This window comes from Capra hircus, chromosome 23, assembly GCF_001704415.2.
Source record: "Capra hircus breed San Clemente chromosome 23, ASM170441v1, whole genome shotgun sequence".
Classification (NCBI taxonomy): Eukaryota; Metazoa; Chordata; class Mammalia; order Artiodactyla; family Bovidae; genus Capra; species Capra hircus.
The window spans coordinates 31,509,020-31,580,078 of NC_030830.1; the positions used below are offsets into that span (position 1 = coordinate 31,509,020).

A 71,059-nucleotide genomic window follows, 5' to 3' on the forward strand; every position below is an offset into this window, starting at 1 on the left:
GTTTCCTCTTTACCGCATACCCATGCTTTAAACTTCCGCTGAGGGTGCTGAGTGGACCCAACAGACTTGTTCACAGGCTTCCTTTTTGCCTGCAACGGCGCATTATGCAAGGAGGCCCTGCTACCTCCCAAGGGGGCTTCTCTTTCCTCACCCAGTAGGGTCCTGGCCTCTGGGTCTGAAGGCAGGTCTCCTGGCTTCTGGAAGAGGGGCAAACCCTAGGAGTGCCCCTCTCTCCACTCTGCATCCGCGTTATCCCACCAGGCCCAGCGGCAGCTTCTTCCTCCCTTGGTCTCCCCTGGGGCTCTGATCCTGGCCAAAAAAGCTTGAGTAGCCGCTAGTGTCTTTCACAAAGTTCTGCTTGTTCTTGTCTTCGAGGCACCAGGTTCCCAGGCCCATGGCCCTGTCTCATATGTGCCCTTCCCGTTGCTGCTCAAACCCTCTCAAACCAGCAATCTGGCAAAGCCTGCACTGCCCACTGTTTCTCTGGCCACCTTCCCCTCATCCTTGAAACATAAACCAGCCTGTGTGTGATTGCACAGTCTGATGGACACTTTTGGGAGCTTCCAAGTCCCCTTGAGACATCTTTCCCTCCCAGAGATTCTTTTCATGGAATCATGCCTATCGTCACTGAAATATTCCCAGGCTGACTATGGAAAGACTTACTCCAGGCCTTCGGAAGCACTCATCAGGATATTTGCAAGAACATTCCTGTTTCAGTCTGAGTTCCTTGGCCTCTCTCATCCATTCTCTGCACCAGCACTGAGTGATCTTTCTAAGATGCATGAATAGGGACTTTCCTTGTAGTCCAGTGGCTAAGATTCCACGCTCTCAATGCAGAGGGCCTGGGTTCAATCACTGCTCAGGGAACTAGATCCCGCATGCCGCAAGTAAAGACTCCAAGTACTGCAACAAAGATCAAAGATTCCGAGTGCCACAACTAAGACCTGGCGCAGCCAAATTAACAAATATTCAAAATAAGATAAAATGCACAACTAGCCAAGCCCTTCCACCATGGAAAGCCATCCAAGACCCTACAGGATAAAATCCAAGGTTGCCACATGACTTGCAAATCCCACCATGGTCTAGTTTCCATAACACTTCTCCATCTGCACCTCCCACCTCTCTCTTTCTAACTTTATTATTATTATTATTGTATTGGGATACCTAGCCAATTAACAAAAAATGCTGTGATAGTTTCAGGTGAATAGCAAAAGGACTCAGCCGTACATATACATGTATCCATTCTCCCCCAAACTCCCCTCCCATCCAGGCTGCCCCATAACACTGAGCAGAGGTCCCTGCGCTGTACAGTAGGTCCATGCTGGTCATCCGTTTTAAATATAGCAATGTGTACTGTCCATCCCAAACTCGCTACCTATTTCTTCCCTGTATCCTTCCTCCTGGCAACCATTAGCTCGTTCTCGAAGTCTGTGAGTCTGTTTCTGTTTGGTAACTAACTCCATTCTTTAACTAAATCTCTAATTGTGCACACTTTCCTAGACACAGTACATTATTTCCCATCTTCATATTTCCTCTCTAGCTGTTCCTTCAAATTAGGACAAACTTCCAACTGTTCTTGATAAAGGTACTCTGGGCCTCGCTCAGGGGCCACCTTTTCCAGGAAAACGTCCCCCTTCCCTGACCCCTTCTTCCCCTGGTAAGACTAATTCTCCTCTGGTTTCTCTTTGCTTCCTGGGACTGAACTTGGCTCTTTTTACACATGGAAGACCCTGCTCATTCTCCTAGCCGCCATGCCCCCTACCCCTACGCCTACCTCTACTCCAGAGCCCATATCTTTCCAGGTGGTGATGTATCCAGGCCCAGAGGATGAACAAAGCTTCATCTGAACATCTTGTTGCCAGCCCCCTGACCCTCACTTTCCCTACCTCCCTTGCAGCATCCTCTCTTACTCAACCAGTGAAATACAAGAGGTCATTTTCTAAGGGTGCTTCTGGGGAACATGTTTCTTGCCCAATGAAAATACAGTCCCATTACCTAGAGATTGTCATATTGAGTGAAGTAAATAAGAGAAAAACAAATACGTGTTATTGCTTATAGGTGGAATAAAAAAAAATTGTAAAAATGAACTTCACAAAATAGAAATAGAGTCACCAATGTAGAAAACAAACTCATAGTTAACCAGGAGGGGAAGCCAGGGCCAGGGAGAAGCGGGGGTGGAGGAGAGGGATAAATTGGGAAATTGGGACTGACGTACACACACTACTATACATAAAATGGATCATTAATAAGGACCTACTGTATAGCTCAGGGAACTCTGCTCAGTACTCTGCAATGACCTATATGGGGAAAGAATCTAAAAAAGAGTGGATATTCTGCCTGCCAACACAGAGGACATGGGTTCAGTTCCTGGCCTAAGAAGATCCCACAAGCAGCAAGGCAGCAAAATTCATGTGCCACATCTACTGGGCCCATGTGCTCTAGAGTCCGTGCTCCCCAACAAGAGAAGTCACTGCAATGAGAAGCTCGCACACTGCAACTAGAGAGTAGCCCTCAGTCACTGCAACCAGAAAAAGCCCTCAAGTAGCTACAAAGACCCAGGGCAGCCAAAAATTTTTAAAAAAAATTAATAAAAAGTGAAAGAGTGAATACATGTATATGTATCACGGACTAACTTTCCCATACAGGAGAAACTAACACAACATTGTAAATTAACTATATTCCAATAAAAAAAATTTTTTTAAGTACAGTTCCATTTTCTTCTTGGTCTTTTTCTTTTCTTCCTTGAATATAAATGTAGGAGGTACCATAGCTGCCAACTTGCAACCATGAAGCAACAAGCATTTGGAAAAACAGCTGATATATTGAAGATGGCAGAGCAGAAAGAAAAAGCTGGAGTTTTTTATAACCTGGTTGAGTCCTGCCACCAAGCCTGAAGCCACCTGCCTCCAGACTTCCTGTTGTGTGAGACTGATAAATGTCTCCATTGCTCAATATACTGTCCACTATGTATTCTCTTACTTGAGACTAAATCCATTCTAAACTGCCCTAGCATGGTACATGAAAAAATTCTTGTTGGACTCTGTCTCCATGACAAGGTTGTATGCTTTTGAGGGCAGGAATGGTGTCGTATTTCTCTTGGTGTTACCAGAACCTAACACAGGAATGATGGTTCAGACCTGGTGGTCCAGCGGCTAAGACTCCATGCTCCCAATGCAGGGAGCCTGGGTTCAATCCCTGGTCAGGGAACTAGATCCCACATGCTGCAACTAAAGATCCCACATGTTGCAACACCCAGCACAGCCAAAATAAATAAATACACTTTTTAAAAAGAAAGAAAGAAAGAAAAGAAATGATGGTTCGACTGAACTAAACCAATTTCCCTTCCCTGACTATTAAGAATACGAACAAGCTCACCTTGATCCCACATTGCCCACATCAATGCCACTCTGTCCACTGATCCTGCCTCCATCTACCTCCCCAGCCCTCTGAGAGATGGAACGGTCCCCAGTACTCATTAAGAACTAGTCAGGCGCGGCAAGTGCTCTCAGATGAGGTCCCCACCTGTCGTGTCCCACCCTGGGCCAGGTGGGCATTGTGCATCAAGAAAGCACCATACCATCCCTGCCCTTCTGCTACCCTGGTGGCCCCGGGAGCAAGACACAACCTGTCAGCCCAACTGGAAGGTCCCCCCTTACCAGCACCTGGATCCAGATCCCTACAGTTTCAGGGAATCTCACCACCTTCACTCTCTTTAGGAATAGACGTTCCTCAAAGGCAGAAACTTGGCCTTCAGGATGGAGTCCAGCCTCACTAAGTACAGCAGACACCTCAGTAACAAACAGGGCACTCCTCAGCCACTCCCAAAGGCGCTAACTACTACTGCCTTTCCCAGGGCTTGACTCAGGAAAATGAGAAGTTCCAGAGTGAACCGCCATCCCTGCCCACTCATTATTAATAGAGATACAAAGCATACTTTTTAAACCTAATCAAACTGAGCATTTAAACCACTCATAGCATTTCATATTGATTCTCAAAGCTTCCGAATATGTGTACTTAATACTGAACACAGAATTCATCTTCTGGTTAAATATAACAGGGTGTCACCCTGGAGACAGTTCTCCCACTTGCGCACATTCTCACCTGGTGGCCCGCCTTGCCTGAGACCTCATCTGATAACTCTGCACTGCCACTGAGAAGCCTGAAGACCGATGCCCTCTGCAGGGAGGGCTTGGGCCAGCTCCCCCTCCCTAACACTGGGGAAGCTCTCCAACATGCCTGTCCATCTCCACTCCCACCAGTCAAGCCACTTGTGTCCCAAGAGCCATTGTGTTTGTCCCCAAATCTGTCTGCCAGTTGCACTCATTATTATAATTACGTAATTTAATTAAATATGACACAAAGCAATGCAATATGACTGTGACAAGAAAATTTTTCTTTTTTAAATAAAAAATACAAGTTGAATGCTTTGGAAGGTTTGGTAATAGCAAACCACTGAAAAAAATTGCCATTGAGTCATGTGGAAAACAGATAGATGGTAAAGAGGGGAGCTGGCAGGTTGTTGTGGGGGAGAGGGCTATTGGGAGAGCAGGAGGGTCTAAACATCTAGAGGAATCTTGCCTTCAATTGGTTCTTAAGAGGTATGATATTCTACCTCTACTTTAAATAAACCAGAACTGGAACCCAGAGAAGACAGAATGTCACGGGGAGGTTTCTGCAAGAAAGATCATTCAAGGCTCAGGAGCGCGTGGGCCCAGGGGAGGGACCCAGTCACACATCTAAACTCAGGCCAATGTTAGTGCATCCATGAGTCTCCAATCAGAATGAAATATTTGCCCTGCATTCGTCTAATTATTTTATGATCCCCATTCTAACCAGCCAAGTGTAAGCCTTGATGTTATTAGATAGGAGGGCTTCACAGCGCCAAGTCTAAACCCTACAGTAGAGGGCTTATCACTCTACGCCTCCGTTTCCTCATGGATTATCATCTGACCCGCCTCAGAGGGCTGTGAAGATTAATTGGGAGAGTGAAATAGCAAATCGCTCAGCACATGGGAAACACTCGTTTCACCAGCCAACCAGTTAAGCAACTCGGACATTTTGGAGTCTCTCCCAGCACCTCCCTCTCCCTCAGCTCCCAAACTCCTTCAACTCAGCCTATCCTGGTAACCCAGCCAAGCCCACTGCTGAGAAGGCTCCTGACTCTGTCCTAGGAGCTCCATCCTCATAGCCACCACCCCAGGCTGAGCCACCTCCTCTCTGGAGGAAGGTACCAGGTCCCTACCCAGCCCTGCTGTTTGCCCTCTCAACCCAACACCAGAGTCCAACCCCCTCCAGCAATGGGGAATATTTTTGAAACACAAATCCAATTATTGTCACTCCTTTGCTTGAAACTCTTCAATGACTTTGTGAATTTCCAATGACTGCAAAAGCCCTACATACATACACACACACACACACACACACACACGCACAGAGAAATCCAGCTGCACCAGCCACCTGACAGCTCCCAGAATGCATTCTGCCCCACCTGCCTCAGGACCTTTGTACATACTGTGCCTCCCATCTAAACAGTCCTTACCCCTTGTTGGCCCAGTAAATGCCCCCTCACCCTTCAGCCCTTTTAAATGCACTTTCTCAGAAATGCTTTCCCTTTCACTTAAAACCTATTTCTTCAGCACCTTCTACATGCCAGGCACAGTTCTAGGAACTGGGATACAACAGTATGCAAAGAAGACCAAATAAATGCCTGCCCTCCTCAACATTATATTCTGGTGGGAAAGAAAGATAACAAACAACTAGACTGAAGGCAAAAAGAGAAGGGAGTGGCAAAGGATGAGATGGTTAGATAGCGTCACTGACTCAAGGACTTGAATTTGAACAGACTCCGGGAGATGGTGAAGGACAGGGAAGCCTGGAGGGCTGCAGTCCATGGGTCACAGAGAGTTGGACACAACTTAGTGACTGAACAACAACAATCCAAACACGAATCATTTTCTTATCAGAAGATGTAAATTATTAGAAGAAATGGTTTACATTTTTAATTGTTTAATAAAATTGTTTAATATATATCAAAGGCATTTATTTTGATATATAGCAAATATATATAGTATAAAGACACATGTGTATATATGTGTGTGTGTGTATATATATATATATATATATATATATATAATGGGGACTGTTAGCATTTAGTTCTAGAATGCTGTTTCTGTTTGTGTAATTTGGAAAATGTGACTCCAGCATGCTCCCTCAATCAAAACATAAAATAAAATACAGTGTCACAGCTCATGGATATATACATGGGCACACACACACCTCAAAAGTGACACACAGAGCCCATCACAGGCCACAGGCTCACACATGTTTATACACACAAAGATAAACCATACTTGAAATGACACATACACACACTGACAGTCATAAACACACAGAAACCATCCCCCAAAAGCCAGCTGCAGGTGTGATGACCGAGGGTAACCAGTCTCTCCCCTCCTATGTCATCATCATTCAGATGATAGTCAACAGCTGGGGGAGGCTGGGGGTGGCAATAGGAGGCCCTAAATTCTACCCCCATTCCCAACAGTTACCCAGCAACCTGACCCCAGCAGAAGCTGAGGTTAAATTAAAATAGAGATTGAGGCACCTTGTAATTTGTGGTCACTCTCTACAGTGACCTCTGCTTAGCCCCCCACGTCCAGAACCAGTACCAACCCCATTCCCAATACAGACCACCCCACTCACAGTACAAGCACCAGGAGCACACACTCTGCCCACCCTCCACATCACCCCACTCCTCACATCCCTGCACTTACACTTAGACCACACACTCGTGCACAAGCCCGCCCCACTCTCATGAAGATGCAGGTCAGCTACCGGGCTTCTCAATCGATGGGAACATCTGGGGTGTGAACCCGGGTTCCACACCCCTTCCACACCCCACATACCCAGTGCCCATGACCTGCCCTCTCTCCTCCTTGCTGCCTGAAAGTTGTGACTCATGGCTCTTACACACAGAGCCACCCATGCAGGGCCCATGCCAGCCTCCAAGCCTCCCCATCACCCACTGGCACCTGACCCACCAGCCACTCTGCCTACGAGCATCAGAGGAAAGACCAAAGTCTTCAGGAGCAAGGTTCCTCCCGAATGGGGAGGGGCGAGTCACAGGATCCGAGTGACGTCAGGGGACTCGGGACCTCAGGAGCCCAGGGAGTGCTGACCCCTGGGCAGAGGGCACAGCTGACTGCCCAGGTCCACGTGGGCCTGGCACCCTGGGGCTCAGCTGACTGTGGCAGCGGGGCCCAGTGAATGGAGGGCAGTGGGGCAGCCCGCAGAGAAGTCTGTCCCGCTGTCACCACACCTGGGGAAGCATCAAGGCTGTCCCTCCACCCTCACTCTAGGGCTTGGCTCCCAGCTGCCTCCGGAAGTAACAACAGTGCCAAGGGGATGATCCAAAGAATCATCCTGGGCTTCTCTGGTGGCTCAGTGGTGAAGAATCTGCCTGCCAGTGCAGGGGACAGGGGCTGGATCCCAGATCTGGGAAGATCCTGGATCTTGCCGCGGAGCAGCTAAGTCCATGCACCACAACTACTGAGGCCGTGCTCTAGAGCCAGGGAGCTGCAACTACCGAGCCCACACACCCAGAGCCCAAGCTCCGCAGTAAGAGAGGAGCCCCTGCTCAGCGCAGCTACCGAGCCCACACACCCAGAGCCCAAGCTCCACAGTAAGAGAGGAGCCCCTGCTCGCCGAAACTATGGAGCCCACACACCCAGAGCCCAGGCTCCGCAATGAGAGAGGAGCCCCTGCTCAGCACAACTACGGAGCCTGCACACCCAGAGCCCAAGCTCCACAGTAAGAGAGGAGCCCCTGCTCAGCACAGCTACCGAGCCCGCACACCCCGAGCCCAAACTCCGCAGTAAGAGAGGAGCCCCTGCTCAGCGCAGCTACCGAGCCCACACACCCAGAGCCCAAGCTCCGCAATGAGAGGAGCCCCTGCTCGCCGAAACTATGGAGCCCACATACCCAGGGCCCAAGCTCCGCAGTAAGAGAAGAGCCCCTGCTCGCGGCAACTAGAGAAAAGCTGGCACAGCAACAAAGACCCAGTGCAGCCAAAAATAAACAAGTCCATAATATATTTAAAGAGTCACATCCTAGAACCTCTAGGAGGAGACAAGACATCTTTCAGAACATCTCTTCTCTCTGATTCCCTAGTTCCAAGAGAGAAACAAGGCAGCTGGCAAGCCACACAGAGAACAGGCATGGAGTGGTTCAGGCCTCTCCATGGGGATAGAACAGCCCTGAGATTCTGTGACTCTAGGACCTGGGGCAGGGATACAGAGGACAAATGGAGAGAGGCGGCCCTCTGCCAGCCTCCACTCTCGTGACTGATCACCCAGCCCACCCGGCCCCAGGCTCCCTCCATGAAGGACTGAGAACCAGTTTTCCTTCCTAGAGGTCCTTTCCAGGGTGAAACAAGACCAAAACTAAGCTGAGCAGCAGGACCATGAATAACAGGACTAAGAGTGTCAGGAAGACAGCAGGAGAAACTAAGGTCGCAGTAAAGGAGGACTGCCTGGTGGACAAAAGACAGTTTAATTCAGTTAGTAAATACACCACGAGCACCAGCTTTGCGTCCGGCGCTGTTCAAGGTGCTGGGGCCACAGCGAGGTGGGCAGTGTGTTCTCTGCCCTCAAACTGCTGAGACTGTGGTGGAGTAATAATAACATCCAGCGCCTGTATAATGTTTATGATATGCTGAGCGCTGTTCTCTGGGTTTTACAAGCCATTTGATTCTCGTAACCAATCTTCTAAACTAGATACTATTTTTACTCCCATTTCAAAGACGGCCAAGAGATTGAGGCCTAGAAGGGTTAAGTTACTCACTCAAGGCTGTGCAACCAATAAGAGAGGATTCGAACTGGGCACTCAACTCCAAAGTCCGTGCTCCTCACCGTCTTGCTCTCCTCCTGTTGGCAGCAGCAGGCTGTCTCGTGCCTATTTCTTTTTTTTTTTTTTTAATTTCTATTTATTTATTTATTTTTATTTTTGGCTGCGCTGGGTCTTCATGGCTTTGGGCCGACCTCCCCGCTCTGGGGCGAGCTGGGGCCACTCTTCCTTGTGGTATGCAGTTTCTCATCGCAGCGGCCGCTCCTGTTGTGAGGCACAGGCTCTAGGGACACGAGCCTCAGTCGTTGGAGGACACGGGCTCTGTAACTGTGTCTCACGGACTCTAGAGCGAGGACTTAGTAGTTGTGGAGCACGGGCTCAGCGGCTCCACAGCATGTGGAATCTTCCCAGACCAGGGATTGAACCCGTGTCCCCTGCCCTGGCAGGCAGATGCTCACCCACTGCGCCACCAGGGAAGTCCTCTTGTACCCATTTCTCCATAATGCTGGGGCCCCTCATCTCTCCTGCCCCCCCCCCCCCCGCGCCAACCCCAGCCTGAGTGATCTGTCATCACAGGTAGGTCATTTTCACCCATTCACCAAACATACACTGGGCATCTGTTCCGTGCCAGGCCCTGTGCTGATGCTTCAAATGCAGACCTCAATCAGGCTGGAGCTCGGCCCCAGGGAGCTCCCTGTCCATGAGAGGTCAGCAGGTAAACAGGCCATCAACTCAGGGAGACAGGTCTAGGGGAAGCTTGGATATGGGCTACTCTGGAATGCCATATGAAGGAGCCCACCAACAGCACCAAGAACTACTGGAATTCATGGAGTTTTAAAATACTTTGTGTATCAAAAGATACTATCAACAGAGTAAAAAGGTAACCCATAGAATGAGAGAGCATATCTGCAAGTTATATATCTGAGAAGTGATTAATATACAGAATATATAGAGAGAAAAAACAGAGTATATATATATATATATATACAGAACTCCCCAAACTCAACAGCAACAACAAAATCAAACAACCCATTTCAAAAATGGGCAAGGAGGATCTTCCCTGGTGATCCAGTGGCTAAGACTCTTTGCTTCCTACTCCAGGGGGGTGCAGGTTTGATCCCTGGTTGGGGAACTAAGATCCTATATGCCATGTGGTGTGGCCAAAAAAGAAAAGGAGTTTTAATGGGCAAAGGACTTGAAGAGATATATCTCCAAAGAAGATGTACAAAGGGCCAATAAGCACACGAGAAAGAGCTCAACGTCAGTTTGTTAGGGAAACACAAGTTAAAACTACAATAAGATACCACCTCACACCTGTGAGAATGGCTACTATCCAAAACACCCCAAATGACATATTTTGGGAGGATGTAGCGAAATTGGAAATTTTGTGCTCCACTGGGAAGAATGTAAAATGGTGTAGCCACTATGGAAGATACTACATAGAGAATTGCCATATGATCTGGCAATCACATTTCTGGGTATATACCCAAAAGCATTGAAAGCAGGGTCTGCAAGAGATATTTGTACACCCATGCAACCCACAGCAACATTGTTCAGAACAGCTAAAATATGGAAGCAACCCAGGTGCACACGGATGGATGAACAGATAAACAAAGTATGGTCTATGCATACAAAGGAATGTTATTCGGCCTTAAAAGGAAAGGGATTTCTAACATAGGCAACAACAGGGGAACACCTGGAGGATATTTTATTAAGTACTGTTCCATTCATGCAAGGTATTTAGAGTAGTAAAGATCAGAGAGACACAACGTGGAATGGTATTTTCAGGGGCCAAGCAAGAGAGAACAGAAAGTTGTGTAGTGGGTCCTGAGTTTTAGTCAGAAAAGATAAAAGTTCCAGAGACTGTGTTGACCATCGCACAACGAGATGAACGTTCTTAATACCACTGAACTGGACTGTATCTTACATGGTAAAGACAGTAAAAGTTATGTTATGTGTGCCTTAGCACAGTAAAATAAGTCGAAGAACTGGAGGCAAAACAGAACTGCTCAGCCAGCCAGAATGTGATGGGAAATTTCCCCGAGGCAGGGACACAACTGAGGCCACGATGGAAGCAGCAGGAGGGTCAGCTGAGCGGAGGTGAGGGCAGAGCTGACCTCTGCCACCAAACCGTGTGTGTCCAGTTACTTCCTCATGCAAAGGTTCAGTTTCCTCTCTGTCTTGTGGGATTGAAAAAAACCCTGCTCTGCCAAACCCATAGGAAATTGCCTGTGCAAAGGGCTTGGGAAAGGATAAGCCGGCAGCTTGTATTTGAGTCAGGTGTTCAGCTCAGTTCAGTTCAGTCGCTCAGTCGTGTCCGACTCTTTGTGACCCCATGGACTACAGCATGCCAGGCCTCCCTGTCCATCACCAGCTCCTGGAGTTTACTCAAACACAGGTGAGAACCATTGAAGGCCACAGCCGGGTGTGGAAGGTGTTAGGTTTACACACCTGGAGAAAGCTTTCCTGAAGAGCTCCGTGAACCAGAGGTAGGACAGGAGTGCGAGTTTGAGGCCGCGCCTTCCCAGAGGTAGGGACAGGCCTTTCCCCAGGGGGCTTTCCTGAGAGGGTCATCTTGTCCATCCCTCTGCCTCCTCCAGGCCTGTCCTACTTGATAAGCCCCTCAGAGCCTCTGTCCCTGGCGAGCCCCCAGGGCAGCAGGGAGGCCACAATCACTTGCAGCCACGGATCTCAAGGCAGTGATGAGCGGATCCAGCCCAGCTGAGCACAGAGCACCTAGGTTCTCACCCGGGGAGGACAAGGAGGAGAGACAGAGGCTGGATGGATAAATCTCGAAAGCTCTCCAGAGGCCTGGTTGAGCCAGACCAGCAAGGAAACAGCAGGCCGCAGCCCATCACCCACAGTGGCGAAAAGCTCTGAACTTTGACACAACCCAGGCCAGGGGTCAAGTCCTGCGCTGCTCCTTGCTCTCTGTGTGATCCTGAACCGTTACATAAGCTCTCCGGGCTTCATTCTTCACATGGGTAAAAATGAGGGTGATGTTTGTACCCTTCTTACAAACGGAGAGTTGTTTTAAGGAGTACAGGTGGCGCTATATAGTGTCCCCAGGGTCCCACAAAGTTATTATTATTACTTGCGCTCTGCTTCCCAAGGCTGGGGTGGTAGTGTCTGCGGCACCTTCCAGTGTCTGAGGGTGAGGGGCCTTCCCGGCCAAGTTCTGACCCCCTGAAGTCCCAGACGTGCCCCTTCTTTTGCTGTGGCTAGGAGCCCCTCCCACCTATGGGAATCCCAAGCCTGAAATGTTTTTTCCTCTCCCCGAAAATTGCTCTCCTGTCAGTGTGGGGTGGGGGGGCAGCACCCTGGACTTTACCCTCCCTTTGGGGCTCACAAGTTCCATGGGCTGTTTGCCCTTAAAGACCCAGGTCCCTCCTTACGGCCCATGCATGGAGAGGAGCCAGGCCCAAGAGGAGGCATTCAAATGAGCCATCATCCTCCTTTTTGGGCTGCCCTGCCCTGTCCTGGGCCACCCCTCCATTCCCACCTTCCAGCTATTCTTACACACATTGACATCTGGGGCTGTTGGTGACCCAATAGGTAATCATTAGCCCCAGGGAAGCGCTGGCTCTTTAAGGCTGCCCTGGGAAGAGATGACAAAATCACCCCACTGGACTTTGTGCCCTGAGGCAGCTATGGAAAACAAGGTCTGGGAGCTACGTGCAGCCTGCCCAGGCAGGCCCACAGCCGGAGTCCAGCCTGGAGTACGGCTTCTCCTGGCCCCTTTCCGTTTCCCTCTCTCTCCCTCTGATAAACTTGCTCTGCCCATGAAAAACGGAGCCAGGCTGAGCACTCAGGTCTCCAGGAGTTGTATTCTCGAAGATGGGCATCCTACCCGAATTGTGAGGCTCGGCTCATACCCGCCTCCTTCTGACAGGTGTCTCAGCCTGGACCACACTTTTGGTGTCCATCTTTCTCTGTGCAAGAAGGGGAGCCCTGGAGGGCCCGCCCATCTGTGCCTAGCACCCAGCCCAGAGCTCAAGGGGCTGACTGAGCGAAAGCACTGGCCTAGTGAAGACAAGGGCAGGTGGGCATCTAGCGGGTGGGAGTCGGGACACTTGGGTTCTGAACCCAGCTCGACCTGGAGTCATCCGGGGCCTCAGGAGTGTCTCTGCCCATCTCTGAGCCCAGTGTGTCTGACTGTTGGCAATGGGTCTTCTCTTTGCCAGCCAGTGTCTGAGGCTGTCATCCCTCAGCCTACAATGATTGGGTAGGGGGTGCTGATGCGGGGCATGGCCTCCACCTTCCTCCTCCTCCTCCCTGTGAACCAGGATCACAGATGGGTTACAAGCATCTCTTGGGCTGACCAAGATGGGCAAAAGCTTTCTTAAACTGCTTACACCAGATGAATGGCTGAGTAAGAATCTTTGAGACTTCCTCAGGGAAGACTTCTCTGACAGCCCCAGCATTTGGCCACAAAGCTGAGGCACTGTGCTGGTAAATATCTCTCACCTCTCTGAATGCTTTGTACTCCTGGGGACTGGGAACTGAATCACCTCCGACTCAGTCAGAGCAAGCCCAGTGCCTGGCACATGCAAGGCCCCAGGCAAATATTTTTTGAGTGAATAAATGAATAAATGACAATGGTTTTAAAACAGCACTGTACATAGAAGGGAATCCCAGATCTGAGTGATGATGTGCAGGTTGGGCCAGGACAAGACCAGGTTCTTTCATCAAAAAGATAGATGAGAACTTCCATAGTAGACCAGTGGTTAAGAACCCGCCTGCCAATGCAGGGGACACGAATTCGATCCCTAGTCCAGGAAAATTCCACATGCCACAGAACAACCGAGCCCGCCTGCCACAACTACCCATGTGCTCTAGAGCCTGCGCTATGCAACAAGGGAAGCCACACAGTGAGAAACCCAAGTGCCACAGCTAGAGAGTAGCCCCCACTCACTGCGGCTACAGAAAGCCCACACAGCAGCAGCAGAGACCAAGCACAGTCCAAAAAAAGAATAGGTGAACTTGATTAATCTGACTTTTCTGGTCCCACTTTGGCCCATACCCCACAGGCCAGTTAGTTGGAGAGCATTCATAAGGGGCAAGATGGGAGAATCAGAAGACATAGTCTCTGCCTTTGCAGAGCTCACTGGTGGTCAAACGCCCTCTGAAATACTATGAGAGCAACTGCAAGGAGAAATCAGGATGGGGTAGACAGACCAAAGTTAGGAATGGGAGGGTAATAGACTAGGATGGAAGTAATCCCAGGAGGCTGCCCAGAGGAGGTGAGGTTTACACTACAGTGTAGACCCATAACATTAGTCTCATTCATCCAACTGTTGAGAAAGATATTGTTAAAAGCCAGGCTCTGGGGGTACAGTGGCAAATGAGCATGGTCCTTACCTCAAGGATCTTACAGCCTTACTGAGAAGCCAGCATCTAAACCCAGATAACCACATGGTCTGAGATGTGACCTGAGATATATACACTATATACCAGAAACTGGAGAAATGGGGAGCCTCTTGAGAAGATTAGTTATGAAGAAATCCCCACCAAAATCTGCCCAGTGGATCTGAACTTCTAAAGGAGCAGGAGACACGGGTAATGAGAAGGGGCAGGAAGAACCTTGTAAGGCCACAGGTATCTGGCAGGTAAACAAGGTTAATGAGGACCTGCTGTTTCTCTAGGTCCTTGGTGACCTCACCTTTGACCAACAATTTCCTGGCACTGGCTCAGGCTGCCAAGGGGGACAGAGGGGGAGGAAGAGGATGGTAAACAGCAGGTAAGGCCAAAGGTGGCTCTGGAAGGCAAGGGGCACATTCCTAAAAGTCTCCCCAGCCTGAGGCCTGTAGCAGAGCCCGAAGTCCGAGAGCAAACCCATACCTGCATTCCGACCAGCCGAAGAGGTCATAAATACCTGAGAACCCACCAAAAGGGGGTGCTTTTGGCTGCCTCGGCATTCCTCCCCTTCCACAGCTCAGTTCCTCCTCCAGGAGGCCTTCTGGGTTCACTTCAGGTCCAAAGGTTCCCACCAGGCCTGACCACCTCCACCTCTTCTCCCTTCTCTTCACTCTCCTCACTCGGACTGACCAGTGGGAACCCCAGAGGTCTTAATGTGTGCAACCCTTGTGAAATGTGAGACCATCTGTACAAACCTCTTTATCTTTCCAGGTGAGGAATGGAGGCAACAAAACGTATACTGACTCGCTTGAAATCACCCAGATAATCAGTACAGGGGCCAGGCATTAACCAACTCAATCCCACAAGCAGGAGCCAAGGACCTACTGTGGGTTCTGCGTCCTGCTGGCATGGGTGGGGCCGCCAAGAATTGATGAGCTGTAACTTGATTGGCCAAGCCGGCCTAAAATCCTTGGAATGAGAGTGCAAACAGGTTACCAACTTTCTGATTGTGTAAGAGAGCTTGCAAAATCGCTAGAAGTTCAGCAAAGGCAGAATTGGAGCCTTCATCCATTCGACAAATATGTATTGAACCCCAAACACTGGACATGGGCATACAGTGATAACTCACTGGACAAGTTCCCTGCTTTCCTGGACTCCGAGAGAGAGAGAGAGAGAGAGAGAGAGAAAGACAATAAACAAGTAAACATATCAGATTAATTCAACTAGGGATAAATGCTATAAAGAAAGTCAATAGGGTAATCATTGAACAGCTCAGTGATCTAATTTACATTGTGGTGGGGGATGGTCTTCAAGGAAGGCCTCTTGGAGGAGGTGACATTGATCTGAGTCCTGAAAGGTGAGGAGAAGACATCCATGCAAAGGTGTGGAGCCAGAGTGTTCCTTCCAGGAGGAAGGAGAGCAAAGTCCCTAAGGCAGACATGAAACTGATATGTCCAGGAATGGAGAGGTCAGTGTGTGCAGGGGGTGAGGGGCCCCCTCGGGGAAGTAGAAGGGGTTGCCAGGAGGCAGATGAGGAAGGCCGGCTTTACAGTACACAGGGAGGGTTTAAGCAGACGGCAGGATGCTGTGTGTGTGCTGTCAAAGCTCATCCTGGCTGCTGGGAGGGGCAAGAATTGGCGGGGCTGGAGGGGGCAACCAAGAAAGCCACAGAGCCCAGGCCAGAGAGTGGGAAAGGGGGAGCAAGAGATGGAAATATTTTTGAGACAGAACAGGCCCCAGGGTTGCTGATAGAGTTGGATGTGGGAGATAAAGCAAAGCGCTGATCAAATATGAACTCCAGGCTTCAGGCCCGAGCCACGGTGGTGATGGAGACACCATTCACAGGCTGAGGAGAGTAAGCGGTTCCTAGGGAACCAAGGGTTACGAGTTGTAGATCAGGGGAAAAGCTCAACGTTCTTTGCTCACAAAACCTGTCCCGTTTGAATGTGCTATATAATAGTGCATCCATATGACAACAAAAGATAGAGCCTTTTAAAGAATTCAAAGGAGGTTGTGACAGATGGGGGAAGCAGAGGCCAGGCTCTGACAATGGCCAAAAATGTCCAGAAAGGTATCAGTCATGAGTAGAATTTCAAAACCACTTTCCTTCTGGGTTTTCCACACCGTAAGGCAGACAGCCAGGCCTCTCCCCTGGGGCCAAAGGAGAGCGGTCAGGGACAGCGGGCTGGCAGGGAGACCTCGTGCCTACTGTGTGTGGTTCTTTAACTCTTGCTCACTCTCTCATTCCATCTCTGTGTTATGGGAATGGTAATTATTAGATTTTGATTTTTTAAAAATAAGAGTTCCTTCCTACTGGAAAAAAAAAATATATATATATATATATATAAGAAAAGGAAATGGCAACCCACTCCAGTACTCTTGCCTAGAAAATTCTATGGATGGAGGAGTCTGGTGGGCTACAGTCCATGGGGTCACAAAGAGTCAGACATGACTGAGCGACTTCACTTACTCATATCAGCTGGAATCAAATACAAAACCAGCACTCTGGGACTTCCCTGGTGGTCCACTGGTTAATAATCCACCTTACAATGCAGGGGATGTGGGTTTGATCCCTAGTCAGGGAACTAAGATCCCACATGCCTCAGGGCAACTAGGCCCACATGCCCCAACTAAAGAATCCATGCCCCAAAACAAAAGATTCCACATGATGCAACGAACATCCCAGGTGCTGCAACTAAGACCTAACACAGAGAAATAAATAAATATATGTATTTTTAAAAACTTAAAAAATCACACTCTAGGTGCCATGTTCTGCAGGAAATGTGGGCATGGATCCTGCAGCAAGAGCTCCCACTGGAAGCCTTCTGGATTACAGGGTGACACCACCCCTGTGCCTGTCACTGCAAACCCCAGAGTAAGACCCAGCAAATTCCTTCCTCCAGGGATTCTAGTTGAGAAACTCAGCCTCCTCCTCCAAATGTGTATCCTGCAAGGCCCCCTGTGCCTCAAACCCACAATCTTAACCAGCCACGGCCTCAGGCCCAGGCTCAGCCTGGTGTCTCTCCTGGGCTTCTGCTGACTTAAGCCACATCCTTCCTCTTTCTCCCCCATGCCAGCACCCCGCCGACACGTGGTCTTTTCCTTCTGACTGGAAGCGTCAGATGTTTTCCCTCCAGGCTGGTCTATAACCAGGCCACCTCCTCCAGAAAGCCCCAGGGGTTAAGTCTGATACCACCAACATCCAGCTAGATGTAGGGCCCAGCTCCCGTGAAACTGGCATTCTGGGTGGGGAGTCAGATTATTAAAAAGGAGGTGGATAGGAGAGTGGAGAGAAGGTAAGAGTAGAGACGGAGAGAGTCAAGATCTCTCTAACAGGGATGCAGTCCGTTCACTCACTCGACACAGTGAATACCTATGATGTGTTGGGTGCTGTTCCAGGGACTTAAGATACAGCAGCAATCAGACAAAGAGAGGGATCTCACTGGTGGTCCAGTGGTTAAGATTCAATTCTTTTGTTGCAGGGGGACAGGCATTTGATCCCTGGTTGTAGATCCTACATATTGTGTGGTATAGCCACAAAACAAAACAAAGAGAGAATTCCTTGGCAGCCCAGTGGTTAGGATTCCTTACTCTAACTGCCGAGGGCCCAGGTTCAATCCCTGGTCAGAGAACTAAAATCCCACAGGTCACAAGACACAGCCAAACAAAACAAAGATACCTGGCCTTATGGAACTTAAGTCCTAGTTGGGCAGAGAGACAGTACACAACACACGTAACAAATAACTGCATTTTATAATACAAGACTGTTAGCGGTCAGTGCTTAGAAAAAACAGTCAGGTAAGAGAGTCAGGGTGTGGGAAGCACGTTGCCATTTTGAACAGGACACTCAGGGGAGGGGCTTCCCTGGTAGCTCAGATGGTAAAGCGTCTGCCTGCAATGCGGGAGACCTGGGTTCAATTCCTGGGTCGGGAATTTCCCCTGGAGAAGGAAATGGCAATCCACTCCAGCACTCTTGCCTGGAAAATCCCATGGACGGAGAAGCCTGATAGGCTACAGTCTATGGGGTGATGTCAGGAAGGTTTCTCCGAGGAGGCACGTCTTAGCTAGGGACTGAGGGATAGAGTAGGGACACGCCCACCCTTGCATCCCTCCTCTTCCTCAGGCTGTCAACCAGGGAAAAGCCTTCTGCTGTCCAGCTACCCTTCTCTTTCCTTCCCACCCCCTCATCCTCTTTCCCTCCCTCCCTCTCCTCTCCCACCCCTTTGCTGACCCTCCCTCTCTCCCCATCTCCCTCCTCCCCCTCACCTATTTTTCTTTTTAGCTTCACCCCATGGAGATAAGGGCCTCTCCCTTCCCAGGATTCTTAGAAAACAGTTGTAAAAAGCAGAAAGAAACCCCGCAGCAGGCCCTTGGCAGGAGGGAGGGCAGCAGATTACAGTGTCTGGTGCTGGTCGCTCACCCTGTAATCATCAGTGTGTCTTGGGTGGACAGAGACCCTGGGGCACAGGCCTGCTGGGCCAGGACTCCCCTGCCACAGCCAGCCCTTCCCCAAGCCCCCACCTCAAGCACAGGGGAGGTGGGAGGGGGCATCTTTTGAGTCCTGGCCTCAGCCCAGCCTTCAAGCCCTGACAAGGGATAAGCTAAGATGAACCGCCAAGCTTTCAAGCACAGCCCCTCATAGTACAGAGGGTGGGGCAGAAGCCTCAAGAAAAAAACTGTGCAGCTCCAGGTCACGTGATCAGAGTCGACCCCAGGATGCTGTCCACAGCCCAGACTGTCTCATCCTGTGGCCCAGGCTTTGGTCTCAAGGAGCCGGTCGAGGCTTTGGCATTCCTAGTCTCAGACAAAGAAGGCAGGGCTATCGTGGGCAGACAGTGGGCTCTAAGGGAGGGGAAGGGGGGCGCGCTGCAGGACACCAGTTCCACACGGCCAGGAAAACTCTTTCCCTTGGTGAATGGCCCTAACCCCACAGATCTGGGAGGTCAGCAAAGGCCCGTCCCAGCCTGCTCTCACCCCATCAGCCAGCCAGTGTGTTCAAGGCTGGGGAGGATGGGAAACCAACGGCCCTCTTGTCAGCCCCACCCCAAGGGCCCAGGCTCGAGGCCCAAATGAGAGGCCCTTGTTCTCCCAGGAAGGAGACTCCCAAGGTCAGCCTCCTGGGTCATCTGTCTGTCCGAGAACAGGTCCGGCTCTTCTTGGCTGTCACGTGCCACGCGTGGCGGCAGCCTCCAGCACCTGAGTCATCTGTGACTCATTGCCCTCTGCCCTTGATCTTGAGAGGGCTGGGCCAGGTGGACTTGGCATAGGGATGGTGAGACCTGTCTGGTATCCCTGGTCCAGCCTGTCCCTCCCCTTGCCTCCACCCTGTACAGACACAGGAAGAACCAGACCACGCGCAGAGGATATTGTGTGAACACATGTCTGCTCACAGAGGACCCAGAGTGGCTCATTTCTCTCTTTCATACACACACACGCGCACACACACACACTCGCATCCTCCAGAGTCTCCCTCAGACTCAGAGCTGGGGCATAGAAGTTGGGCTCTGCTGTTACTCCCTGTGTGACCACAGGAAGGATTCATCCCCTTGCTGGGCCTCAGTTACCTCCTCTGATTCTGGGACTGTCCGATCTGTAAGACCCCTTCTAGGCCATAATCTAGGAGGCAAATTTCATGAAGTGATTTCAGACCTGTGGTCAGTCAGCAAAGTGGGAGCCAGGAGGGTGATGGGGGCCGCAGCAAAGGTGGGGACTCCTTCCTGGTACCTTCCTGAACCCACCTAAGGCTACAGGCTAGCAGCAGAAGCGGTGATAATGCCCTGGACTACTCTTCCCAAACCAGCTGACTGAGAACCTCCAGGGCTCCTCTGCAGCCACCATCCCTAGGGGAAAGGCCCAGATGGTGGACTTCCATAGGGCTCCCCTCAGACCTGGGCTCCCTGAGGCAGGGCTGTGTCCCCTCAGACTGGAGCTCCCTGAGGCAGGGCTGTGTCCCTCAGACTGGGGCTCCCTGAGGCAGGGCTGTGTCCCCTCAGACTGGGGCTCCCTGAGGCAGGGCTGTGTCCCCTCAGACCTGGGCTCCCTGAGGGTGGGATCGTGTCTCCCCAAGACTGAGGCTCCCTGAGGCAGGGCTGTGTCCCCTCAGACTTGGGCTCTCTGAGGCGGGGCTGTGTCCCCTCAGACTGGAGCTCCTTGAGGCAGGGCTCTGTCCCCTCAGACTGGAGCTCCCTGAGGCAGGGCTGTGTCCCCTCAGACTGGAGCTCCTTGAGGCAGGGCTCTGTCCCCTCAGACTGGAGCTCCCTGAGGCAGGGCTGTGTCCCCTCAGACTGGGGCTCCCTGAGGCAGGGCTGTGTCCCCTCAGACTGGGGCTCCCTGAGGCAGGGCTGTGTCCCCTCAGACTGGGGCTCCCTGAGGCAGGGCTGTGTCCCCTCAGACTTGGGCTCCCTGAGGCAGGGCCGTGTCCCCTCAGATTGGAGCTCCCTGAGGCAGGGCTGTGTCCCCTCAGACTTGGGCTCCCTGAGGGCAGGGCTGTGTCCCCTCAGACTTGGGCTCCGTGAGGGCAGGGCTGTGTCTCCCCTCAGAATGGGGCTTCCTGAAGCAAGCAAAGCTGTGTAACCTTCAGTTTGAAAGCCCCACAGGTCAAGAGTTTTTAATTCCTCCTTTTTATTTCACATTAAATCTCCTCCTTTCTTGCATGCATCTGACCCCTCTCCCCTTTCTGCCTGTTTCATGAGAAGTGACTTGGATGCCAGGGTGCTGACACCCACAGGGACAGAGATGAACAGACCTGAGATGCTATTCGCATCTTCCACCTGTTTTACCTCAAATCATCCCAGGAATGTGGGTCACACCTAGATCGCATTCCCTAGAGGAGAGACAGGGCAGAGTTTCAGAAAGCCAGGTATTTGCCAGGTCACACAGCAGGGGGTCCCTAGCTCCTCACCCTCTATCTCTTGTGTGTATCCCCCCCAAGACCCCACCACTCCTGCTGAGGGCCAACTCCCCCACTCCCATGAAGGGTTAATGAGCACAAGGCCTCCTCGCAGAGTGGAAGGTGGTTGGGAAAGCTAGGGAGGGTCAGCGTTTCTCCACTTGGCGGGCACGTCGGTTTCCCAATCCAGTGTTACTGGGGGGCCAAAACCAGAGCCGGGCAGGCTGGGCACTACCAGTTATAGATCCTGGCACTCTCTCCTGTTTGGCCGTGGGACATGACTAGCCCCTGAAGGCGCTTGGCCTGGAGGGGTCTGCCCTCTGGGGATGTGGGCCCAGGCCCAGGTGAGGCTAGTACTTAGAAGAACCGATTTGTGTCGATGTAAGGCAGAAACGAACACAATAATGTCAAGGAATTATCCTCCAATTAAAAATAAATAAATAAATATAATTAAAAAAAAAAAAAAAAAAAGAGCCCTAGAGAGGAATTTGCCAGCATGGGGGCCTGGCACCCATGAAGTGGAGAAGGAACAAACACCCTCTTCTGGGTCTCCGACTGCCCCTGCCACCCTTCTGTTTCAGCTTCCAAGATATCACCTTCCCAATATTTTTTTAAGAAAAAACTTTTTTACAGACTTCTTGATTTATTTTTGGCTGTGTTGGGTCTTTGTTGCTGTGCACAAAGTTGCAGTGGGCAGGTGTATCATTGCAGTGGCTCCTCTTGTTGCAGAGCTTGGGTTCTAGAGCGCTCAGGCTTCAGTAGTTGCAGTGCAAGGACTCAGTAGTGGCTGCCCACTGGCTTAGTTGTCCTGAGGCATATATGGGATTTTCCCGCACCAGGGATCAAATCGGTGTCCCGCTGCATTGACAAGGGGATTCTTTACCACCGAACCACCGTGATAAGCCCTTCCTGACATTTATGCTTTACCATAACCCATGTGAAAAAACATACACTCTTCACAGGACTCCCTGAACATCCATGCACACACGCATACCCCAAGAGTTTCAAGAAACAATACTTACCCTTACTATGTTTGAGCTTCTCTGAATATTTTCGACCCTGTTCTCCTTCATATGAAAAAGCATCTGGTTGGTGGCAAACCACTCATCTGACCTCATGACCCATTGATAAATGACAATTTGCAGTTTGGAAAACACTTCTGCAAGCTCACCAAGCTAGATCCATCACCATTGCACAGATGAGGATGCTGAGTCCCAGCGGGGGCACCGAAGCCTTCCCAAGGTCACTGGACTGATCAGTGACAGAGTTCCAGCCAGAGCTCAGGTGACTCCCAGGGAAAATTTTCCACTGTAAGTTTCCAGAGCCTGGGGGACTTCTTGAGATAGCTGCCTGCAAAAACAAGGCTGGGGATGAGGATTCCCACTGGCAGATGGTCAGAAGAGATGAGATGGAGGTTGTTAACAAGCAGGCTCTCCTAGGCCTCCCCCAGGTCACAATTCTTAAAGCCATATTGAACCTGTGGTGAGGTCAGCCATATTGAACCTGATGACTGTTGGGGGCGGGGTGGGGGAGTGTTGCTCGGCCTCCAGAAAGCACCCAGTGATGAGAGAGAGGTGAAAGGGAGGCTCCTCTCCCTCAGGGAGCCCCCATCTGAGGAGGGAGACCCTATCTCTGCTGTGGGCAGAAATGGAAAACATATCCAGAATGAGGGCCCAAATTCCGCACCTGCATTCGGAACCTCACTGGCAGAGCAATGAGGAGGGTGGAGGGGAGAGAAGCTTGAAGCACCTGAAGGAATCACCTGAGTGCAAGGACCAGCCATTCCCTTCAGGCAGAACTGCCTAACTAGAGGATATTCAGTCACTGTGAATTTCAGACTCACTATGAAAATGAAATTTTAACTGAGCGTCCTGGATTTCCATCTACTGTATCTGGCCAAATACCTCCAGGACAGGCCCTTCTCAGAGACAACAGGTCAGGCTGACAGGGACCATGGGGCCCACCTGAGACTAACAGCAGGAGAAAGGCAGGGATCCAGATATCCAGTCCTGAGTAGGGGGACCCTGTCAGCCCTCAGGAGGCAGTCCTCAGACCCACAGCCACTCCCAGCTTGGGCGGCTGCCTCCACCCCACCCAACCCCACGAATGTAGCTGGGATGGGGAAGGCCAGGGACGGCCTCTGGAGTGGGCATGTGGTGGTAGGCAGGGGGGCCATCAGCTTCCTCTGACCCTTCTCGGCAGCCCCACCAGGCCAGTCGAGATAAGATGGTCTTCAGGGAAACTTCCTGTTAGGCAAACGCCAACGGCTGGGCCTGGCACACCACCGGCATCTGGAGGCCGTTTCTCTGAAACCATGGGGCCAGGGGTGGGGGGAGGGGTTTACCAGCATTGAGTCAAGCTTTCCCCAACCCTCACGTCTCTTCTGCCCTCCTTCCTCCCTGCAGCCCCCAACACACACACCCACAGTTTTGGCTTTTAGTGTGGCTGCTGCAATTGGGCAGTGCCAAGGGTGTGGCTACGGTGGCCACAGCCAGAAGGAAAGGGGGTGATCCCACTGGCCTGAGCTTTCATAGCCTTTGTGGCCAAAGACGTCCCCTTCCCCAGACCCAGGAGGGGAGCTCAGTGCTGGGTCCCAGGCCCTGCCTGGCTCTCATGACTGAGAGGAAAAGAAAGTAGTTTCTATTTCCCTGTGGGTTTCTACACTGGCTGTTTCCACATTCCACACCAACCAAGGGAATAAACCACCTAAACTGCTCAGCCTTCTTTGAATACTATAGATCAGCCTCGAAGAGGAAGCTCAAAGTTTACACCCTCATTCTCAGGGCGTACCCAGGCTGATGAGAGAGAATCCGTATTGGTCCTTGGGGATCCTGGCAAAGTGATGTGACTAATGCCCACTCATTCGTTCATTCAACAAATGCTCTCTTCGTTGAGCCCTCTTAAGTGGAAATCACTTTATATTCATCACCTAATTTAGTCCATATTAACACCTGGGTGATAAGTGTCCTCAAGCCTATATGAAAGATCATGACGATGAGGCCCAGACAGGTCAAGCGACTTGCCCAGGATCACAAAGCCAGAAAATACTAATGATGTCAGAAGTACAGCCCCTAACTCTGTGTAATTCCAAATCGTCTTTTCCAGACTTCCCTAGTGGTCCAGTGGGTGGGGCTCTGCCTGTCAGTGAAGGTGACGTAAGTTCCATTCCTGGTCTGGGAAGATCCCACATGCCACAGAGCAACGAAACTCATGCCCCACAACTACCGAGCTCATGAGCTGCAAGTACTGAGCCCATGTGCCTACAGCCTGTGCTCCACACCAAGAGAAGCCGGGGCACCGCTGCAAAGAGTAGCCCCCGCTTGCCCCAACTAGAGAAAGCCCGTGCAGCAGTGAAGACCCAGCACAGCCAAAAATAATTTTTTTAAAAAATCCTCTTTTCCTACTACTCCATGCCCAGTCACAACAGCAACAATAGCTAACCCTTTGGGGCCCTTACTACATGCCAGTCACCACCCTCGGTCCATCCAGGTTTCCCCAGGTCTCATGTCTCATGGTACCTGTTAAAGAGACAGCTGAGTTTCAAAAAGGTAGTTTTGTCCGAAGACACGTTTAGAAGCTGTCAGGGTTGGGCCTATGTTTAGGGCTTGGGTTTTGGACATAATGGGCCCAGAATTCTCCATCGGGATTTGAACCCAGGCTATCAGGCCAGGCTGGGCCAGAAGGGACCCAGTGCTAACATTTCTGCAACTGCCAGACAGCAGGTTATTAATAGCTGCGAGGTGTTTATTATTGCTGAACAGTCAGCAGCTCCCAGAGGGGAGAGTAGGGTCATGGGACTCCAGCCAGGTCAGCCCCCCACCCCCAAGCCCCACGGGAGATCATCCTGAGGAGCCAGATCCCTCAGCTGGGCCCCACAGCCCCCGCCCTGGGAACCCTTACCCAACCAGGCCATCGCCCTGTGACTGGGAGTGGTGACCCCTGTCACACTTGTGAGTGTGCGAGCTGTGCGGAAGGAGACCTGTGACCCGACGTCTTGCTCCGGGTGAGAGGATGCAGCAAATGCCAGGGGTCATCTGCCCCACGTTTCCCAGCAGCAGGGCCCAGCAGGCCCCAAATCCAGGCCCAGCCATCCTGTCTCTTTCTCCAGCCGGACAGAGAAGAGCAAGGATGGAGCAGCTGGGAAGAAAACCCTGGGGAATGAAGCAGAGAGACCTGGGGTGGGGTGGGGAGGTGGAGATTCTTCTATAAGGCAAAGGCAAACAGGTATGCCAACGCCCTCTCTGAATTGTTTCCCCAGAAGTCATCTTCCTGCTGCTGCCCCAGGAGATGCCAGCTCCCAGCTCACCACCTCTCCAGGAAAGCATACTTCTCCCCACCATACCGAGCCCCACCCCCACCAGTATCACACACCTTTCCCCCAAAGATCCTGGAGTCTTCCTGGGAGGGCTTCTGAGATGTACACTCCTGTGGGCCTGGCTTGCCTCACTCCTCAGCAGGGGAGAAGGGATGAACACTTGCAAAAATGGGTATAAAACCCAGCCATGGTATTTTGGTTTAAAAATTAAAAAACAAGGCGGGAAAAAACAACCAAAGTATACTAAAGTAGGAGAAGAAAAAGGCATTGACGTGAGTGCCAGAAACAACAGCATAATTATAAAGACCGTTGTGAGCACACCCTACATACTGGGCACTCTACGGGTATTTTTGCACGTCAACATCACTTCTTCCTCTCAAGTTAAGTGCAGGCATGATTGTTCCCGTTTTGGAGATGAGAAAGTTGAGGCCCAGGGAGGTAATTCAGCCAGTGGCCAACCAGGATTCCAATCTAGATCCGTCAGAAGTCCTGGTGGGGCTTCGGGCAGCCTGCATCGGGCTCTGCCGAGGCAGCAGGCAGGGCATGTGAGGAAAAGCCGCTTCGGGCTGGCCTCAAAGGCCATCACTGCACCTCCGGAGGACTTCCAGCCTCAGGATGACTGCATCAGCTGCAAATGGGGTGGAAAGTGGGGCCATGGTCTCCCTGCACGGAGTCCTAGGAGGTAACAAAATGGGGTTTTCAGAGGGGTCAGGCAGGGCCCTAGGAGGGAGGTATATGTTGGCATCTGCCCGACTTGGAGCCAGACCTAGGGAGCATCAGGAGATGTGTGGGGAAACATCAGGGCCCAGCCATTGTTGGCTCAAAAATGGTACAGAGAGAAGTCCTGTGGGGACTGTACACACATCCTGGGAGGCGGGGAAGGTTGCAGGCCCTGAAAGGACACCAGTATCCCATGATTCCAAATATCGATAGCAGCCAAATGAAGGTCGGGGGGTGCCTTCCTAAGAATGCTTTCCGTCTTTATCAATAAAGAAATGTCTGGACTTCCCTGGTGGTCCAGCGGTTGAGAATCAGCCTGCCAGTGTGGGGGACACGGATTCAATCCCGTTTGGGGAGACTCCACATGCATGGGGGCGACAATGCCTGTGTGCCCCAACTGCTTAAGCTCGCTCATTCTAGAGCCTGTGCTCCGCAACAAGAGGAGCCGCTGCAGTGAGAAGTCCACGCATCGCAACTAGAGAGTAGCCCCAGCTTGCTGCAAGCAGAGAAAGCCTGCCCCCATCGACGGAGACCCAGCACAGTCAAAAATAAAGAAATAAATAATTTTGTAAATGAAACAAATAAATGTCTGACAGCAGGGGTTTTGTCTTCTTCCCGAGACTAGAAACTCTAGGAGGGCAGGGAGCAACCTGAAGGCAAGGACCATGTCACCCCACCTCAGCCTGGGAGCTCCCTGGGGAGTACTTATACTTTCTTTACTAACAGACTGACCACCCAAAGGCAAATGCAACCTTTTAACACCTGTTTCAGATCTCATGATCCTGAATAGACCAGGCCCAGTATTCCTCCCATAGGCACCTATGCCCAACGGGGCCTTTTCCTTTGACTCCCTGCTCCCCTTGGTTTTAGCTCATCCCCCTTCTGAATGACTCCCATCCCCTCCTCTGCAGATGCTCAGCAAGGCCCTATCTTTCCCTTGCATTTTCCCTTTCCAGGCAGATTATACATATTAACTGATTCCTTCCTTGCCCTCCCCCTGTTCCCCATGTCCTGATGGATAATGTCCTGTGCATGTAGCTGAATTATCTTCCTCCCAAGAACCCTGAAGCCAGTGTGGTGGAGGCTTCCAAAGGTCATCTCATCTGGCCCCATCTTTAGGCTGGTACACGCTAAAACTGGTCCTAGTAAGAGTGAGTCCATTCTGCAACAGGGCACAAAATATATGGTTGGTAGTCCAGAAATGGCAACCCACTCCAGTGTTCTTGCCTGGAGAATCTCAGGGACAGGGGAGCCTCATGGGCTGCCGTCTATGGGGTCGCACAGAGTCGGACACGACTGAAGCGACGCAGCAGCAGCAGCAGCAGCAGCAGTCTATATGGATAAAAGGAAGGAAAGGAAAGAGAAGACCCCATAGCCTTTTCCCCCAAATCTCTTGCACTTCTCTCTCTGCCAGTTCTTCTCAGCCTCTAGCCTCTCTCTCTCATGCTGTAAGTGAGGCCCACTTTCTGTTAGTGAGACTTCAATAAAACTGAGTCACTCCTCATTCTAGAGATCTGGACGATACTTTGTCCTGCCTGGGTCAGCCTTTGCCCTGAGTCTTCCCACCAGGGCAGACTGCTGCTGGACTCTGATTCATTTTTAAATATCCTTCCTGGGACTTCCCTGGTGGTCCAGTGGTTAAGAATCCACCTTGCAATGCAGAAGATGTGGATTCGATCCCTGGTTGGGGAACGAAGATCCCACATGTTGTAGAGCAACTACTGAGCCCGCATGTTCCGGAGCCCATGAGCCACAGCTACTAAAGCCAGCACACCACAACTGGAGAGTTCATGTGAAACTAAAAGATCCTGCATGACACAGAAAGACCCAATGCAGCCAAAGAAATATTTTAAATAAATAAATATCCTTCCTTCCTTGAACCTCCTTCTATACCCTGAGACCATCATGCATATACTAAAGCCTTATGGATGGGAAGGGACTACAGTCCTAGACCCAAAGAAATGGCCCTTTCGGTGGTTCAGATACAATCAGTGGGTAGCAATTACACCAACACTTCACACTTTGCGACAACGGCTATATATTTACTCACAACATTGTACATTTGGTAAGAAGATGGCTTCTCTCCTTTATGTGTCATTGCAAAAGTGGCTCACCTGGGGCTAGAGAGTCCAAAATGATCTCTCTCACATGTCTGGGGCTTCAGCTTGGGGTGGTTGGAACAGCTGGGGGCTACCTGAGTCCCTCTCTTCCTCTCTACATGGCCTCTCTCTCCAGCAGGGTAGTTGAACTTCCTTACAGCATGGCAGCTGCCTTCTAAGGCTGGGGGAGGGATGGAAACTGCAATGCCCCTTAAGGCTGAGGCCTAAAAGTCCAGCACATCTTATTCTGCCCCATCCTCTTAGTCACAGCCAGTCCCAGGTACGACAGAGGAGAAGTAGATGCTGCTTCTTGCAGCATGCAAGCCTAGGAGTGGGAAGAGCTGCTGGCAGCCATATTTGGATCCAGGCCACCACAGCAGTCCTAATACATGAAACCAATCCAGAATCACCAAGTTCTGTGTGGATCTATCCAGCTTCCTTGCAGGAGGGAAAGAGTAGGCTGGTGGGTTCCTGAGAAAAGCAAGTGTTCCTGAGGCCTTTTGGGGCTGTGAGCTGGGTAGGTTGCCCCTGAGGGAAAAAGGGCTCAGGGCTCAGGGTGGGCAGAGCAGAGATGAGAAGGAGCTCTGGATCTCCAGGGAGACAGTACCACACCAAAGGGGAGAGTGTGAGTCCCACAGTGGGGAGAAAAGCTGGGACAGCTTGGAGCTGGGCCTTGGAAGGTCCTTGGGGAAGGCTGCTGGGGGTGCATGAACAGTTCTGCTACAATTGGGGGGTGCAGTGTGTACATTTCATCCTTCTTTCCTTCCAAGTCTATTTAAAGACTGTTTCTCTTTTCCGAGGCCGTGTGTTGCAATCCCTTTCGTGCTTAGATTTCGGATCTTCTACTGATGAGCTCCAGCCCCTAGAGAAATCTCTTGCCTTGCCTTACCACACTTGGGGGAATTTGGCTTTCAGCCGTGGGGTTGGCCACTACCACATCCTCCCCCTGTCCCACTTTTCTTGTGCCTGTTTGTATTCGGTCTAGACAATTCGTTTTTATTTGTGGATGCTCTGCCCTAGCCTGGGGCAGCTGTGGTGAGGTGGGAAGAGCACTGGAATTGGAGTCAGAAAAGCTGGTTTAAATTCTGGTTTGGCCATTTACTGGCTGGGCGTCAATTCAGGCAAGTTATTTAGTCTCTCTGAGCCTCATCTGCCAAGGAAAAATAATGAGCCCCATCTCCAGGGTGGCTAAAAGGAGGAACCAGGGCCTGGCACAGAGAAGAAGCCTTCTAATCCCCTCACCCAGCCCTGCTCAAGTCTCCACCTGTTAACAAGCCCCTCTACCCACTACCCCAGCCAGAGCCAGCCATCACCTACCATCCACAGTCCTGGGATGAAATAAACCCTCTGTCACCTGGCCTCAGTGTCAACAATGTCAGTCAGATTACAAATGTTTATTGAGCATGTTCTACATCCCAGGCCCGTTCTAGGAGCTGGAGATACAACACTGAACAAAACAGATAAAAATCTTGGTGCTCACGTTGCTTGCATTCTAGTAGTTGGGGAGACGGGGGGAGGGTAAATTTTAAAGCTACACTGTCCAAAATGGTAGTCACAGCCTCACGTGTATATTGAGCACTTGAAATTGTAGCTACACCCAACTGAGATATTGGATGAAAGCAAAATACATATTAGATTCAAAGATGCAGTAGTGAAAAATGTAAACCCTCTGATTGATCATTCTTACATTGATTCGATGTTGGGATGATATTTTAGATATGTGGGGATTAAGTTAAATGTATGATTAAATGAAATGTCATCTGTTTCTTCTTACCTTTTAAAATCTGGCTCAAAGAACATTTTAAATTACGTATGTGGTTCACATGATAGTTTTGTTGAACAGTCCTGTTCTAGAGTACGTTAGTGGTCACACGTGCCATGGAAAAAAAAGAGGGATGATGAAAAGAGGACCCCAAGTATAGAGGGAAGAAGGGATGTTGACTATAAGTGCATTGGTTAAGATGGCCCTGCTGAGAAGGTAACGAAACTTGAGAAGTGAGAGAGCCCCACATGTCATGTCTGGGGGAAGGGAACTCCAGGAAGAGGGAACAGCATGTGCAAAGGCCCTGAGGTGGGAGCGCTCCCACGGTCCCAGGAACAGAGAAACCAGTGTGGCTGGAGCCCAGTGGCCAAAGTGGGGTTGGAGGTCATTGAGTCAGGGAGATGGAGGCAACACGGATGATGCAGGGCCTTTTAAGGCCATTGCATGGACTTTGGCTTTTTTCTCCGAATAAAACAGAGTCTGCAGGGTTTCGAGCCAAAAGGTGATATGATTCAGCTCACAGTTTAACAGGCTCACTCTGGCTAACTAGAGTGCAGGCGAGAGAAGAACCTGGGAGGCCAGGTGGAGGCTCAGGCAAGTATCCACTTGGGGTGACAAGAACCTGACCTCACAGGGCCGTTGTGTGGATTGTTAACCAGCAGAAGAGCTGCCGGTAGCAAGTGCTTGGAAAATGAGCACTTAACTAGGTCCAGAGCTGCCTGAGGGCAGGGACTTCACCTCCTGTTCCCCCGCCCCCTCCACCCCCAGCGTGGCCAGAGGAGGCAGGGGGTGCCCTCCCTGATCAGCCACTGAAGCCACTTCTACCCCTCTCAGGGCATATCCCCTGGGAGGATTTCAACAGCCTCCTGTGGCCTCCCTGCTGGTATGCTCCCTCTTTAAAACCCCTCAACTGCTGCTCATCCCCAGGTCTAGGCTCCTGGCACCATGGGCACTACAGGAGGGGCTATTCCTACCTCTCTCTCCCACCTTTGACCCCTTACCCACTCCCTTTCTGAGCCCCTACTCCGTGCCTTTGCTCACACCCCCTCATCTGCCTGGGATGTCCGCTTCAACCCTTCTGCCCTCCCCTCCCTGTTCTGTCATCTCCTTCCCACTCACCATTACCTAAGGGTAGTATCATAAGCAGACCCCCTAGACTCCACCACCTGCAGTCCTTTCCTACTCCAAGCTGGATCAAATGTCCCCCAGACCCTAAATGTTCCCTAGAGGTCCAGTGATTAGGACTCCATGCTTCCACTACAGGGGGCACAGCTTTGATCCCTGGTCTAGTCAGGAAACTAAGATCCCACCTGCCACATGGCCAAAAAAAATGACCCCATCATCTTTTACGTATTTTTCTATTTGTGAATTTATAATTCTGTGTCTCTTCACCCACCCTCACCAGACATATGATGGTTGGAATTGTCTCATTCATAATAGCATCTCAAGCTCTGGCACCATGGCTGGTGGCCCAATAAACAAAAGAAGCTAGAGAAGTGGACTTGGAAGCATTGCTTATAAATGCCAAAGTCCCAGACAGCTTCCACCTTCCCCGGGACTGCACGCAAGACAGGCCTGAGCAGCAAGGCAAGGCAGGGAGTTCACTTAGGGGCAAGCAGAACTTGGGCCCACCTTCCAGAGGTTCAAGGAACTGGAGAACCACCATGTAAAACTCAATTACACCCTGGGGTTACAGGCCCCACATGAGTACTTCTTCCCACTCCCAGCCTGTTGCAGCCAAGGCTCCAGCACCAAACCCAGACCCTTAGTGGCCTGTGGGAAGCAAGCCCACATAGCTAGCTTCTTCCCTGACACGGGACACCACCTGGATCACACAGTACCTGATGGCAGCACTACTCACTGCAGGGACCTTGGCTCCAAAGGAGCTGTCTCTCTCGCCCCAGTTTCCATAGATGGCAAAGAATGGATGAGCTCCCCCAGGACCAGCCCAGCCAGAATGGAAGGACTCTGGCCCCAGTACAATGAAGTGGGTCACCCCATAGCCTATACACCTGGAACCCCTTTCCCAGACCTCAGGCAAAAACCATGTTTCCCATGGGAGGAGGGAAGGGGGGTGCAGGAGAAAGTCTGGAACAAAGATTCAATGGAGAAGGAGAAACCAGGAGGAGCTTTGAGATCAGAATTAAATTCTTTAATACAAAATGTTTTTTTCTTTAAGATATATCTGTATTCCTTCGTTGTTGTTTAAAAATAAATATGTACTACGGAATATCTCGAAAAACTGCACTAGAGACAAAGATGTGATGTTAATATCTTTTTCCCCACAATTATTATGGATAAACAGTAGCACCAATAAATAAATGATAACAAATATTAAAATTAAAAAAGGAGAGAGATTTAGTATGTAGAATTCTCTATTTTTTCTTGTTTTGTTTTTACATATAAAAAACAGAATAGCAATGTCTATTTTATCAGAATCACATATATACATAAACATATATATATATATATATATATATACAAACACAAGTTGCCAAATATATATATAGTATGTAGATGTATATTGAAACCTTATTTCAAAGGAATGTGTGGTGGGGAGCCAGGGGAAAGGGGAGGGCAGAGTTGAGTGTTAGCAAAATTAAATATCTGTTCAGGACAAGCTAGTGACTGTCACCGATCAGAGAGAGAGATTGGAAACAGGAGTTTTCTACACAAAGACCAGTACAAACAAGAGAGAGCGAGAGAGCAAGAAATACATCTCATAAATAGTTGAAATTAAATATTAACCAAGAATACTGAAAAAAACCCTACTCTTTAATTAAATTAACTGTTTTAATTTCTAATTAAAAAGGGATATTAAATAAGTACCGTATATAAAACACTTCTCTTTTCTCTGCCTCCAGGGTGGGCACGGGGATCCTGCCCTGTCTCTCTACGCCGCGGGAAGGGTTGGGTCAGGTGGGGTAGGGTGGGGTGGGGGGATAGAGGTGGGTTAACCACTCACACACACACAGCCAGGTCTCCTGGAGGGGACAGAACTAGTGGTTTCAATGGTCTGAGGACATCGGGCCCTCCTGGGCTGCACCCAGGGAGCGAAGCTGGGAGAGGGCCAAGGCAGAGGCCCTTCCCTCGGAGGACCAGCTGTCACCGGGGTGGCCCTTCTTCCACCAACGTCTCTTCTCTTCGCTGAGACATGTCGGTGGCCTCCTGGGCATCTTGGAAGCAGGTGAGAGGAGGTGAAGGCTGCCCAGGCTCCTGAGTCTTCCAGGCAGTGCCCCGGGGTGGAGGGGCAAGATGCTCACGGAGGGGGTCTCCAAAGCACAGCAGTGTTCCGAGTCTCCCCCAGACTCCTGGTCAGAGCCAGCGTCCTTGTCCCCTGTACCTGTCAGCTGTCTTTCTGTCCGTTTGACTCGGGGGAGAGGCTCGGGGCCAGGGCTGGGTTTGTCGGTCTTCCCAAAAGCAGGCCAAATTTGCCCCCGTGCCCTGGCCTTGCGCTTTCCCAGACAGGGGAGGGGACCCTGGCTGCCGTAAGAGGGACAAAAAGACGGTGCCAGACTCTCTCCTTCCGTCCTCCTCCCCGTCGGGATCTGGGCGGGGTCATTCTCCTCCCAAATCAAGTCCACAGCAGTCAAATACATCCAGTGAAGACACCAATAACATTAGCAATGTTAATTTTTAAAAAAGAATATATATATTTTATATATATATAAAATATATATATTTATTTTTATATATATAATATATATATATATATAAATGTATGTATGTGGGTGGGTGTGTCTACAGGAATCCCAGAAATAAAACTCTCTAATCTTCCGGGCTCGGTGATTTAGCAGCAAGAGAAATAAAATGGCGATCCAATTCCAAGAGGAACTGTGCTGGGTCACCCGCCCATGAATGCTTCTGCCGGAGCCTCATGCTCCGGACCCAAAGTGCTCTGCGCACAGCCTCCCTCTTCCTTCATGTCAGGTTTCTGGATTCAGGATTGTTCTGTCGATGGTGGTGGTGGTGGTGGTAGTGTGGTGGCGGCGGCTATGGGTCGTTCTGTGTCAGTCTTTCCTGGTGAGACGTCTGGTTCCCGAAACCCTGAGGGAGGCTCCTTCCTCCAGCCCGGCTCACCGCCTCGGCTTGTCACATCTGCGGGGACAGGGGAGACAAAGGCTGGGGGTCAGGGCCAGGGAAGGGGCTCTGGTGGGGAGGCTGCAGCCCCCCCTTTCTGCAGCCCGAGGCGGCAGTGGAGAAGAGAAAGCACAGTTCTAGCCTCTGGGAGCCCCTGCCCAAGGGCCCCCTCCACCACCACCTAAGCAGGAGCTAAGCCCGGGGCTCCCAGGCTGCCCTCTGGACTCTACAGCCCAGCTGCGACAAGACAAAGACAGGATGACATCTCATCACAAGCAACAAATGAACACGTCCCCGAGAACAGTCCCCGCTTGACATTTAAGAGCTGACGAGTGAGTAAAGTTGGACCGAGTTAATCAGCAAAGCGTCCCTGCCGGAGATGTTTCAGGGCGGTCCCTATGGGGCTGGTCTGGGGGAGCGCGTCGGGGAGAGCAAACGATGGGCCTGTGCAGGGGCCAAGTAGGCCAGCGGGCTGGGGAAGGGAGGCTCCCGAGGGACGGGGACCCAGCAGGGCTTGAGACCCCCGGGAAGGTGAGGGACACACCTCCCCTCTCTCTCTGTGCCCACTGTCTGGGCCTCCGCGTCAGGCCCCGGGCAGCAGACTGCCTTTCCTTCTCAATGCGCTATTTAACTTAGGGTGGGGGAAGCAAAGGGGACTCCTGGAACTCTCCCATCATGCTTCAGGCCAGGGGCGGTTTACCTTTTACCCTCCCCATGTGAGGAAGGACCAGAGCAGACCCTCCCTTCTGAGAACCTAGAAATGGGGATCTAAGCTTCCAGTCTGAGGACGGACATTCCCCCATACAGCCAGATCAGAGGAGGACTTCAGATAACTTCACTTGGCCTCAGGTCACTGTAGACATCCCCCAGTCCATCTCTCCAGAATCATCACCATGGTAACCCTAAGATGGTGAGTCCCTTATCTTCTCTGAGGCCCCTGGGAGATGCAGAGACCCCCTCATCCAGCCCCAGGGTGAGCCAGAGCCCCCACCGCTCCAGCAGAGTGTACACTTTTGGTCTTCATGTACTGCCAAGACAGAACCCACAGCAATACCCCGGGGCCTGGTTCCCAGCCTCCCCCGACACTCACAAACCACAGGAACGTGGGGGATGGGGAAGACAGCCACACTCGAAGGACCTTGTTAATTAATGAGGCATTTGGACTAGATGGGGGTGGGGGGCAGGGCAGGGGTTGGCCCTGGCCCTGCCTGGGAATCCCCATTAAAGCCTCTCATCCCAGGGTGAAGCTTGCGCTGGCCCAGAGGGCTCCCTGCCTTTGAGCACAGGCCAGACGGTCGAAACGCCATCAAAGGCATCAAAAGACTGCCAGCCACCAGTCATGGGCTCCTGTTCCTGTCCTCACCCCTGAAATCGCTCATGCACTCACTCACCAGGCTGACACTTCCCTGGCCCCCGGTGTGCACAAGGGACAGAGGTACACACACCCGGGGGGTCACACAGATGAATAAAACCCAGGCGTGAGGGACTCACAATCTAGTGTCAGGAGAATGTGCGTGTTTCCTTCCATTCACCCATCCTAAGGAAATAACAGGTGGGCTGTTCTGGGTTGCTGCCATGATGACCGGAGTATTACAGTATCAGCTGTGCCCTGACAGTAATCTCCTATCCGCCCTAAACCAACAGCCAGGGCCCACGCTTTCCAGGCCCCCAGTCTGAGGATGCACTCAACCCCTGTCCCCACAGAGAGACACTGAGGGGATGAGAAACCCAGCGGTCTGCACGTTGTAGAGGCAGCATGCCCCCCATGCCCGGACGGGCCCTCCCTATTAGCAGCAAAGGTAGTCATCATCAGGAACAACAGCCACCAGGAGCAGGACCACAGGACACAACACTCAGCTTGCGTCCACACCACCACAGGAAGCCACGCGGGCCTGCCCACTCAGGCAACCAGGGCAAGCTCTGAACGGGCCCTGCCAGGCTGGCCAATGCCTGCCGCCCAGCACAGGAGGCCCCCATGAGCAGAGAAGGCAGCAGTCACCAGGCAGGCAGCTAGAAGCAGAGCAAGCAGCTGGCAACTCTCAAGTGCGCGCTCGCTCACTCTCTCTCTCTTACTCTCTCTCTCTCTCTCTCTTTCTCTCTCTCTCTCCCCATCTCTGAGCAAAGCCCCTCTCTGACCTGCTCGCCCTCTGGGAACCAACCTGCAAGTACGTTCGTTTAACTCAAGCTGCCTCGCCTTGCAACGCGAGTCTGTGTTTTTGCAGGAACATTTACACGTCTGCGGATCTTGTACAAACAAATGCTTTCTCCGCTCTGAGCAAGGCCCACAGGGACTGCAAAAGGCAAAAGGAAAGACATCTAAGCTAGAGCGTCAGCAGAGAGAGAGAAACAATCCGTGCAACACCCCCACCACGCCCGCAGCTGTGCCCCACCCGGCTCGCGGGCCCCCACGCCTGTCCACGCCCTGGAAGGCTCCGATGCCACAGCGGAAGACAAGAGAGAGCGGCGGAAAAAGAGGCAGCAATAACTAGAAGCCGGCCCGCAGGAAGCGGCGACGTGGCCGGGCAGAGTGCGAGGAGCGGGCTGGGCTATCCCACGGGCACAAGTGCAAGTCTCAGGCCACGGGGCCCAATGGCTACCATCCCCAAGAAAGCACACGTTGACTCTCCAACCTGCTGGGGATGCCCATCGGGGCCAGCTTCTCCCTGTGTGAGGGCTCACACCCCGGCCCCTCTACCAAAGGGCTGAGGCAGGGAGTGATGGCAGGCCAGGCCACTGGTGGCCAGAGGGTCCCCTACTGCCTCAAACCCAGAGGAAGAGGCCACCCTTGGGGAAAGCTTCTGGGAGTGCCACGGGTTGGGCTGGAATACGGGGCTCCCCTCTGGAGGCCCCAAGTCCGCGAGGAGGGGCCTCAGGGGTGTTTGACCCCACGTCCTCCTTCAGCCAACAACAAGCTGCCTCCTGTCATCTGCGCCCCTTCCTCACACCACATCTACCCTCCCCACCCCGCCCCCCAGCTTCCAGAGAAGTGTGGAAGCCTAGAGCAGTGGAAACCAGTTGGGTGAGCAGGCATCCGTGCCTGGCACCCGTGCCAACATGGGCCCGCCACCAGTGCCCAGTGGGTGAGGGAAAAGGCGGTGCCCCAGCCAAGCCAGAGCCCCCCTCCCTGAATCCTGCAGGCCCACTCTGCCCACCCTCCCGCCTCCAGCCCTGGACCGGTAATGCCACCACCATGCCTACCCCCTCGGTGCCAATTAGTGGAGTGAGAGTGAGAGAGAGACACTGGGAGGAAGGAGGCTGAGAACTGGAGAAGGGGACGGGGGAGGAGGGGGGCAGCTCTGGGGTCCTGCAGGTGGGAGTTTGACTGGGGGCCGAGGAGGCTCCGGTGGGGGGAATGAGACGGCAGCGGCACCACGTACGCGCTCCAGGATTTATACCGGGATTTCTTGCGCTTTCTTTTTTGCCCTTTGCCCTTTCCTCGAACTGATTTTCTGGAAAATAAAAAAACAGAGACAGACAGAGAGAAAGCGAGGGGGAAGGGGAAAGGAAAGGAAGCAGTGAGGGGCGCAGGACACGTTCCGGGGCACACGGGAGAGCTTGCACACAGGCACACAGGTGGGATGGGGACGGGGTGGCAGGCACTTTGAAGGCACTTTAGACACCCTTGTGGGGGGGGGGAGCACAGTGGCTTCACCCACTTTAGCCACACCCTAGCAAGGCTGTGAGTGGGAACCAGAGGCTGGGTGGAGGACACCGGACCTGCAGGCCTCCACACTCGTGGTGTCTCCTGGTCCCAGGCGGCGGGGGGGGGGGGTGGGGGGGGGGCGGCGGCGGGGGGCAAAGCTTAGAGGCCCGGCTCTGTGCCCAACAGCCTTGAACAGGTCTGACCCTGAAGGTCAGGGGCTCTGGAAGGCAGGCCAGGATTTGGGGAGGAAGTCAGAGGCCTGACTGGATGAGGGGCAAGGGAGGGCGTGTGCATGCGTGTGCTGCAGGCACCTTCTGCCTTCACGTCCAAGTACAACAGTGAGGGGTCCCTCCAAGGGCCCTGCCTCTGTGAACCCCAGTTGTGGGGGAGCAGCTATCTTGGAGCTGGCACAAAACCAAGGGCAGCACATGAAAGGCGCCAGCTAGCCCAGCCATAACCTGGGCCGAGAGGCGGGGCTGGGTGCCCTGGGAGCCCCAGGCAGGGAGCAGGGCGGGGTGGGAGTTAGGGAGGCGTGGGGAGGAGAGGCCTGGGCGGCACTCAGCAGCAGGTCCTCTCCCCAGCCTGTCAGAGCCTGCTACACCATCTCACCAGACTCTCTTCCGAGCCCAGGCGAGCCCCCACTCTCCCTGTGGGCAAGGCAGGGATTTGGGGAACGGGCAGGCGGTGGTTGCGGGGGGGGGGGCAGGCTGAAGCCTGTCCCCCTCAAGGGAACCAGCACTCTCTACACCTGCCCACACCCCCCACCGCCAACACCCTCACCAAGAATACCCCTCAGGAGGACAGCCACAGGGGACCACAGGGGAGAAGTAAGGGGGGAAGGGATGGAGGAGAGGGAGAAAATACTGGAAGAGGAGGGTCTGCACTCACTCGCACATTCTCTCTGTGCCTGCTCTCCCCACTCACTGCTCTATAGCCACAGCAATACTGGAAGCTGGGGGCTTAGGGCAGAGGCAAGGGGTCGAGGCCACTGGGGCTTCAGTGTCACCAGAGTGTTGGGGGGCAGACGGGATGGTGGGTGGGAGCAGGGTGGAGGTACTCTCTCTCAGTCTCTTCCCCTGCAGGCTCTCTCCCATGCCAGCTGCTCACCCCATCCTGAAGGCTCATGGCCCCCAGACCTCTCCCCACCTGCTCTATCCTGACCTGACCCTCCACACTGAGCAACTGGACGCCTCAGAAGATGGCCAACATTCACCTCTGTCTCCCTGGCCAAGGGGGCTGAGCGGCTCTGGCCTGTCTCACTCCCACAGGAGGGCACGCATCAAGAAAACACCCAGCTGGCCCCCCAGTCCAACTGTACCACCACTGTAGCCACTGAAACAGGCCACTTCCTCTAACACACAAAAACTGGCCTCTCTGCCACCCACTCCCTCTCCTTGCCGTGGGTGATGGGAGGCCAGAGCAGGCCCAGGAGCCAGCGTCCACGCTGGCCCCACACGCAAATCCCGGCCAGGAATGGCCCAGAGACGCATCATCTCTTCCAAAGGAAGCTCCAGGCACCAGGCCGGGTTTTGTCAGTCATTCTAGAGCTGTCATCCTAGGGCTTGCTCCATCTTGCTGCTGCTACCACGAGTCCCCATGAAACCAACTCTCAGACCCAACTGACCCCCCATCAGACCCCCACCCCCGAGAGAGGAAGCCAAGAGCCCCAAACCAAGACAAACAGTCAAGGAGAGGGAGAAGGGCGAAAATCGTGGCCACTTACTTTTCTTGCCTTGCTTTATCTTTCTTTGGTCTGCAGTGGGTAGAGAAAGAGAAAAGAACAAAACAGAGAGGAGTTCAGCTGGTGATAGTAACAGTAATAGTATTTATGATACATCAGTACAGTTTTAATCTCTTGACATATAACAACTCACTTAATCCTTATAACAATGCTAGGCAGTACGTAATACTATCATTGTACCCGCTTCACAGATGTTGAAACTGAGGCACATTAAAATAAAACTGAAATGCCCACAGTTATACAGCTGGAGGGTGAAAATGGGCCAACATGCTTAACTCTGGAACATGCTTAACTCTGGTCCAGAACAAGCCCCCTGCAGCTGTTCACTGAATGACTCCCAGACTCCATCCTCACCTGCATTCACATTTGTTATGCTGTAGGAAACTCATCTCTCCTATGTGCTGGCTTTGGTGAGGTTTGATCCGCATAATCTAAAGGGAAAGGAAGCAGATCACAGAGGTTAGTGACCCAGCCAGCCATACCCGGGTGGGAAACCCCATGGCTCCTGCCACTCAGCACCCAGGGGTTCTACAGAGCAGAAAAGGGTGGTAGAAGTGTGGGGGGACCAAGGGCTCTATCAGAAAGAGCCTCAGGCCCACCCCAACTCCTCCCACCCTGCTGACCTCAAGGAGCCCCTGCTTCTCTTGAGGGCAGACAAGTCTGCAGGGTTGGCCAGGCTGGGAATTCAGGTCCTGGGTTCTTGCCTCTCCCCCTCCCTCCCCTCCTGTTATTCCCTCCAGGCCTCACCCTACCTCCAGGAGCCATCCAAGAGCCACCCACTCCTCCCTGGGGTCTCAGAGTTCCCTCCAGCCCCATCCAGGCTGAGACACACCCCGTCACCAGGCTTCCCCACAAACCATACTCATCCAGCTTCCCAAACAGAGCCCCCAGGGAGGTAGGGCTGTCTTCCTCCAAGAGGGGAAGGGAGGGGCTCCTGTCACAGGTGTCAGCCCTCTCCTGAGCCCAGGGGGCGGAGGTTAGGAAGGAGGAGGAGGTGATCAGGGGTTGCTGGAAACCTGGGCTCAGAAACACAAGCATCTTTTTCTCCAAACAGGGTCAGACGCCCACATCTCCCCTTGACTGACTCCGCGGCAGGAGCTGGGCAAGGCAAGCTTAGCTCCTCCCTTTAAGAGCTGCCCAGGAAAGGGCTGGGGAACACCTGTAGCCAAAGCCTGGGGGCCCGCCCCCGCCCCACCCCAGCCCCCTGCCAGTGCCCACCTGCATGGTGATGTTGGACTCCTCAGTGGGCACACACTCCAGACTTTCGTCATTACAGCAGCCCCCGCACCGCATCAGGGGCACACAGGACGGCTTGAAAATGAACTCAATCTCATCTGGGTACTCCTGGAAGATGTCCACCAGGGTCTCAATGGGACGGCAGAAGCTGCGCTGGTAGACATCCATGAACTTCATCACTGTGTGGGAAGGGGGTGACACGTGAGCCCAGCAGGTCACAGAAGAGATGGCCGGCCCCGCTCTCCACCCACCTCTGCAAGGCCTCTCCTTTCTGTGAGAGGTAACCACCATGGGAAAGGCCTTCCAAACATCTAACTTAAGTGTCTTGGGCCGCGGCTGAAGTCCTTCCCTGACTTTCCACCACCAACACTGATGAAGACCTGTGTTTCCTCTAAAGATGACATGGTGTTGTCAGGTCCCAAGGGAGTCACCCTGCCATATCTGGTCCCCTTGCCTCACCATGACAGCCAAGCTGATTCCTAGGTCAACTGTGAGGCCAGAGGGCAGTTGGGGTATGTGTATACCTGCTGAGGGTCTCTAAGCCTCCCATTCAAGGAGGAACAGCCAGCTCGGCAAACCTGCTCTCCATTTCCCTCCCACCTCCACAGCAGCCGCTGCACCATTAGCTGACAGCCACTTAAAGAGCGCTTCTTCTGTGCTCTGGCGCTGTGTACAGGAGTCCGTGATGTTATCCCAGACAATTCTCCCCCCATGGTACTGCAAGGTTCTAGTAGGACCCACCCTCCCCCTGGCTTTACAAATGGGGAACTAGAGGCTTAGAGAGGCTGAGTAACTGGTTCCAAGGCCACACTGTCATTAAGTCACACAGTTAAAGTTAGCTCTGAACATCAAAGCTTCCCCAAGCCAATGTCCTGTGAAACAGAAGGGGAGCCTTGGGGGGCACTTTGCCACCTGCCAGACCCCCTCCCCAGATATGGGCTGAGGAGGCAGTGGGCATTGGCCCAGGGGCTGGGTCCGCCTGGAATCAGCAGGTGGCTGTGGGCGGGCACACTGCGCTGGCCCTGCCAGCCACCGATAACCCCACCCAGGAGGGCAAACTGCTTGCATCATGGAAAAAATGGTGCTGCCACTGCAGTCACAGAGAGCTTCTAGAAGCTGATCTGGAGGGAGACCAGGGTAAAGACAACTTCCCAGGCTGGCCGTGGAGCCTGGGGTGCACCGGAGCATGAAGGGGTGATTCTGGGCCACAGGGGTGGGGCCCTTGAGAACACATGAAGTCAGGACTCCGAATGGCTGCTTCAAATTGCAGCCTGGCCTGCTGCTCCCGGTCACCCCTACATCACCACCACCACGGAGCAATCCTGTCCCTGAAATGAATTTCCCCTATACAGAAGGGAAAAAGCAGCACCCAGCTAGTGAGGAAGCCTGGGCCCTGGCCAGGACTCTGTGTGACCTTGGGCCAGTTCCTCCCTCTCTGGGCCTGAGGCTCTGCATATCTGTGTAAGTGAGTTGGGTGGATCGCTAAAGACACCGAAACAAGAGGCTGAAATAGAGGGTTTTGTCTTCCAACTCCAGCCCCAAGAACAAGCGCCCTTTTCTCAGCCCAGGAGACACAAGGTTGGAACCCCATCACGGCATCTCAAGTCCATCTCAAGTCTCCCCTCACTCCTCTCGCCAGAGGTGTGAAGGAACATGAGCCTGGGGGTGGTGGGAGTATACAGTGGATTAAGGATAATGGGAGGAGCTGAGGGGAAGAAGGAGAGGCTACAAGTGTGAAAACAGGAAAGAGAACAAAAGAGGCTCCTAGACTCGTCTGAGGTTTCTGCTTTCCCCATCCAGACAATGGGCACAGAACTCTCCACTGCTAAAAGGCTTAGGATCAAGTGTCATCAGAAAGAGTATAAACCAGAGCAGGGACCTGAAGAAGTCCTTTTCTAAGCCAAGTCTATATTGAAGAAGATGACTAATCAAGAATTCTTGACCTGACACTTCACCCTGGTTGGGAACAGAGGTGGCCAAAACTTTGGGGCCACAAGAACAGGACAGCAGAATGGTCTGGCCTGGGTCATGAGTTGGTAGCTGGGGATAAAAAGATCCAAGGTGGAAATTTCTTGGAAAAGCTCCCTGGGATCCCTGAGGCCCCCCAGGAGGTGGAGGGGGAAACCTCATCGCACCCATCACACCCCAGCTACTGTCTCCAAGGAAAGCTGTCCTGCTTTTTTCTCAGGCGTGGGCGCACATACACTCCAACTTCAGACTCATGGCTTTCCTTATTTCTTGAAGACAACCTTTTTTCCCCAGCAGACAAAGACCATTTGTCTCGCCTCTCCCAGACCACAGAGAGGGACCACTGGAAGCTGAGGGGGCTGGGTGCACCCTGGAAGGGGCACTGTCAGTGGCACAGCAGGGAAGCCAGGCCCTGGGTCCAGGAAAGGACCCCTTCCCCCCAGGTGAGGAAGGAGGCAAAACCAAGCAGGCACCACCAGCGGCCTGGGGAGTGTAAACACTGGCTCTGGCCACCACCTGGGCTACCTGATTCGGGTCTGGGAAACTCGCCTGGAGGAAGACCCCAGGGCCTTTCCTTCTCAGAGGCAGAGCACAGGAGTAGAGGCTACATTCAGTACTGGGGAGAGCCAAGGCGACCCTAGAGAAATGGGAGGATCCGTACTCCAAACCACAGTGAACAAAAGGCAGGCAGACTCGGGCTGGGCAGAGGGGCGGGGCTCCCGGGAGCTACCGCCAGCCCTCTGCTGGACCGAGAGGGAAGTTCACAAGCACCCAAACCTGCTCCTCAGGAGGGCATGAGGAGGCTGTGGGGCTTTCTCTCTCTACCCCCAGAGGAATGTACACCGGCGCGGAGGGGGTTCCACGAGGCTGCACCCTCTGCACCTCCAGCTCATGCACAGCCAGCAATCGAGACAGCAAGGGTCACAGCCCCCACCACACAGACCCCACAGGTGGGACCCGGCCGGGTTGGAAGGGACATGGACTATTCATCCTCCCCTGGGAGCAGAGGGGAACGAGGAATACTGCCCTTGACATCTGGGATCCTTGGATACTATTTATCTTCCTGGCTGTGCTCATGGCTCCCTCTCCAAATAAAATTTTACTGGAAAGAGCAGAGGAAAAAGACCACGAGTTCTATTTCTAGCAGCGGTCTGAGTAGGTCAGAGTCCCCCGGAACTGAAGGGTTAACCTCTCAGCACTCACCCTTTTCCTTTCTAGATCTCCTTGCTAGATCACCAGCCCCAGTTTCCTATGCCCCTTTACCCCCACAACCCCGCCCCAACAGACCTTCCCACCCATCTGCTGGGGGATCAGGGAACCCCATCCATGTGCAGGAGGGGTGGGGGCCAGGGTGGGGGGCCACTTACCTTCATGGGGTTTCTGCCCTCCTTCTGCCATGGGTGCAGCCTGGGACCACTGAGGACAAAACAAAGAGCGAAGAATGGGCAGGGGCAGGGGCAAGGGTGCACAGGCCCAGCCAACCCGCCCCTGCTCCCTCCTGGAATCCCTCCCAGCCTGGAGCCTCTGGCTTCTCCCGGACTTCTGAACCGAGCAGGGCACCTCCAGGGGCTCCCTACAGCACAAAGCACCCCCTCTCCGAGCTGCTCCAATTCTGAAGTCAGGGAAGATAATGACTGACCAGATATTGGGGGTGAGGGGCTCTTAGAACAGAGGAGGAAAACACCAGAAAGCAACGATGTTCAGGTCCCCGCCCCTCCCCGACATTTCCCTTCCCCAGCTCTCAGCGGCCCCTTGCTGAACTAGGACAAGTGAAGTCCCTCAGCCCCCCTGACTCCCGGGTCCAAAGCCATGGGCAAGTCTTAAGGTCAAACAGGAGGACAAATGTGGACTGGGGCAGGAAGGAAGGACTAGGGGTGAGAAAAGCAACATGGTGACCTTCCCCTGCTGACATGACAAATACCAGGGTGAGCTGGTGCTGGGGCCAGGGGTGGTGCGGAGGGCCGCAGGGCGCCAAGCACCCTCCCCCCCTCAAACACTTCTGTTCTCAGGAATACGTAGTAAAGCCACAGGTTGCCTAAAGAGTAAAACCTGGGAGGAAACCCTGGGGGAAACCTGGGGGAGGGGAGGGCCCCGTTTTTCCCTAAGAACCAGTCTCCCCAGAACCTGAATGTATCTCCAAAGCCCCGAGGCTCACACTCCCATCTCATTCTCTGGCTTCTTCTCCGTCCCAGACTGAGGGGGTCCCCAAAGTCCCTCTCACCTGCTGGGCACCTTCCTCCAAAGGCAACCAGGGAAGCTTTTAATGCCTTAGCACTGCCCAACCCCTAGGGGGCCCCCTACACTCCCTAAGCCTGAGGCTTCTGGTTGCTCCCCACCCCCACCAGATCATTCCTCCCCTCCCCAGAAGCTGTGAAGGTCAACTAGCCCGACCATGCGGACCTGACAGCACCCGGCAGGCGAAGGCTTCTCCCAGCCCTTCCAGAGAGTCTCCAGTCGTGGCCACCTGCCCACCCCACCTGCCCCTCTTTGGGGCAGATCCAGAGCAGCAGAGCGGCACTCTAGCGCACAGAACTGCAGACTCTGCAGAGAGAGAGTCTGTCTGCCTGTCTCTCTACCCACACCCTGCTGCAATACACCCCAGACCCCCAGCCTTGCCTCCAGGGCCAAGGTCAGATAACAGTTTCCAGGATCCCAGATGGACAGCCTGCCACTGCAGCTCCCTCAGGGACCTCCATGCCCAGGGGTCTCTGCCTGAGCCCCTTACCCATCTCCATGGCACCACTGTTACTCTCTGCCAACATTCCTCCTATGCCCTCCACTGCTCCTGGGCCCCAAAGAGCAAAGGGGTCAGAAATTTCATACCCCCTCCAAGGCCAGGGGGCACTGGGAGGGGCAGTTCTGGGCGGGGAGGGGCCAGGTGCCCTTCTCTGGGGGCCTCTGAAGGTCACACTGTGGCCAGGCAGCCTCTCCTCCCCCTCCCCCCCCCTCCCTTGGAGGCCTGGAGCCAAGGCCTTTGTGCCAGGGTCTGAGGAACTCCTGGTGGCAGCAGGGACCCCAGCCCGTTTCCTTCCTTCTGCCTCTCCAAGGGCGCTCTGAGCAGAAAAGGACCCCTCAGGTGGTTTGGGAAAGCAAGCTGGGTGGGCAAGTTTAGAGTTCCCAAAAACCACCTGCTCCTACTCCAACGCCCATTTCACCAGAACAAAGTGTGTTTGCAAGGCTGGCAGGAGCTCCCTCCAAAGGTTCGGGGAGGGCTAGTCCCACACTGCCCATGTCACAGCAAATTTCAAATCATTTTCCCAAAAAGTGCAAAGTGGAATAAGGACACCCTTTAAACCCTCCCTGCGGTCGCCCCCCAAAAAGCTAAAGCACAGCTCACTCGGAAGTATGGGGGAGGGGAGGGAAGCAGACTGTCACCGAGTCGGGACTTTCGGTAGAGTCTCGACAAAGCCCCGGGCTGGGCCGGGTAGCCCGACTCCTGACAGTGATCTTTCTTTCCTCGGAGTCTGGGGCTGAAGAGAGGTTATGTGGGTCTTCTCAGCAAAAGGAAGTTAAAAATAAAGGGGTGGCGGGGGCTTCTATTCGAGCAGGGGAGGAAACTGGGAAGGGGGCGTGAGGAAATGCCTCCTAGGAGGGGTTTAAGGGCTGGGGACAGCGGGAAGGCACAGGGGTGGTTCTCCGGGTCCTCGGCGTGGGGCTACCTCGAGAGGTCACCTTCCCGCGGAGGGCCGGCGGGGGGAGGGGCGCGGCTCGCCGCCGCGGGTTCCCCGCTCGGGCCGCCGCGGCTCCGGGAACACGCGGCCGGCCAGGCCCGGGCTGATGTAATCGGCTCCGCGCCGCGCGCGCCCGGCCGGGCGGGGGAGGGCGGGCACCGAGCGGGACGCGAGCTGGGACGGGGGGGTTGGTGCGGCGCAGGTGGCCCGGCGGAGAGGGGGGTCCCAAGCAGCAATCCACCCCAAAACTTTTCCCCAACTCGCGGCGAGGGCCGCAGAGATCGAGCGGCAGTGACAGCAAGCCCCATCTCTCGCCTGCCCCCTGCCCCCTCCACGCTCTCTGCCCTCCCCGGGTCCAAGGTCCGAGCACCCCCATCCCTGCCCGCCAGGGCTCCAGCTCCCGCCCCAGCTGCCCAGACTTCCAGTTCGTCGGGAACCAGCGGCCGGGAGCAAACTTCAGCCGCCGGCGGCAGCGCAAGCCCAGCCCCCTCAGCCGCCTCCTCCGGCTCCCGCCCTCCGCTGGTCGGCCCAGATCGTACGTGCGGTGACTCCGGTGGGTGGGCAGGGCCCGCGTGGGCGGTGAGACTCTATCCCGGTGCCCTCCCACCTAGCGCGCGCCCCCTCCCCCTACACCTACGAAGATAGAGGGGAAGCCGCGAGCCCGGTGCCCAAGGACCCGCGTGGGGCACGGAGTCCCCCACGCGCGCGCTCTCACGCACGTCCCCAGCCCTTACCTTGGCATGGTGAAGGTAGAGCAGCAAGGCAAGGCTCCAATGCACCCAAGAGAGCAAAAAGTTCATGGTTTCGGAGGCCCGGCCGGGGCCGGCGCGGCTCGCGCTCCCTCTCCGGCTCGGGCTGCGGGGCGGCCCGCTCTCCTCGGCGCCCAGGCGGGCTCCTCTTCCTCCCGGAGCCGAGGCCCGGGCCAGGGCCTGGGGCGCGCGCGCGGCTGGAGCACTGTCTGTGCACACAGCCGCCTCACCCGTCCATGAGCCCGGCTTCCGAGAGCCGAGTCGCCACCGCGGCCCCTTCTCCTCTTCCTTCTCTTCTTCCTCCTCCCCCTCCTCCGACTGCGGCTCCTCCCGGCCCGAGCGAGCACTTCTCCCGGTGACGCTCGGCTCGGCTGCCCCGGCACGGACCACGGCTCCTCCGGAACGAGAACAGCCCAGAAGTTGGACGAAAAGTTTCAGGGCAACGTCGCGAGCCCCGACCCCCTCCACCCCGCCTCCGGGCGCGGGCTCCGGCTCCTGCCCGCGGCTCGCCGCCGCGTCCACCGTCGGCCGCCGGCCGGGGAGGAGGTGGGCGCTGGGGCAGGGGGCGGTGTCTGTCTGTCTGTCCGTCAGCGCTGCTGGTCCGACGCGGGATCCCGAGGGGGAGGGCTCACGCTGCGCTCTGGCGGTCACCCCCAAAAAACAGGTCACTCACTTTGCCCCTGTCCCTCTCGTGTCTCGCTCGTCAGCGCGCGCTCTCTGACCCGGTCTCTCTCTCTTCCTTCACTTCTCTTTGGAGCTCTTGCTACCCTCTTTCTTCTCTGCTCGTTTCCAGAATCCGAAGTGATTTTGGGGGGGAGTAAAAGAGCAATCTCCCCAAACGGTCGGCCCGATTTAGTGGGGAATGGGAAGCAAAAATAAATTAAAACGGAAAAGAATACGGTTAAAAAAAAATGTTTCAGAAAAAAAGGAGGAGGGTAAACCCTGGATAAATGAATATCAAATTCCAGTGCGGAGACCCCTGGCCGGTGACCCCGCCGGTCCGTCCGCCTCTTCGATGCGTCTCCCGACCGAGCGCCGCTGCCGCCGGCTCCACTCGCCCCCCAACGCCGCAGCCTCGTCGCAGCCCGGCTGCCCCAAGCCTCTGCGCTCCTCACCGCTACGAGCCGACTAAAAAGAAGGCAGGCCCCGCCCCCTGGGCGTGTCGGGGCGGGGCCAGACCCAGCCTCAGCTCCTGGGTCCGTCCCCTCTGCGCCTCTGGCTACTACCTTCCCCTGGGGACACCGACCGAAGCCCGGGCCCCCACCCACCCCAGCAAAGGGAGTGCTCGATCCCCACCAAGGCGCACAGCCTGAACATTACCTATCGGCCCCCTCTGCCAGGAGACACACACGCCCGCGCGGTATTTGCGGGGCGGGTACAGGAAAGTGAGGTTATGTGCGGTCAGGGCTCCAGAGCTATTCCCTTCTCTATGCTGGGAATATTGGAGGGGGCAGGGGTTTGAGGGAGTCGGACAGGGACGGGTGGAAAGAGAGACACACAGATCCGTTGGAATCCTGGGGTGACCCCTGCCTTCTCCACCCCTCGCCAAACACTCTCAACTACCCGCCCCCCCCAACACACATAGTCACAGGCGTCCTCACTCACGCAGACGCTGCATCCCAAGTTCACCCAGCTTCCCTGTGGTGGCTGAGCGCCCCCTAGTGACTATCGGATGCACACCCCATCTCAAGTTCAAGAGGCCTTAAGAAGAGGGTTGAGGGAGATTACCCCTGACACATCCCCCTCCACCCCCCGTTTCTGACCTCTCAAACAGTGGCACGTCTGGTCCCACGTGCACAAAGCCCAGTGCTGGGCACAGAGGGCATGATGTATCCATCCGGACTCTGTGCTCATCTCCCGGCCTCATCTGGCTGGCTGACATCAGAGTTAGCTGCAGCCAACAGGCTGGGGTGACTGGGGTCCTTTGGGAAGTGTTCAGGGAGGCTCCCCTGGGGGGAAGTATTTGGCACTATGTTTGTGGGGCTGAGAACAAGAAGCCATGTGGTTCTGGGGTTAGTCAATGGCCCAGAGAGAAGAGGACCTGTTGGAGCCCACGTATGCACTGTGGAGTCTGGCAGAGCCCAAAGGGAGAGGCAGCTGGGCAGACAGAGGCCCTTGTTTCTGCTTCTCCACCCCCCTCCCCCAGATGTTGCCAGGGAACTGAGGCCAGGGGGCTGGTGGGGGCGGTTGGAGGCCAGGGCTCGAGTGATGATTCAAACCTACTCACCAGCACTAAGGAACGTCTGTAGGCCAGCTGCCCGGAGCTCCCACCAGGCCGGAGGCCAAGGCTTCTATCAGTCCCAGTCCAGGCTCACAGCTCATCTTCTGAACAGAACTGGGGCATTCTCCTCAGCAGCCCCCAGACCTTCAGGAGTCATTGCCTACTTCTTGCAGCTAGCAGCCTCTCCTCCCTTTTCCCCAAGTCCCCTCTGTTTCTTCAAAGCTCACCTCTTCCCCAACTCCCATGTCTTCCCTAAGTGCCCCCCAAGACCCCCCACCCCACCCTTGCATATAGGAACCAGCCGGGAAAAAGTCCTGGTTGGGCTTGGACCCAGCAGCTCCCAGTCTCCCCCAGGGAGGAGGAGGGTGCACGGGGGTGATACCTGTGAGAAGAGAGGGACTAACCAGTCTCATTATTCATCTAGATCTGGCCTGGGCCTGCCTGGGACTGATGCAGCCTCTGTGAAGGCCCAGGCTGAGAATGGGAACTAGGCTGAGACTAGAATGCACCACTTCCCTCAAGTTGACCCAAACAATACAAGGAGGTTACTCAGCCAGCCCCTGGTCTCAGCACATGGTGCTGTGCTTTGGTGGGGGTGCTAGGTTACCCACTTAGTGCCGCAGTTCCCCAGAGTGGTGTCCTGAGGCCCTTATGGGCAGAGGGGCTGGCTCAGCCTCTACCCCATCCTACCCTCTCCATCATTCATGCCTCCAGTCCCGTCTCCACCACCTGGCAGGCTCCCCAGCAGCAGGGACAAGGTCTTTTTACAGTTAGTAAATGTTTATTTGCTGGCTCAGGGCCCCTCCCAAGCAGGCTTCCTCACCAAAGCTCCACGCTGCAAGAAGCCACGTGGGTCATGGAAGCGAAGTCACTAAACTTCCTCCTTGCCCAGCCTGGTCCATGTCTAGCAACTTCAGAGCACAAGATGTGGACACCTTACCAGGGATCTGCCTTATTCCTGCCCTGGTGCCAGCAGAGCCCAGGACAGTGGCTCCCCAGCTTTACCACCAGGGATCACCCTGCCCCCTCCCCCCCCCACCCCCGCATCCCTTCTCATCCCAGAGCCCTTGGTCCCTGGAGAGGCCTAAAGAGGGCTTAATAAAGGACGCTGAAGTTGGGAGGAAGACGGAGGGGTTCTGAGGAGGGAGGGCCATCAGTTGTCATTTAATAGCCACAGGTCTCTGCCCTACCTGAGTCAACCATTCTTCATTCAGCAAAGTGTGTTACAGCAACCTCTGTAGGCTCTGCCAAGGAAAACAGAGGAATGAGGCAGCAGAACTGCAGCCTTGCCTGAAGGGTTCTGAGCACCCTTCTCTGGGGTGAAGAGGGGTCTCCTGTCTCCATCTTTCATTTCAGAGCCACAGCCTGGGGGTGACTCGGGGGAGGGGGATTGGTACCACCCCCAGTGTGGTGTCACCAGCTTTCACAATAATACACTGCCACGGACTCAGCCCATGGATGAGAGTCCCATGCACCTGGATATTCAAGAACGGGGACCAGAAACACACAGAACAAGAACACAAGTCAATGACCGTAAGACCAATCACATCTCTACAGCCTCTTCTCCCATGGACGTAACTCCCTCCAACAAACTTGATCCCACTGATCCTCCCTCGGCAGGCCGCTTCAACCCCGGGAATATCAGGGCAGACTGTGGCCCCAGAGGGACCCAAGGTCACCCAGAAGCATGGCAGGGAGGAGGGTGAGGGGGGCGCATGGAGCAGAGAGCAGCCCAGACAGAGGTGAGGCCTGACCCTCTCAAGGGGCTACCTCAGCCCCACTCAGAGGACCCCACCTCATGGCCAGGACAGCCTCGGCCTGTGGCTCTGAAGCAGTTCAGAAGAAGCCAGAGAGGAAGGGGAAGGTGTTCCAGGGGAGGGGAAAAGAAAGGCAGGGGTGGTTGGAGAAGAGTGTGAAAGGTGGCCAGGAGCCAGCAGTAGCCCCAGACAAAGGGAGTAGTGATCGGGCCCAAGGCACAATGGTTGTACTTTGTCCTGCTGATCCTGACACCTCTGAGGTTCAGGGTCACTCTCCCTGTGTGCGGGGTGGGGGGGGGGGGCGGGGGGGCGGGGGGGGGCGGCGGGGAGCTTCCCTGCAGGGATGAAGAGGTAGAGCCCTTCCGAAGCCCCTCCAAAGGGAGGTGGAGGAGAGAGCCGGTAAGCCTTGCTGTTGTCTAAACATTTCTCAGTGTGGTTCCTCTGTGTTGGAAGAAAGGTTTCTCCCTCGCTCCATCCCCCAAGCCCCAGGCGCCTAGCAGGACACAGAGCTGATCCACCGCAAGGGCAGGAACAGAATATGTTGAATTGGAGAAAGAACTGGGTTGGTCTCCCTCAATTCTCTGTCTATCTGTCCTCTCTCTCTCTCTCTCTCTGTCTTTATGATAAAACAAGGAAGAGAGCTCTCTTTTCCCAGTGCCAATGTTGTATTCCCATCTGGATCTGGAGGTCTGACTCAGGGTAATGATGCCACTTAGGAAACAAGATTAGAGCAGAGAAAGCCCAAAAAGAGGAGCCAGTCAGGACAAGGGGAGGCAAGAGGGAGAGGGAACTGGGACTTCTCTGGGGGTCCCGTGGTTAAGAATTTGCCTTGTGATGCAGGGGGCATGGATTCAATCCCTGCTCTGGGAACTAAGATCCCACGTGCTGCAGGGCAAACAAACCCATGTGCCCCAGCTACTGAGCCCCTGCGCCCTAGGTCCTGTGCTTCACGATGAGAGAAACCACCGCAATGAGACGCCCATGCACCACCATGAAGAGCCTCTCGCCTTAACTACAGAAAACCTGCACACAGCAACGGAGAGCCCCTGCGCCACAGCAAAGACCCAGCACAACCAAAAGTAGTAATACTAAAAATAAATTTTTTTAAAGATGGAGAGGGAGCAGAAGGGACAGGGTAGGGCCACACACTGGGGGAGCGCCCCCACCCACAGAGCCGCAGGCCCCATCTGCCTCTCCTTCACGGGCCTCAGTCGAATCCCCAAACACCAGGCTCTCTCCCTGGATTGCTGCTCCCCAACAATCCCAGGCATGTTCATTTCCTGACGCTCCAATCTTTGCTACCCCTCGGCATCTGACCCCCATCCTGCCCACTGCTGCCCCTTTTTCACACCCTCGCCCAGTCTTGGAGGGAGTCCCTCTGCTGGGAAGAAGGTGGTGGCAGAGGTGACAGCTAAGGTTCTAAAGCCGCATTCTCCCTCCCTACCTGGGGGGGTGCCTGGGAGCTGAGCTGGGTTCCAATCTGTGGGACTTTCCCAAAGCCTGGGGAGCACCAGGCTGTGCTGATACTATAGGAGACAGAGGGCCATCTAAGTAGGGCCAAAGAAAGCGCAGGGACTCTGGATCCAGATGCAGCCAAGTGATACTGCCCCTCTTTGACTGTGTTTCCTCAGGCAAGTTACTCAGCCTCTCTGATCCTCTTCTGCAAAACAAGAGTAAAACACCTCCGTTGGGGAGTTCCTGCACACTGACAGCTGCCCACAGCTACCCAAGAAGGTAGGATGGGAAAGAGGCCCTGAGAGAGACACAGAGAGCTAGGAAGATGCTGAAGCAGGGTGGTCAGAAGAGCCAAAATGGGCATCAAGAAGGGCTTTGGGCAGGAAGAAGCTCAGAATGTTTATTCCACAAGAATTATTGGGGCTTCCCTAGTGGCTCAGATAGTAAAGAATCCATCTGCAATGCAGGAGGCCTGGGTTCGATCCCTGGGTTGGGAAGATCCCCTGGAGGAGGGCATGGCAACCCACTCCAGTATTCTTGCTTAGAAAACCCTATGGACAGAGCCTGGTGGTCGCAAAGACTGAACAACTAACACTTTCACTTTCAAATATTAAATTCAGCCTATGAACCCTGTTTTGGTCCAGACCCTGGGGCTACAACAATGTAGAAGGGGCTTCCTGTGTGGAGTACACCGAAAATAGAAACTCCAAAGGGGCACTCTGGGAGTGGGGGAAGGCTTCCTGGAGGAGGTGACACTAGAAGAGCAGGAGTCTAGCCAGCTGAGTGGAGTGGGGATAGGGAGCAGGCAGGAAAGTGAGATCTGGAGGACGCTGCCAGCTCCCTCAGCTCTCCCAGCTCTCCCCTGGGTGACAGAGCTTTTGCAGAGCAGAGGATTAGGGCTTCTTCTGAAACATTCCCAGCCAAAGTGCATAGGGACAATGCCGCTCCCTGGAGGGGTGGGGAAGTGAGCCCCACACTGGTTTCCCCAGCCCTCTGGGACAGCGTGTCTCTGCCACAGTATTTAACTAAACAAGCAGACACTAGAGGTAGGTCCAGCTTGCACATCAAGCACTGCCGTTGTTTGCCCAGGGGCGACAGGAGGCGGGCAGAGGACACCAGCCAGTGACAAGCACAGGTCACTCAGCCGGGGTGGAGCTCAAAGCACAAAGACCTTTCCTCCAGTTCTGCCCCCCTCCTATCCCCACCTGGTGCCTAGAGCCTTCCCATCTGCCTGCCACAGACACGTGGAGACTGGAAACAGCACTGGGCAAAAAACTCGAATAGGCCGCCTGCAGTGTGACCTCCACCAAGTCAGCCCCCTCTTCGGGACCTCAGGCTTCTTCTGGGTGAAAGCCTCTCCCTAAGCTTTGACGTTCTGTAACAGCTCCGTCAAACACTCCAACTGAGATCACTGATATAAAACGTCGTATCTTGGATTTCCCCTGTGGTACAGGGGTTAAGAATCTGCCTGCCAATGCAGGGGACCTGGGTTCAATCCCTCCAGGAAGATTCCACCTGCTATGGAGCAACTTAGCCCATTCCCCATAGCTACTGAGCCTGCCCTGGAGGACCTGTGCTCTGCAACAAGAGAAGCCACTGCAATGAGAGGGTGGTCTAGACACTGCGCCTAGAGAGTAGTCCCCACTTGTCGCAACTAGAAAAAAGCCCGAATGCAGCAATGGAGACCCAGCGCAGCCAAAAAAAAAAAAAAAAAACCAAACGTCACATATCCCAGGGATTTGTGTGTTTCTAAAGTTTCCTGGGGAGGGCAAGGCTTAACTCCAAGAAATTTAGCACGAATGGTGACATCTGGAGCACAGCACCGGTGGTAGAGGGGAGATGTGATTCCAAGAAACCCCTGGAATCCCAGCAGATAGAGAACTGCTTCTGCTCTTACCTGGCAGGCCAAGACCTCTGTCGTTTTTGAAATGACACATCAGCTTGGAGAACCTTCACTGTGAAACACCCCCGCCCTGGCTCCCTAACCACACCTTCCTCACGTCTAACATGCAGTGAAAAAAGCCAGAGAGACTGGGCTCAGTCTTCATTCTCCATGTCCAAGCCATGAGACTTAGGACAAGCAACTGCATCTGTCTGAGCCGCAGTTTCCTCATCTGTAAAACGGGAGTCCTCGTGCTTCCCTTCTAGGATTATGGGGAGATGTGCAGAGACAGCGACTATGAGCAAAGCTCTTGGCCTAGAGTAGGTCTCACGTAATGTTACTTCTCTTCCCTTTTTCCTGTCCCTACTGCCATGTGTGAGCAAACCCTCAGAGAATGCAAACATACTATCATTTGGCTAAAGTCAAACAGAAAGGAATAGGGAAATGGATTTATCCCATCCTTCTGTTGGAGGGGGAGCGATGAAAGGAAAGAAAGAAATGGAAGAAATCACACGATGCCTGCCAAAGATGACTAGGGCTTAGTTCCTGCTTTAGCCTCTCTTTGGAGCAACTGCGTCAGCAGGCAGTCACTGAGTTGGCTGTAATATAGTTTCCTTCAGGGAAATCCTAGGGGGGAAGAAAAGAAGAAGAAGCAAGTGCCCCCCACCTCTTAGCAAGAAGGGTCCCTTCTCTCCTCCTCTGGAGAGGAGGCCCATGACCGGAAGTCTGGCCCATGACCCAGGCCCCCTAGGACGGTTCACAAAGATAAAGCCAGTTAATGACTGGCCCCCTGAGAGGAGTCACCCCACCATCCTGCCTGCCTTCCCAGACCCAGAAGTGCAGGGCAGGCCATGGGGAGTGGAGGAGACTTCCCCTCAGCTTGCAGGAGCAGCCTGGCCTAACATCCTCGAGATAATTAGTGAAGCAGACAATTAGTCAAGGGGTATCTGTGTCAGGAGGACATGGGGCCGATTCCTGGAAGCCTGGGGGGTGGGGGGGGGGCTGGGGGCGGGTGTGGGAGTAGGCAGACAAAGCACACTCGGTTTCATCTGCCCTGTTGATTGGAATTTCACTTGGGATTTCGTTTGAAAAAGGCTCCACTGCTAAAGAAGTATGAAAATCCCTTCACTGGCCAGAGGACCCGAAAGAGGCCCAAGGCCTTCTGAAGTCATCCACATCTCTTGACTCACAGCTCAGCCTCCCAGCCACCTCTCCACGGGCCACTTGAACACTTCATCAGGACCCAGCACTGAGCCAGGCACCTTTGGGGTGCGTGGGACTTCTGCCCTCTGGAGAGTCAGGTGATGCCCGGGAAGGGTGCTGGCCCTAGGTGTGCATCTAGGGCAGGTCAGTTTCTGGGCCCAGGGCTCATTGTCAGCTCCCCCTCCCCACAGAGAGGGGCTGAGCACCCTTTATTCCAGGTAGTGCCCTCCAGAGGGCGCTGCTTGTGTGACCATGCCCCACTGGGGTCCCCTGGAGAGATGGCTCTTTGCACACGTCCCCATCTGCCAGCCCCCTCATTCAGACTTAGCTCCTTACAGAACACAGCTGGAAGCATCAGGAAAAGTGAAAGTGGGCACACTGCAGGCTGCTGTGCCTGCTCCGGCTTCCCCGAGTCCCAAGACCTGGCCCTGGTCAGCTCCAGCTTTGGGGCACCAGCCGCCCACTCTGTGCCCACCTCCCCGCCGAGAGTGACAGCCGAAGTAGCTAACACCCATGGCAGCCCAGGCAGAGCCTACATGGAGCTCGGGGCAGGTGCCGAGCCAAGCATAGATCCCTCAGTCTCTGGATGGTGGGGAGGCCCAGAGGACCAAGGAAGGGACTAGGGTGGCCAGAGAAGCGTACGGGGAACTCAGGGGCTGGGACAGCAGCTGTTTACCAATCAGGTGGCCGTGCCAGCCTGTACCAGCTGAGCGTCTGCCCTGCCCCAGTCCCCTCTCAACCCTAGGCTGGAATGCGAAGTTCCCAGCTGAGAAGGAGGCCTGTCTGGGGCCCTGGTCAGAATGCCCCCATATATCCTGCACTCCCGGGAAGACCAGGGCACGACTCCCCGCACGCTCCATCCACAAGTGTAGCCCACGTAGCAGAGACCCCACCGCTCACGGGTTCCAGGCATGGTTGAAAAATGGGCAGGTACCCCAGCCAGGATTCCCAAGTGCCCAGATCATGGACGGTTACAAGTAGTCAGAGCATTTTCCTTCCCTTCTGGTCTCTCTTCCCTTGACTATCTCATCTCACCTCATCTCTTTCTCTCCCACCCCTTTCTACTGCCTCCCATCACCCCAGGAGACTTCCTAACCAGTTCTGTTGGCCGAGTGCTCCTCCAGCCAGTCAGAAACCTCAGCTTCTCTGAGACCGCCCCCCAGGGGGATGACCACTCCCCACTCACTGTTGGGGGTGGGGAGCAGGCAGGGCAGTGGGGGATTCGCTAGGGGAAAAGATGGTCTTCACATGTCCCCCCTGCCCTCCAGGGACTAGGGGACAACCTGTAGAAGGGACAGCTCTGAGGAGATGGGACGTGCCCTTGCCCACCAGGCACCAGGGGCGTTGGGGTGGCAATCCTAGAGAAAGGCACAAGCACAGAGAGGGCGGCCAGACCCCCTCCGCCAGGCGCTCAGTGTGACCTGTGCCTTCAGAGAGGACAGAGGTAGGCACTGTGAGTCTGCCCTGCCCCAGCCCCTCACCATTGCCCTGGGGGAGCTGACCCACCCCCCACTCCATGACCCTCTCCCCACCGCGCGTCCGCCGGTCTCTTCCTCTCCATCGCTCCTCAGGTCTCCAGGCTGAAGGCTGCAGGGACTGAAAAACCACGTGTGCACTCCAACACACACGCGCACACACACACACACAACCGACACCACCGCCCATGACAGGGCCCCACAGAGAGGAGAGAGTGTTCCCAGAAATGCAGCTGCTCCAGAGCCAAGCCGATCTGGGTCACGGCGCCCTTCCCACAGGGGCTGCGGGGAGGCCGGGCATCCCCCGAGCGGCCCCTCAGTACCGCCGCCGCAGGAGTTCCCTTGAAAGTCCCTCACACGGAGTGTCTCTGAGGCCCTGCCATTAGCACTGCTGCTTCCTGAGCAGACCTCCTCAGAGACGCCTGTGTGGGGCTGCGACGGGGGGTCCGGACCCCTGAGTTCACAGCCAGAAACTGTCACAGTCTGGCTGTGTGACCGGGAGCCCACCTCTGACTTCAACGTCTTCTGCGTAGAGTGAAGATGCAGACTGGTTTCTGAGGCCTGTTAAGGCTCCCAGTCCAGGTGTGTAGGGGAGGCGGAGGAAGGGGTCAGGGTAAGAGCTGTGGATACTCAGGCCTGTGGCCTGGCAGACTGGAAGAGATGCAGGGAGAACCAGCGAGCTCCACTCCGGCACCACCTCTCAGAGGTCAAAGGAGGGCTTCCCAGGTGGTGCAGTGGGAAAGAAACCCACCTGCCAACAAAGGAGACGCAAGAGACGCAGGTTCAATTCCTGGGTCAGGAAGATCCCCTGGAATAGGAAATGGCAACCCGCTCCAGTATTCCTGCCTGAGAAATCCCATGGACAGAGGATCCTGATGGGCTACAGGTCCTGGGGTCACAAAGAGTCGGACACAACTGAGCATGCATGCATGCATGAAGATCACAAGGACATAATGCGTGGGAGACAGCAAAGGGCCAACTCTGTAGTCTGCGATCTGAACAACAGCCTGGGTTTGCCTGTTGCCATTGACCAGAACAGCTGGGACTGCAGCAAGAAGGATCTGAGTTAGACACGCTGGGGCCTACCAAACTCATCTTCTCCACAGGGAATTATAGGATGAGAGCCGCGGGAGGTCTATCTTGAGACTTCTCACTGATTGGTAGCCTGGGTGAAATGCCAGGAAGTGGGAGAGAAGGGGAGAGACAAGAGGAGAGGAAGACAAGGTGTTAGCTCCCGTCCCCTCCCAACCTTTTAGGAGAGAAGCTGGGTGGGGTGCCCGTGCCTCCAGTCTTGGAGCTGAAGTGGAGGGAGGAATTTGTCAGGGGTGTGGTGGAGCTGAGCGCAGGGCAGCAGGGAATGGAATGACAAGGCTGTCAAGTGGCGAAGCCAGTGTTTGTGGGAAACAGAGAGAAAGCCCCTTCTCTGGTGGGAGCGGGTAAGAGGGAGCCTCAGCCCGGGTCTCCCTGCCCAGGCACCCCAGCCTCACTCCAGGCTCAACAGAACCTCACTGGGGCAGAGCCTGCCCCTCCGCTGTGACTGCGGCTTGGGCAGGGGAGCCCAGAGCCACTGTTTGAGAAGTAGAGTGACACCTGCACAGCCTGGGCCCAGGTACTAGGGAGGGGACAGCTGGGGGTGTCCCCAGGGCAGAATGAGCACAAGGGGCCCACCTTCCCCCGAGACTGCAGGACACTCAGGCCAGCTCTGCCTTCTCTCTGGGCGTCATGCCCACCCCTCCCCTGGGAGCAGCTGGGCAGGCTCTAGGAGAAGGTCTGCCCTCGCTCTCCTCCTGGCCCGGCCCTCGGGCAGGTGGGAAAATCCTGAGACTCATTCCAAAGTCCCTCCACCTCTGTCCCAAACCTGGCATCTCTGGTCTCCTGAGGGGATGGAGGCTAAAAAACTACCCACGAAGTGCCTTTTTTTCCTCTATCCATCTTAATTTTTTGCTGCAATGAGGACCAGGTAAGGAGAAGTTTGAGCAAGGCTGTGTGGCCGGGCCCTGCAAATACCTCAGCCAAATAATGAACAATCTGAGGTGAGGCCAGGGTATGTGGATGGCGGTCAGGTGAGCAGATGAGCACAGAGGCAGTGCACGTGTGTTTCAAGAAGGCTGCTCAGCCATCCAGCCCCCTCTGGAGGTCCAGGTCCCCAGCACCCAATCTTCCAGCCTGGAAAGATTTATTAATGTAACTCTATGCCTCTGTCCAGCCCACCTCCACCCCCCAGGCTTTCTCCGCATCACCGTCCTCCTTCTTCTCCATCTCTTCTACCCAAGCAGGAGGAGTTAAGATTCCCCCCGACCCACCACCACCTTCCCAGGTCTCTCCCTACAAAGTCACCTGGGGACACACCCCTCACCCCACCTCCCCTCCTGGCCTAAGGCTCTTCTGGAGATTCCTGGTTGTCAGAGGACAGGGACACAGATGTCCCCCATGCACGCCAGGGCTGGCAGAGGCAGCCTCCAGCATCACTGAAGCTGCCCACGGGGAAGGTGAGAAGTGGAGCAGGGCTATCCTGATAAGCTGGCTGGGTGCTGACTAGGGAGCCCCATCTCTGGCTGTCTCTGGCCCAGACAGAGGTGGGGGGCCCTGAACCCCTTCTACCTGAGCCAACAGCGCAGCCCCACTAGGCACTTCCAACAGCAGGCTTCAGATGAAGCTGTGGTCTGACTGCGGACACCTTACAGATGTCCTTGGAAACCCAGGACCCCTCCTCAACCAGGACCCCTCCTGCGTGCCTCACCCACCCTGAGCCTCTAGAGGGCGAGGGAGAGCAGCGCTGAACTTCCCGCCCTTGGGGCATACCCCGGTGGCCCTCAGCACAGGCCTCTGGGACCAACCAGCTGTCCCCACCACCCTGACCCTGGGGGAAAGGGGCCCACGCTAAAGGCTGGGCAGCCTGGGCCAGGTCTGGGAGGGGCGCTGCTCGGAGGATGCAGGCACAAGCAGGCTGTGGGGGGTGGGGTGCTGAAGAAGGATGAGTATAATCAGAGGAAAGATTATCTGGAACCAATCCGAGATTATTCTGCTATTCATCTGGGAACAGAAAGGAGAGCTGTGCCCTGGGCCCTGGGAATTTCTGGTTATTCCCTGATCTGGGAATAACGAGGGGCTTCTTGGCCCACAGAACAAAGCTGCAAAGCTCCCTCACCCTCCCCAGGATCAGAACTAGGGTGAGGCAACAAGGGCACAGTTTAAGGAGGGGCTCATTGTCAAGTGCAGGGTTGGCCCTACCCATGAGTGCAGAAGGGTCCCTTTTTCACACTGGATCCCTCGAAGGAAAGAGCTAACCCCCAATTCAGCGAGAGGGGAGGGGATGAGGAGGGACACAACTGTTTAACTGAGCCTAGGTCCCTGTGTCTGTCTGTCTGTGTCACTGTCTGCATGCATATTTGTGCATCCAGATTGTGGGTCTGCCAATTTTTAGCTGTGAGTCCCTGGGCAAGCTACCCAACCTCTCTAAAGTTCTGTTTCCTTGAAAACTTTTATAATAATACCCATACCACAGGGTTATAGTAAGAATTGAGTGAGAAAATATATGAAAAGGATGAAGCATAAGCACCTGGCCTACACACAGTAGAAACTAAATTATTGGTGATTGCTGTTCCCATTGTCAATAATGTTATGGAGTATGTGGCTTCAGCTTACGTTGCAGCCTTATTTCCCACTATCGCCCTATGTATAGGTCCCATTCCAGCCAAACAAGTCTTCTGATAGCCCCAAATACACGCATTGCTTGTTTCTTCCTCCAGGTCTATGCTCCATCAGTTGAAAATGCATCTCTTAAAACAAGACTTTCAGAGCGCTTTTGTTCCGTGGTCTCCCCGAAGCTCTTACAGCATGAACTGTCTATACCTCTCATGCCAGCCTCAGTGTGCTGTTCAAAGCAGTTAGCTCTCTGGGGTGTGTGTGTAAGTGGACTCTCTCCAAGCACACTTATGCAGAAAGGGCTGCACTTTCCAGTGGTCTGTATCTCCCCGACCCCAGCCCAAGGACTAATACAAGCCTGTAGGTGCAGGGAGCCAAGTGTAGGCTCTTTGTGAGTAATGACGATGATAGTGGGAAATACTGCCTTTGACTGCATTCCTACTGCGTGCCTTACATGAGCTAATTAATCCCCGTAAATTATCACTGTAAAACTACAGTTTAGAGAGTTTAAGTAACTTGCCCAAGGTCAAACCGCAAATAAACAACAGGGCTGGGATTTAAACTGTCTGGCCCCAAAACCTGCACTCTTAAGAGTGCAAACCACTATGGTTTGAATAAAAGAATGAACTGAAAACCAGAATTTCCTTTTCATACTCTAAGAAGGAAACAACAGGAAAGCAAAATGATATCAGAACTTCAGTCAAATGCTTTCAGGGTTTCAAACCAGAGTCCAGTCGGGGGGGATCCTGATCCCACACCATTCAGAGTGAGGCCAGAAACCTCAGGTATTGCCTTACTCACTATGGTTCTAGGAAAAGAAAAAAAAAAAAATAGCAAATGAAGTTGAAAAAATATTCACCCCAGAAAAATCACTTACCTTGATCACCAGAGTATTCAAGTATTTTGTCTTAGGAGAAACTTAACTTTCCCTTTGTTGATCATCAATTTAGCAACTTTTTTATAATTAAATGGGTGACATTGGCCAGTCAGCAAATATTGCATGGAGTAATCGCCAAAAAACCTTTCACTGACTGGTTTCCACACATACCCCCATGGATCCCCAGCTGTTATAATAAAATTTGGTCATGGCTGTGTTCTCTTTTGCCAGCTTCCTTTTGTCGTTCCGGGGCTGGGCCACCTTGGAATGTCTACGCTACATTTCTTTCCTCCTGACTCAGTTTTCTTACCTAGAAAATGGGGATAGGGCTTTCCTGGGGGCAGAGTGGTGGAGAGTCCACCTGGCAACGCGGGAGACATGGGTTCAACCCCTGATCAAGGAGGATTCCACGTGCCACAGAGCAGCTGAGCCCTGGCTCGTGCGCCGCAATTACTGAGCCTGTGCTCCAGGGCCTGGGAGCCGCAAGTGCTGAAGCCCATGCAGCCTGGAGCCGGCGCCAGGCAGCAAGAGAAGCCCCCACAGTGAGAAGCCCCAGCCCGGCCACCGGCGAGTAGCCCCTGCTCTCCAAAACTAGAGAAAAGCCCTCGCAGCTATGAGGACCCAGCACAGCCAAAAATAAACAAAGAGAGAAACTATTTTTAAAAAGAAAATGGAGACAATAACACTGCCAATTCCACAGAACTATGGCAAGAACCTGATGAGGTGACATGTATCCATAAAGCACAGGGGTGACTTCTCTGGTGGTCCAGGGGTTAAGAATCCACCTGTCAATGCAGGAGGCTAAGATCCCACATGCCAGAGAGCAACTATGCCCTCGCTCCACAACTACTGAGCCTGTGCCACAACTAAGCCCTGATACAGCCAAATAAATAAATAAATATTCTAAAAAACAAAGCACGGGAGTTGGCATGGAGTGAGTGCTTAGAAACATGTCAGGCTATGGTGGTGTCATTTTGAGCAGGGTAGAGCAGTGTTCCCGGTTGCCAACCCCACTCTGGCCACAGGGAAGCAGCTTCTCCCAGCGTCCCTTCCCTCCTGTCTGCTAGGATGTGTGTTCCCAGAAAGCTGCCTTCTGCGCTCTCTTACCCAGCCAGTCACACCTCAGCTGCCCAAAGACTTAGAGTCATCTTTGAACCCCGAGACCTCTTCCCATCCAACTTTGTTTTTTTCTGACTTGGAGGGCAAAACCTTCTGCTATCTGTACAGCTTGCCCCAAATCGTATACCATTTGCTTCCAGACTACCTGCAGAATCCTATATATCCCCAAAATGGAGCTTTACACACCTTGGCCAACAAAATCAACTTTGCTCAAAACACTGTGGACTCTATTTCTTTTTGTGAATTGACCTCAGACTTCATTGTACACCAAACAAGGAAATCAATCTCATAATTTGGTGCCACACCTTGTCTTGAACCCAAAAAAAAAAAAAAAAAAGGTGTTGTTATTACCTGTTCAGTTTGCTCACTCTTCTGGGTCACACATCTTGGCATTAAATAACTTTTGGCTATTTCCACATACTATTCAGTTCCCAAAGATGAAATCCTGATATCATTGAGGAAAGTTTTGAACGGAATAAAGGTTCTGAAGCCACTTCATTTGCTCATTTCCTGATTCATAAATTCAGTAAATATTTCTTGATGCTTTCTTACATACCAACCTCTGGATGAAATACTACGGTAAAACAGACTGACACAATTTCTGCCCTCTTGGAATGCACAAGTTAACTCCAGAGCAGAACATACATGGCCTATGATTATGTGGAACTGGTAATAATAAAAAAAAGCCTCTAATAATGGATTAAAGGAACTTCTAGGAAAAGATGCCAGCCTGAACACCTGCATCCACTTTTGCTCTTTCCTGAAACGCCACTAAATCAAAGTGAAAGGCTTTTCCAACTTTTCTTTCATGATTTTGCTTCTTAAGGTATACACCCACAAGGACAGGAAGAATGGGAGAGAACAGCAACAAAATTTTGGAAGCTAGAAAGCAGGTGGAAGAAGAGTAAAGACTATGAAACAGGTGGCGATGAAAACCATTACCACCTAACCTGTATCCCAGAATCCGCCAAAGGCACAGGAATTGGTGACACCAGTTACCCGGGGAAGTGAGCGTGAAGTGGATTGAGTAAATAAAGAGGACTGGGAATGTGTTTTTTAAAAGCAGTCGGGGGGACTTCCCTGGTGCTTTAGTGGTTAAGACTCCAAGCTCCCCATGCCGAGGACCTAGGTTTGATCCCTGGTGGGAACTACACCCAGAAAGCCGCAACGAAGGAGTTTGCATGCCATAATTAAGACCCAACCCAGGACAGTCAAATAAATGTTTTTAAAAATAATAAATGAAATAATTAATTAATTAATTTAAAGCAAGCAGATGTTTCCCCTACCAAATATAGCCAGTCAAAGGATTGAAGCGGTTCCCTGGTGAGGGGAAAACAGGTCTCTAACAAGGAAATTCCAGGAAACACTGAAGGAAGGAGTATCTCACTGAAAGTGTTCATGTAGTGGATGCTGAGACCTGGGTCCTCTTACCCGCTGGAATTCCCGGAACACTGGCCATTGTCCTCCAGGATGGAAACTGGAGGGTGTACCTCTGGGAAATCTGAACAACCTGAAAGGAAGAAAAGACCAAGGATACTAACATCAGAGGCTTCAAAATGAACTATTCCAACCAGATCACCCTAGTGTGACGCTCACAGACAAGAGGCCACACACATTCACCCACATATACACAGAGAAGAACTTCCAAGCAGCTTTTCAGACCCTTATATTTAAAAATTAGCAGACAACCAAGTATTATGGCACATCCGAGGAAAGCTATGACTTGGAGGAAGCTGAGCCTATGTAGCAAGAAGAAAGCTTAAAAATAACATTATCATTATATCCTGAGCATGATAAGGAAAAAATATTGCAAAAATGAAACAAAAATAGAATAGTGTTTTCTAAAAAGAGAACATGAGAGAGGTTTTAAAAATCAAACATGTCATCGCAGAAATGAAAAACAAACTCAGTAGAAGTTTAGAAAACAAAGCTAAGGAAATGTGTACAAGGTAGAGAGAATATAACAAAAGGATGGAAAATTTTGAATGACTGTGCAATAAAATTGGGGGACAAGATCAGGCAATAATAACCGAATAACAGGAGAACATCCAAATAGCTGGAGAAACAGAGAAACTAAGGGCAGGACATCATTAATGACATGCTCTAAAATAGAACTGAAGAACTTCTGAGATCCCAGTGCAATGGATAATCATTTTTTTAAGTATTATTTTAAATTTCAATTTCCAATTGTCCATTACTAATATATAGAAATACAATTGATTTTTGTATATCTAGCTCGTATCTTGCAACCTTACTAAATCCATTTATTAGTTCTAGTAGCTTCTTTGTATATTCCATCAGAGTTTCTACATGGATAATCATGTTGTCAGCAAATAATGACAATTTCACTTCTTCCTTTCCCATCTGAATGCCTTGTATTTATTTTTGTTGGCTTACCGTACTGTTAGAACCTCTGGTACAATGTGGAATAGAAGCAGTAAGAGTAAACACACTTGTCTTATTCCTGATCTTGGAGGAAAAAACATTCAGTCTTTTACTGTCATGGGTTTTGTTTGTACAGGCTCTTTATCAGGTTGTGGAAGTTCTTTTCTATTCCTGGTTTGTTGAAATTCTTTTATCAGTAATGGTTATTGAAATCTTGTCAAATGCTTCTTCTACATATATTAAGATGGTCATTTTTTTTCTTTTTTAATTAGGTAGTACAATGAATTACGTTGATTTTTTTTTTAATGTTACCAATCTTCATTCCTAGGATAAATCTCACTTGGCCATGATGTGTTAGCATATCTATAAAGATAGAGTTAAATTAGATTTACAAAAGTTTTGTTAATAATTTCTGCATCAACACTCATGAGGGATCCTGGTCTATAACTTTGCATACTTGTAATATCTTTGTCTGGTTTTGATATCAGAGTAACGTTGGCCTCATAGAATGAGTTGAGATTTCCCTCTTTAATAATTCTCTGGAAAACTTATGTAGAATTGATATTTTTTTCTTCCTTAAATGTTTGGCAAGTTCATCAGTAAAGTCATCTGGGCCTGGAGTTTTTTTTCTAGGAGAGGTTTCAATAACAAATTCAATTTTTTAAAAAAAATTGATGCAGGTCTATTTGGATTATCTGTTTCTTCTTGAGTAAACTTCTATAGTTTGTATCTTCAAGGAATTTGTTTACTTTATCTAAGTTATGGAAATTATTAGAGTAAAACTATTTATAATATTTTCTTATTATCTTTAAAGTGTCTGTAAAATCTATAGTGAAGTCACCCCTTTAATTCTTGATACTGGTCATCTGTGTCTTTTCTCTTTTTTTCTGCTCAACCTGACTAGATGTTTATTCATTTCATTGATCTTAAAAAGTGGTTTTTGGTTTCATTGATCTTCTCCAATCTTCTATAATGTTTTCTGCTTCATTAATTTTTCTCTGATATTTATTATTTCCTTTCTTCTGCTACTTTGTGCTTAATTTGCTCTAGTTAAAATTTTTTAAGTTTGGGAATTCCCTGATCATCCAGAGGTTTAGACTTAGTGCTTTCACTGCTATCACCCAGGTTCAGTCCCTGGTCAGGGAACTAAGATCCTGAAACTGTGAAGCACATGCAGAAAATAAGTAAAATAAAAGTTTTTAAAGTGATTAAAAATTTTAAACTGTAAAGCAAGGACTTCCTTGGTAATCCAGTGGCTAAGACTCCACACTCCCAATGCATGGAGCCCAGGTTGGATTCCCTGGTCAGGAAACTAGATCCCACACACCACAACTAAGAGTTTGCATGTTGCAACTGAAAGGTCCCACACGCTGCAATGTAGATGGAAGCCCCCATGTGTCGCAACTAGGAGCCAGCATTGCCAAATTAATTAATTAATTAATTTTAAAAAATGTTTAAAACAAAAATAACACAAGAACAGGTCTTCATCTGTTTTGTGCTCTGGAATAAAATTTCCATTTCAAAAGCTCTCAAGAGGTAGGAAAACACATCCAATCATTCATACAACAAATATTGAGTCCCTGAAAGTGTTGAACACTATTCTAGGCTCTGGAGATGGAACAGCAAATAAAACAAAGTTAACGCCCTCAGTGAGCTGACTTCTAGTTGAAGGACACAAGGTGATGCATAAGTAGGCAGATAAGTGTATAAGATGCCAGGTAGTAACAAATGCTAAGCAGAAAAATAAAACAAGATGAGAGGAGATAGAAACTGAGCAGGCTGAATGGAGCTATTTCTATTTCAAACGGGCTCAGCAAACAGCCAGCTTTGAACAGAGACATGGAGGAAATACGGAAGGCCACAGAATGTCTGAGAGAGCAGCAAGCCTGAAGTACCCAAAGTTGGAACTTGCTTCTCTTTGAGGGAAAGTGAGAATGTCTAAATGGCTGGGGAGAGAGGAAGCTAGGAGGTCCGAGCATGTGAAGTCTAATTGGTGCTGTAGAAACTTCATATTTAATTCCGAGTGTGGTAGGAAAAACTCTGGGATAGCCTCCTAGGATTCCTCACCTGCTGTGCACACACTCTGGGCAACCCCAGGACAGCTCTCACTCCTGCGATTAGGTTCTATTACATGGCACGGCTGACTCTTGAAATGAGAGGCTGTCCCAGTGAGCCGGACCTAGTCACATGAATCTTTTTCTAAATTTAATTTTTATTGGAGTATAGTTGATTTACAATGTTGTGTTAGTTTCTGCTCTACAGCAAAGTGAATCAGGTATACATATACATATAAATGTGTGTGTATATATATATACACACTCATTTTTTAGATCCTTTCCCATACAGGTCATTACAGAGTATTGAGTAGAGTTCCATGTGCTATACAGTAGGTTCTTATCAGTTATCTATTTTATATATCAGTAGCATGTATATGCCTGGAGGAGGGCATGGCAACCCACTTCAGTATTCTTGCCTGGAGAATCCCCATGGACAGAGGAGCCTGGTGGGCTACAGTCCATGGGGTCGCAAAGAGTAGGACATGACTGAGAGACTAAGTACACACACACTGTGTATATAAGTCAGGCTTCCCCAAGTGGCATTAGTGGTAGAGAACCCATCTGTCAATGCAGGAGGCATAAGAGATGCGGATTCGATCCCTGGGTCAGGATGATCCCCTGGAGGAGGGTACGGCAACCCACTCCTGTATTCTTGCCTGGAGAATCCCATGGACAGAGGAGTCTGGCAAGCTCCATAATGTTGCAGAGTCAGGCACAACTGCAGCAACTTAGCACACACATACACTACATGTCAGTCCCTATCTCCCAATTTATGTCTCCCTCGCTCACCCCTTGGTAACCATAAGTATGTTTCCTACATCTGTGACTCCATTTCTGTTTTGTAAATAGGTTCATTTGCATCTGTTTTTTTAAGATTCCATGTATAAGTGCTATCATATGATATTTGTCTTTGACTTCACTCAGTTTGAACACGAACCTTTTAAAAGTAGTTTTCTCAACAATGAAAAACCAACAGCCCGATTCGAAAATGGGCAAAAACTTGAAGAGACATTTCTCCAGAGATATACAAATGGCCTATGAGCATATGAAAAGATGTTCAACATCACTATTCATTAGGGAAATATAAATCAAAACTACAGTGAGATACCACTATACATCCATTAGGATGGCTATTTCATAAAAAGGTGGGAGGGAGGTTCAAGAGGGAGGGGACATTCGTATATCTACAGCCGATTCATGTTGATGTTTGGCAGAAACCAACATAATTGTAAAGCAATTATCCTCCAATTAAAAAAATTACTATTTTTTATAAAAAACAGAAAATAATAAGGGTTCATGAGGACATAGAGAAATTGAAAGCTTATGCACGGTTGGGGGGAATGTAAAACGATAACAGCCACTGTGGAACACAGTATGGAGATTCCTCAAGAGATTAAAAACAGAATTATTATACGATCCAGAAATTCTATGTCTGGGCATATACCCAAAAGAATTGAAAGCAGGGTCTCAAAGAGATATTTGTATACTGTGTTTATAGCAGCATTACTCACAATAGCTAAAACATGGAGGCAACCAATGCGTCCATCAGGAGATGAATGGATAAGCAAAATGCGGTATAAACATTCAATGCACTATCATTCAGGATATCAGAATCCTTTAATACGCTACAACATGGATGGACCTTGAGGACATTATGCTTAGTAAAACAAGCCAGTCACAAAAAGGCAAGTACTATATGATTCCACGTATATGTAGTACTTAGAGCAGTCAAAATCATACTGGCAAGGGACTTCCCTGAAGGTCCAGGGGTTAAGCCTCTGCCTTCCAATGCAGGGGGTGCAGGTTCAATACCTGGTTGGGAACTAAGGTCCCGCATGCCATGGGATGTGGCGAAAAAAAAATGTTTTTAATCATAAAAGCAAAAAGTAGAATGGTAGTGGCCATTCCTCCCTGGGCCAGGGGGAGGGGGAGACGAGGAATTATTGTTTAATGGGGTTACACTTTCGGTTTTATAAGATGAAAGAATTCTGGAAGCATACAGTGAGGATGTTTACATGACATTCTGAATGTATTTAAGACAGCTGAACTGTACAATTGTAAATGCTTAACATGATAAATTTTATGTGTAATCTACCACAATTTTAAAAAAAAGTGCTGGAAAAAAGCGGAGCTTTCTTTGGCTGGTCAAAGAAGTCAGAGATTTAAGGCATGAGGCATTAATGTTCCACTGCTGGCTTCAATATGGAGGGGCCCACATGGCAAGGAATACAGGCAGCCTTTAGGAGCTCAAAGCACCATCCCTGGCTGACAGCCAGCAAGGAAACGGAATCACAGTCCTACAGTGACAAAGAACCAAATTCTGCCAACAATAAGAATGAGACAGAATGTGGATTTTCCCCCAGAGCCTCCAGATAAAATCTCAGTCCAGCCAACACCTTGATTTCAATCTTGCAATACCCTAAGCAAAGAACCCAGCCAGCCATGCCAGACTCCTAACTTACAGAGCTGTGAGCTAATAATTGGATGTTGTTTTAAGGTATTAACACTAAATCAGTGGTTGCTTATTAAAGAGCAATAGACAACTAATACACTTCGTATGAGGAGAAGCCATAGATACAGGTAGTCTTTTTATGAGTTTTATGTCACCCCAATTAGATAGTAAGCTCCCTAAAGGCATAAACCCAATATTCTACGTAAACCCAACACCCCTCCACAAGATTGGGCCAGGTGCCATGTGGACACCCAGGCACTATTCCACAAATAGCTAAAACATTTTGATCAAAGGCAGGTTTTGGGGGAAAATGTCTAGGTTCTTGTATTTACCGCGGTGAAGGACTGATATATGTGCAAATTCTTAAGAAGAAGTTGCACTTTATATGTGTATGTTTTGTCCTCTCCTATGGGAAACGACATGCTCAAATGCAACATGCTAAAACAGAACTCACCTTCCGTCCAAACACAGCTCCTCCAGACCTTCCTTTCCACTGCCAGGAATGCCACCATCACCCAGGTCCCCAGGCTCTGAACCTTAGGCTCACACTCAATTCATGCCTCTCTCGTCTACCCCATAGCTGGAGTCCTGGAGATTCATTTTCCAAAATGCCCCTCTGTAAGTCCAAGACTTCATGTTCTCACCACTCTGTGCATAACTGAGGCCCCTTCTGCTCACACCTGCATAAGGGCGAGGGCTCCCTGAGAACTTAAGCATTCCCTCTTCCCTGCTTCAAATCCTCCTTGGTCTGCCACCTGGCTAATACCCCTAAGATAACACTTGGCAATGTAAGCCCTTTCTATAAGACTTTCAGAGGCTCTTCATTGGTCACTCGGGTAAGCTGGGTGCCCCACACCAGGCTGTGGGCATCTTGAGGGCAAGAGCCATGTGTTAAGTTTCTTTGTAGCATCATTGATATGCCATGTCTATATGAGACTATTGATGATAATGGTCATGACCGTGAGAATTTGGAGGCTTCCTTTTCTTCTAGGTGAGAGAAGACCAGTTTGGGTTATCATTCTCCCATGGTCTAAAGACTTAATCAGAAGCAGAGGAAAGTTATGAACTGTGTCTATCTTCTCTATAAACCTATTATCCCCAGCCCCTCCCTGCACCTTGGAAACCTGGCTAGCATGCAACTTCCACCCTAGTTGTTCCTTTATCTATTATCAGCTGTCACATCTTTTGTTCACAATAAAGGGGTTCCCTTCCCAAGGGTGTATGCAATTTGACATAGTGATAGCCTTAAAGGAAGCAAATGTTAATGGTGGGGGTTCAACTATCAGCTGGTGGGTAGAGTGAGATGTTTGGACTGGGATATAGAGCTTTGCTACCACATTCAAAAACACAGCCTCGCCTGTGCAGCAGGACTGATGTTAATAAAAGAATAGTATTGAACACACATACCCCCCCGCCACAGCTGGGAACAGAACTAGAGTCTAGAAAATGGGCAGGA

The 71,059-nt window shown here is 52.3% G+C and overlaps 1 protein-coding gene across 4 annotated transcripts; it reads right to left on the reverse strand.

Moving 5' to 3' along the window:
- Nucleotides 32,118-48,187, reverse strand: VEGFA (vascular endothelial growth factor A). 4 transcript variants are annotated; one of them, XM_018038496.1, is made up of 8 exons: nucleotides 47,061-48,187; nucleotides 44,023-44,071; nucleotides 40,670-40,866; nucleotides 39,806-39,882; nucleotides 39,434-39,463; nucleotides 37,463-37,516; nucleotides 36,227-36,358; nucleotides 32,118-34,085 (listed from the first exon to the last, which is right to left on the reverse strand). In XM_018038496.1, the coding sequence occupies exons 1-8, from the start codon at nucleotides 47,124-47,126 to the stop codon at nucleotides 34,064-34,066; spliced, it is 627 nt and encodes a 208-aa protein (XP_017893985.1). In that variant the 5' UTR covers nucleotides 47,127-48,187; the 3' UTR covers nucleotides 32,118-34,063.

Coding starts and splice junctions, on each gene's coding strand:
- VEGFA (XM_018038496.1), bottom strand. CDS start 47,126: ATGAACTTTTTGCTCTCTTGGGTGCATTGGAGCCTTGCCTTGCTGCTC. Junction 37,517..39,433: donor GATAAAGCAAGGCAAGAAAA/GTAAGTGGCCAC, acceptor TTTATTTTCCAG/AAAATCAGTTCGAGGAAAGG. Junction 36,359..37,462: donor AGAAAGCGCAAGAAATCCCG/GTATAAATCCTG, acceptor TGCCTTTTGCAG/TCCCTGTGGGCCTTGCTCAG.